Genomic DNA, 70,151 nt, shown 5'->3' with positions numbered 1-70,151 from the left:
GAAAATTCTAGCTGCATACTAAGTCTACCTGACAGGCAGACCCCCTTTTAAGGAAACTTATTATACAGATGGATCTACAAAATAAATCCTAAATGATAAGGTAAACTAAATAAAAGAAATACTAAAAACAGTTTAAAGATGCTTTAGGAGGGATGATGTAATTCTTCACTTTACAGGTGACTCTTGGGCTTTGGAAGGGGCTTCATCAGAGGGTCCCCCAAGTGCTTTTAAATTATGAATCATTTGCAAAAGTTTTCTTTGTAACAGAACCTTTTCAAAAGTTCAGCTGTTGCATACAAGGAGATACAACCCTATTTATGTGCTGTGTGCAGGACCAAGATTTCCCTCCTCACTTTCCACTTCTTTGGTTTTGCCATCAAAAAGTAATTGCCATTAAACTGCCTTTATCTCTCTTTCCCTCCTATTCCCCAAACACACCTGCTATGAAACCCATAGAAAACCCTGAACCTTCCAGACTCAGCTGTAATGCCCATATATGTAATATGTGCAGTAACTCTTGAGAAATTGGGTGTGGTGTGGCAGGAAGGACACTTGATCAACAATTAGAGTAACTGGGGTAGGGTACTGGTAGCTCTTTCTGTGTGATTCTGGCTAGGTCATTTAACTTCTCTGGGTCTCAGTTTCCTCATCTGGAAATGGAGAGGGTCAGAAGAGATGATTTCTAAGGGCCCTTCTGCATTCTCTCAGGATTTTAGTTATTGTAACCACTAGAACCTCTAGAGCCTATAACAACATCTTCCATTTCTTGATTGATTTAAGGTTTCCAGAGTTCCCCCACAATAATCTCATAGCATATGTAGCACAATTATTTTTATTCCCATTTTATTGATAAGAAATCAGAAACTCAGAGGGTGAAGTGACTTGCTCATGGGCAAACATTACAGAAATGCCAGGGTTAAGACTCCAGCCAGGTCTGGGACTTAATAGAATCAGAGTTGGAAGGGCCCTATCAAAAAGTATTTCCATGAATCCCCCAACCATCTCTCACAAGTGACTTCCAGTGTGGGGGAAACCCCTACCTCCTAAGGCAAGTCATATATCCTACTTTGGGATGGTTTTAACTGTTAAGATTTGCCCCCCTAGCATTATCCCCACCCCATCCATCAAGCCTAAATATGCCACTCTGTAATCAGCTCTTTTTACTGAATGGGCATTACCTCACTTTAAGTGAGTACTTGAAAAGGCCATAGCTTAACAGACCATGGTCTCCCATTGCATCCTGGACTGTCTCCAGTCATCCTGATGAATATCTGGTCACTGGATCCAGATGGGTCAGGAGGAGAAAGTGAGGTATAGTGACCTTGCACAGCCCTCCCTCACTCAAAGCGAAGTCAAGTGCAAGTTGTGTCATCATTTCTCTGATATCATGGTCTTCTTTGAAAACAAAGGATGAACACAACTGTAGCTCACAATAAAAAACAAGGGGAGAAATATCTCTGATACAAGTCTAAGAACTCAGCCTAAGAACTCATGAGACAAGTGAGAGTTGTGATTCACACATTCTCCTCATGGGCTAATCCTCTGGTCTTAGGATCCAAGTTGTGGAAAATTTGTGGCAGAGAAGTTTCTTGGTTCTTGCTTTTGGACTTGTTGGGTAAATATCTTTCTGCTCTTGGTGTTCATTGTCAGGTGGGAGGGATGAGGTCTTCCGGATGACGGTTTGGTGCTGTGTGCATTTTGGAGTCTAGATAAGGAAACTTGACAGCCCTTCCCTATCACCTTCCTGTCAGTCTGTGTGTGCTTGGCAGGAATGGTGGTGATTGGTATGTGCATGTATATGGAGGAGGAAATTGGGCCCTTTTTTGCTCTCTTGAAGACCAGTGGTCCAGGAAGTTGCTGTGACCACACTTCTTGCTCAAAGCTGCAGGAAGAAGTGGTTTGGGCCATGAGCCAGAGCTCAGAGCTGCAGGCAGGGGATAGAATCTTTCAGGTACATTGTTTGCCTCAGGTGCCAGCACCACTGATCTGCCTGCAGCTTGAATAGCCTAATATAGTGAAACAGGCACTGGATTTAGAGCCACAAAAATCTGGGTTCAGAATCCTGGGCGTAGGCTCTAACTTTGCCACTGACAGGTTGTCTAACTTTAGACAAATAGTTTTAACCTCTTTGAGTCTCACTTTTCTTATTTGTAGCAGTAATATTGCTACTGAGTTATGTCCAACTCTCTGTGACCCCATTTTGGGGTTTTCTTGGCAAAGATACTAGAGTGGTTTGCCATTTCCTTCTCTAGCTCATTTGACAGATGAACCGAGGCAAACACAGTTAATTAACATAGCTAGGAAGTATCTGGGGCTAGATTTGAATTCAGAGAGAAAGTGTTTCCTACTTCAGGTACTCTATCCACTGTGCCACATAGCTTCCCATAACAATAATAGCAAGCATTTATAAATCACTTTAATGTTTGCGAAGTACTTTCCATATGTTATCTCATTTAGTAACTCTGTGAAGTAAGGGTTATAAGGTCACCTCATTTTATAGATGAGAAAACTAAGGCTGAGAGAGATTCAATGACCTGCCCAGAGTCACACAGCTAGTAAGTACCTGAAAGAGGATTTGAATTTATCTTCCTAACTCAAGGTCTAGTGCCCTGTCACACTTAGCTGTCTGCTTTGCCAACTGTATTTAGGACAATGATATTTGCCCTCTCTCACAGGGTAAGAACAGCTAGAGAACATTAGAGAAATCTAAGTTCTTATTATTTTATTTCTAGCATGGCATCATGGGTAAGATGCTGTACCTGGTGTCCAGGAGACTTGTGTTCAAGTACTTTCTCTGATATTGGCTAGCTATATAGGCACAGGTAAATGACAATTCCTATTTAGTTTAGTTTCCTCTTCTGTGAACCACTTATGTAAAGGACTTTGCAAAATTTAAAGTGCTATGTGAATTTCAGTTATTTATAATACTATTACAAAAGGGAGTAATGCATGCACGAATAAAAAGGCATTTATTAAGTGCTTAAGGTATGCCCATCATTCTTTTAGGTACTGAAGATACAAATACAAAAGAAAGTCCTTGACCTCGAGGAGTTCATGTTCTAATAGGTGAGTGGTGGCCAGTGCAGGATATTTTGGTTTAGGAAGTCCCAAAGCTGGTGAATGGAGCTATAGGACAATACATTTACATGCCCTTCTTGGAAGCAATGGTAATGTTGATTTGAGAATTGTTCTCAAAGTAGAGGTGGAAGTAGAAGGCCAAAGTGCATGCAAAAGGTGGTATGTCAGGAAGGTGGTGGTGAAGCATGATTGAATGGCTGATGGTATGGATTGGGGTGATAGTTCAAATTCAGCCTCAAACTCTTACTAGCTATGTGACCCTGGGTGAGTCATTTAATCTTCATCTGCCTCAGTTTCCTCATCTATAAAATAGGGATAATGATAACAACTACCTCACAAGGTTGTTTCAGGATGAAATGAAATAGTATTTGTAAAGCACTTTGTAAACTCTCAAGTCCTTATATAAATGATAGCTATTAGTCTTTAATAATGATAATAATTGTCTTAAAGAATTGCCTGGGGTACTAGAGTCAGTTCTCCCACATGTGTAATATTTTGCCATTTAACTGCATGCAGTGGATAGAGTGCTGCATCTAGAGTCAGAAAGACTCATCTTCCTGAGTTCAAATCTGTTCTTAGACACTTACAAGCTGTGTGACTTTGGGCAAGTCACCTAACACTGTTTGCCTCAATTTCCTTGTCTGTAAAGTGAGTAGAGAAGAAAATGGCAAACCACTCCAGTATCATGGCCAAGAAAACAAAAAATGGGGTCACAGAGTTGGACATGACTAAAAAATGACTGAACAACCACAAACACTAAGTTCCTTAGAGGTAAGAATCTAGTTTCAATTTTAGATGTAGGGCTAGGGTGCTGCAGAAGCAGGGTGCTATATATGCCCCTGAGGGTTTACATTTGAATAATGTAAAGGATTAGGGTATCTCTTTTCTCTTCCATTGGCTCAAACTCCACAGTTGTGTTTCCTCCACTGTTGGAAGAGGGTCACTAGTACCCCAGGTTCATTTAACCACTTAATATTGAGAAGTTTTTACAAGGGGCTATTTTCTTTAAAGATATAACAAGAACAAAGTACAAACAAAATTTCTCAGTACCTTGTGGTCATGTTCTCCCCTATACCACCTCTGTATCTGGGTTAGTGTAGACTCAAAACTTAGCCTTGATCCCACTAAGTTCATTTCCAAGGGCAGCATCTCTGCCTGAAGAGTCCTGTCTCAGCTACTGCTGCCCTGGGATCTTGAAGGTCACCCCTTGCTTCTCAGGGTATTGATGTTATACCTGACTTCATATTTCATTGACAAAACTAAGGCCATAACACCCTCTTATCCCCTTCTCAGATTACATCACTCAGATGCCTTCCTTCATTATCTCCTTCACATCTCACATGAAGAGATGGCTTTTCTTGTTAGGCACACACTTTATATGCCCAGGTGATGCCATTGCATTTCATCTTCTTGTGCAGATTGACCCCTTCCACTATTCTTTTTTTTTAACTAAATTTTATTTTAAAAGATCAGCCTTCTCTTCCTTTAATTTCCCTTCCCCCACCCCCATGGAGAAAGCAGGCAAAACAGACCTCCTGTTAAAAACATGCATAGATAAGTACTGGCCATGTCTAAAAAAATGTCTGCACTTGGCATCCATTACTTCTCTGTTGGGAGGTGGGCAATGAGTCTTCAGGAATTGTGATTGGTCATTGTGTTGATCAAACCTCCCAAATTATCTTTCATATATATGTATCTCTGTCTGTCTGTGTTTTAATCAGTCAAACTCTACCTTCTCACTCTCCTCACTTTACCCTTTTCCCCCACAGAGAACATAAGGAAAACAAAATCTACTACAAACATGTATAGTCCCTCAAAACAAATTTCCATACTGATCATGTCCTAAAAATATCCTAGATCGAAGTGTCACCTCTGTCAGGAGGTGGGTAACATGATTCATCATTAGTTTTCTGGAATCTTGCTTGGTCATTACACTGATCAGGTTTTAGCTCAATAATATTCTATCATTTTTATATATCATAACTTGTTCATTCCCCAGTTTATGGACATCCCCTTAGATTCTCATTCTTTGCCACCTCAAAAAGACCTATAGATATTTTTTTGTAAATCCTTAGAATTTGTTTTGTTTAGGACTATTCTCTCCCATAAACTACCCTCCTCCCTTCTCCCCTTTCCTTCCTTTTCCTTGTGTAATGAAAAGTATTTCTGGACCCAACTATTTCCTTTCTCCTTTCTCCCCCTTTCTTCCTTTTCCCCATAGAATGAATTTATTTCTGTACCCAACTCTCTCCCTGTCCCTCCTCTCCCTCTCTCCCTCTCTCCCTCTCTCCCTCTCTCCCTCTCTCCCTCTCTCCCTCTCTCTCTCTCTCTCTCTCTCTCTCTCTCTCTCTCTCTCTCTCTCTCCTTTCTTCCTCCTTTTGACCAGGGCAAAACCATCAACCACTCCCTTCTACCTCCTCCTCCTTCTTTGTATGCATTGTTTTCATGAGATAATTTTCTTCGTAACTTTCTTTTCCTTCTTCCTCCTCCCACCCCCACAAAAATATGTTCCTCTTCCTCTTTTTTTCTCTTCTTTTCTTATGATAACAACTACTCCTAGGTCTTTTCTAATTGGACTATCTCTATGAAACCAGATGATATTAGGGATCAAAGATAATACTATCATATTACCCTATTTGAATGTAAGCAATTTATTCTTGCTGAGTCCCTTATTGTTAATTAATGTTTATCTTCTTCTGTTTATCTTCACTACTGTTTTTGAACTTCAAAGTTTCTTTGCAGCACTGATCTTTTCATTGAGAATACTTGGAAATCCTGTTTCTTTACCTTCTTTACCTTGTATTATAGTCAGTGGATAACTAGACAGATAGGGAGCTGAACCTGAAGTCAGGAATACTTATCTTGTTTAGTTCAAGTCTGGCCTCAGACATTTACTAACTGCATGACCCTGGACAAATTAATTGTTAAACTTAGTTCCTCATCTATAAAATGAGTTGGAGAAAGCTATGGCAAATCACTCCAGTATTTTTGCTGAGACAACCCCAAAATGAGGTCATGGAATCAGACACAACTGAACAACAGCAAAAAATTAGACTCAGTTTTGCTGGGTAAATTTTATTGTCTGAAAGCGCATAATTTTTGCTTTCCAGAATATCATATTCCAAATTCTCTGCTCTCTTATATTAGTGGCTCCTAAATTGTGTGTGATTCTGACTTGTTTTCTGGCTGCTTGTAGAACTTTTTCGATGATTTGGAAGCTCTGGATTTTGGATAGAATATTCCTGGGGGGTTTTATTTTGTAGTTTCTTTCAGGAAGATACTAGTGGATTCTTTCTCTTTTGACTTTGCCCTTGGTATCTAAGAGATTTAGGAATGTTTCTTTTAAGATTTCTTGAAATATGATGTCTAAGGTTATTTTTTTGGTCAGGTATTCAGATAGAGCAATGATTCTTAAATTTTTTTCTCCTGTTTTCCACATCAATTATTTTTGTTATGAGATCCTTTACATTTTCTTCTATTTTTTTTTAGCCCTTTGATTTTGTTTTAGTATTTCTTGTTGCTTCATGGAAACGTTGGCTTTTATTTGGTCCATTTGAAACTTCAGGGAGTTTGTTGCTTGGGCAAGATTTTGTGTCTCTTGTGCCAAGCTGTTAATTCCCTTTCCAATTCTTTTTTTCATAAATTCTCATTTCTTTTCCAAAATTTCCCCTTGAATACTCACATTCCATGTATAAAAATGTTTTAAACTCTTCCTTCCTCCCCACCCCCAGACTCTTGTTTTATCTCTTTCAGGAATTCTAGTTGAGTTTGTGGCCAAGCTGTGTTTTTTTATGAGGCTTTGGTTTTAAATGTTTTTGAAAAAAAAAAAATGTTTTGGAGTCATGTTCTTCTTCTGCATTTGTATCTCGTGTCCTTGCCACCATAATAGTGTATTATGGTTATGAGATTCCTTTTCCTCCATTCTTCCAGCTTACTTCTAGACTTTGGATTTGATGAGCTCAGTAGCCCTTCTGGAAGTAAGGGCTAGGCTGGTGTTGTTACTACAATATTATGCTATTCCAAGATCTTAGGGACAAGTTACAGACCTTTCAATCTTTCAGTGCTCCCAAAGTGATCTGATCCAGGGCAAAGTCTGATTGCTCTAGCTCTTTCCTCCCTTTCCTTTCTCCCATCTCTGTAAGCTCTGAAAATCCCTGATCTGACTTTGGGTCTGACTTTGGACGAGAATAGATGACTGCTAGACTCAGCTCCTATCAGTGATTTAGAAAGCTCTGTTGGTTCAGAGAAGCAAAATTGTGGATTCCCCTTTGATGTGGGATTCCTGCCCTGGTTATTTCTCAATAGGCTGGGCTAGATGTTGAAAGTCAGACCCTGCCTTGAGTCTAAAAGATAAGCCATGCTGCTGCTGCTGCTGCTGCTACTGGCTTCTCAACTTCCTCCTTTCTCCCTATATCACCTAGAGCCTCCGGATCTGGGAATACCATCCCCCTGCACAGGTCCTTTTCTTGGTTTGCTCCTGATCTGTGACCAGGAAAGCTACTAGTTGGCACCTGTGCCCATCACAGTGCTTCCTTATGAGTCATGGGATGGGTCTAGGACCTCTTGCCCTGAGGCACAGCCTTTTCCTGGTTTCTGAGTGCTCCACATGCCATGTACTCCTGGCCAGATGCCATCTCCGGTATCTGCAGACTGCTCTGTCTCTTTGTGTTTTACTGGATTGTGCAAATGACTCCCTGTGACTTCGTCTAAATTTCCTCATCAGATTTTGGGTTAGTGCATTTTCTAGATCTGTTTGAGGAGTTTGTGGAGGAGAGCCCATCAGACTGCTTCCTTTCACTCCACCATCTTGACTCTGCTAGTTCATTAATCTTCAGTAACTCCCTGTTTGCTGGCTGCTTCTCTGTTGTCTACAAGTATACCCATATCTCCCCCATTCTCAAAAAAATCTTCTCTTGATTCATCCATCCCTGCTTACTATTGTCCTATATAATTCCCCCCTTTCATGCTTAAACTCCTTGAAAAGGCTTCCTATATTTGGTGCCTCCACTTCCCTTCCTCTCACTCTTAACTTTTTTCAGTCTGGCTTCCAACCGCATCATTCAATAGAGACAAATTTCTCCAGTTACCAATCATCTCTAATGACCTTTTCTCATTCCTCACCCTTTTTGACTTCTCTTCAGTCTGTGACACTACTGATAACTCTTTCTTTGATACTCTCCTCTGTAGGTTTTTATGACATTCACCTCTCCTGGTTCTTGTGCTGTCTGACAGCTCCTTCTCAGTCTCCTTTGTTGAATCTTCCTTCTTGTTGCCCCTACCAACCATGGGAGTCCCCCAAGATTCTATCCTGGGCCCTCTTCTTCTTCTATACAGATTTGCTTAGGAATCTCATCTGATTGCATGGATTCGATGATCATTGCTATGTAGATAATTCTCAGCTCCTACTTATTCAGCCCTAAACTCTCTGCTGACCTCTAATCTCATTTCTCCAACTGCTATTAGACATATTAGACATGGTTAAAGTATGTGAATAGATGATTTTCAAAAGAAGAAACAAATTATCAGCAAAACTATTAGTACAAAGAAGTTCAAATGAAAGCATCCCTGAATTATTATCTTATAGCTGTCAAAATGGCAAAGATAGAGGACCTGGAAAAATTCATTCTCACTAATTCATTATGTGCTCACTAATTCATTGCTGGTGAAGCTGTGATTTACCCTCACTATTTTGGAAAGGGGAGAAGGGATTTGATTCACCTCCTTTCCAAAAGCTCTGATTGTGGTAGTCACAGAACGACACGAGGTGTTGATGTGTTAACATAGTTTTAATACTCAGTGGTTACTTGACAAAGTATGAACACCTCTCTCTAAGTGAATCAGAAGGGTCAGCTCAAATAACTAGACTGAAAATTGGCCATGTTCCTAAGGGCTTTAAATAGCTGAGCCCTGGAAACAGTTTTGGCAGGACTCAGAAGTAAGAAAAGAGTCCAGTCCCTGAAAGGAAATTGCTTTATTGGAGAGGATTTCTTTCTTCTCCCCACTCCATCAGCCATGACACTTAGCCATGGAACTACTTGCCTAGAAGGAGACACTTTGTTTAGCAGATTGAGAATTTGTCCCTTCAGGAAAGTCCAGAGAAGAGCTAGTAGCCATGCAGAGACAGAAACTGGAAGCAGAGAGATAGTTCTCAAGGATGAAAGCAACATAATGGAGTAGAACACATGGCAGCAGAGAAGAGAGCTAGCTATCGACTCAAAGGAGAACTAACCTGCCAATGAAGAGTAGGGAGTTGCGTGAGAACTCTATGGGAAGAGAAAGGACATTGAATCCCTGAGGTACAAGAAGGGTGAGTTGCTTGTTCACATGTTTTCTATACATGTGTACTTCTTTGCTCTTACTATTAAGTTTGTACCTACTCTTCTTTGTGTAGTTATAATGTAATTTTTGATTCCAAGTTACTTCCACTAAGCTTATTATACTAGGCTATATCTATATAAAATTATTCATAGTACCATTATTAAAAGTAGCAGAAGGCAAGAAACAAACCATGTCCAGTGATTGGCAAATGACTAAATGATGTGTGCTACATGAATATAATGGAATATTATTGAATGATAAGAAATAATGAAAAATAAAGACTTCTAGGAAAGAGAAGGCTTATGTAAAATAATGCAGAATGAACAATGAAGATGCAGATGACAAATATATCCATAGACTCCAATAATCCATTGAATCTATGATCTCATCAATGTGGATATTCCTGCCAATGATGGTCAAATCAATTTTCTGTGTACTTGTTGTTATTTCTCTCCAGTGGACTATATGTTTCTTGAGGGAAGGCATTGTTTCTTTTTTGTCTTGGTATTCCTTTGTATCTGGCACATGATAAGTACATAATAAATGTTTGTTGAATAAATGAATGAATGAATAAATTAAAGGAATAAATCTTCTAGAAAGAGTCCATCTGACATGTTATAATATTCCTTTGTGGGATACCAGTGAAATATATTGTCTCTTGTTTTAATAACACACTGACTAAAACATTTCTTTTTTCCTGTCCCTTCATTTTGTGTTTGTTCTATACAAATGGGCTAGGCCCATTCGAGTTCAAACCTGTGAGCATACAAGTGGAAGGAAGAATCTTGGCTTTGGAAAAGGAGAAAGGAAATTCATTTGATACTTGCTGGGTGGAGATGCACTGAGGGGAATCAACTAACCAATTAAAAATTATTATGCTCCTAGTAAATACCAGGCACAGTGTTAGTTGCTGGAGTTACAAAATGAAACAGTCCCTGCCTTTAAGGAGCATGGACTAGAGTGCAGGTGAATGGGGAAGTGACAAAAATTACTGTTATTAGCACGGAACCAGCTTCCCTCTAGTTCTCCAGTTGGTTTCTGTAAGGTCAAGCAAAATAGGATCTTTTGCTATTTTTGTTTTAGTATAATCAAGATGTGTAATGCCTCTATTTGAATATGATTAAGGAAGAACTTTCCCACCCATTGTCAGGCCTGGGAAGATTTGTAGGAAAGTCCATGCCTTTTGTTAATGAGGCATTGGTTCTCAAGGGATGTGATGTCCTCTGGCTTTAAAAAGTATATAGATACTCTGAAGTGCATTATTATTTTGGAGCTTACTGACTGAAAGTGTTTGTTTGGCCAGACAAGGGCTCTGGGAAACCTCTTTAAGGAGCCCCCCACCTTTGAAAACCCAGATGTCAGTGCTTCCCTCTCTGGTAACCATGGTCAGACAATTGGGGTCCAACTGTCTATTGAATTCAGGTAGAGGAAGTCATGTCTGCTGATTTTTAATTTCTCTGTATTTTCTTTGAGGTTCGGGGTACTGACTCCTCTGAACTAGGTGAATGGTGTATGTGCTTGGTTAAAGAATTGATACATGTGTTTGATTAAAGTGATTGTCAACTCCTCAAAAGCTGCCTTTCCTTTTATGAATGCAGATCTAAGAACCTGTGAGAGCAAGCCCCCCTGTGAATGTTGGGGGGTGCTTACTGATATGGTTTCCTGTGACTTTAACAGTAAAGCTGTGTACTCTTTGGATGAGTAGAGAATGTATGAAGAGCAGAGCTGAGAGCAAAGAGAGAGATGGGGTTCCATGTGAGTAGGAATTGAGGCCTCATCCAGATTTCCAGCAAAGCTGAGCAAGAGCCACCTGAAGAGATTGTAAGCAATTAGCTTACCTGAATTTCTGAATCACCTCTTTTGGTTGCTCCCTTGCCGCAGGAGGTTTTGTGTAGAGTGGAAAATCCCTGGTGTTGAATGTCCCTGCAAACTTTCCCTGGAAGTGACTAAAATGAAGAACGGAGTTCTTGGAACTGGTCTTGCCTTGTGACAAAGGAGGGTGTTATTTGGTTTTCAAGGAAATACCAAGACATGTTACCTTGATATATTTGATTTTATTCCTTTCAATGTTATGATTTAACAGCTACACCCAGTTTACTTTCATGATTGATTTTAATTAAAATACTGAAGAAACAGATAAAAGACCAGAGTTCCTAGTAGGTGGGGGGCATCTTGAATTATGAATCTTATTGCATAGAGTCAAAACTCAACTCACTAAGCCTGGGGTTTTCAAATTTCATAAAGCTATTGCTCCCTTTTTATAAAAAAAAAAGATTGGGCTCATCTCACACTTTTCATAAAACTATCTATGTAAAGTGCTTGCTCCATGTTTATTTTATTAAAATAAAACTAAGCATTATAATTTTTTTTACAACACACGAAAATATGATAAAAACATAACAGTTGATAAAATACTTCAAAATTTCAGTATTTGTAATTTATACAAATATGACCACTAGGTGGCACTGACAAGTAACTCAGGGTAAGTGGTCAATCATCCCCTAAACCAGATTACCAGTTTGAACAGTTCCAGGAATATGCCCTCCTCTCTCTTTGCCTGAATGGAGCTTCTCTAGACCCTCATCCCTCTTCTCTTCCAGATGTGACTATCTTTTCAAATACAGAGTACTTTAAAAAAAAATGAATATCTGCCTACATTCCTGTCTTTTGTCAGATAATCATATTTTAAAAACTAAATATCTCAGTTGTGAATTCTTGAGCCAAGTTTGTTAAATACCTGTTACTGCTGCCCCCAATTTTCCCTAGCAGCTCCAATCCCTGGATCTGGCCTTGTATCTTAAATAGGGGATGCTTTCCCTGGAAAAGAGATTCCATCCTCCTCTCTCCCTTATCTTCTATTTGTAATTGTTGCAAGACTGTGGACTCCCTTTTCCAGTGCAAGCCTAATTCCCTGACCCCTAAGGCTTCTAAAGGTTCCCCTGAGGGAGCAAAAACTTTTCTCTGATGCTATTAGTTTGAGCCCCTATTTCAGGATATTCCTCTATAGTTAGCCATAAATAATTAGCACTACCTTTTCATTTAACCAATTACTGTCAATAAGAATTTTAAAAATAATATTTATTGTAAAGATATAGCAAGCCTGGAATTACAAACATTTCCCTTCAACATCTGTTCTACCTTAGTCCCTAGGGAGTGTAGACTCAAAAAAATTAAAGTGGTTTTTACATGTCATTTGTCTCATCAAGTTCACTTCCAAATATGGCAGAGCCCCGGATACAACCTTGTCTCAGTTGTCACTGGTCTGGATTGTTCGGGTCATTTTTCAAGGTCTCATGGCTTCATTTCTGGGTGGTCTGGCAGAAAAACAGCATGGATTCTGGTCCCTGGACATCTGGTCCATGCTGCCTGGTTTTTTGAGGCTCACCAAGTTGTAGCTGTTTTCCATGCTTCTTTATCTGAGAGCAAGAAAGAGCAGATACAAAGAGGCAAAGAACAGGGGCCTGAATTCACAGGTCACAAGTCAGTATCACATGAAGAGGGCCAGAAGCTTTACTCCTCCTAGGGCTGGCTTTTGTGCCTTAACAGTAGCCAAGAGAACCCTTGGTTGTGATATCATTCCCTGATGTCATGGTCCTCTTCAAGAATGAAGGACAAGCACACACCAATCTGAGTCCACAACCAATCAGAAAGGTTCTTCCTCACCACGAGGTCAGTCAGTGAGGTGGGAGCAGTTATGGAATGCTTGTGCATGCTCCAATACATTATCATGTCTACCTGGAAGCAGGCTGCCTAGACTCTTCCATGTGAGGATTGCATCAACTAAGCACTCTAATGCCTGCCCATCAGCCATCTGTTATAGTAATATTAACTAATATTAATATTAAATAAAATATGAATATAACCTATATCAAATTGCTTGTTTGCTTTCTTAATGAGGATTTAGGGTGAGAATTTGGAACTCAAAAATTAAAAAAAAAGAATGTTAAAAATTACTTTTTGCATGTAATTGGGGAAAAATATTAAATAAAAACGATTAAAAATTAATAAAACTTGATGCATAGCTTCTAATTTATGTTTGTCAACAGATCTTTTTCTATGGTAAGTAAATAAATTATTAATTGAAAATAAGGGACAAAGAAGAAAGAAGTTTGTATGGCTACTTGGAAAAATGAAAAGGGATCAGTTGTTTTTGCTAAGAAGTGAAAGGCGTCAGAGTGCTAGCCGGCTCTCACCTCTCTGAGGTTGAAAATCCCAAGTTGCTCTACTTCTTTCACTGGTATCTCCTTGGAACACAGGAATAATTATGATCCTCCAGCAGCCCTCAAGGATAATCTGGCAGTAGTGGGCCTCCATTCCATACGGCATTTGTCTTGTGTGCACTTTTTTCTGCATGAAATGACTTACTCTTTGATTCTGCTTGCTTTGTGGAACAGTGGATGGATTGCTGGGATTGGAGTCAGGAAGACTCATCTTCTTCTGATTTGACCTCAGACACTTACTAGCTATGTGACCTTGGCAAGTCGCTTAGCACTGTTGGCTTCAGTTTGCTCATCTGCAAAATGAGTCAGAGAAGGAAATGGCAAACCATTCTGTATCTTTGTCGAGAAAACCCCAAATGGGGTCACAAAGAGTCGGACACTGAAAATAACTGAATAACAACAACCCACAGAAATCAAATGTAAAGGAGGGCAGTGCTTGGAAGTCTGGATACTTATTGTCTATTCAGCCAGACAGGTCCATCTTCCCAAGTATCCACCCTTTTAGGTATATACAGCCAAAGTCAGCTTATAAAAACCAAAAATCACAATAATAATGTTACCACTGTAATGGGCAGACTTAATTTTGGGTACAAGGCAGCCAGGTGGCACAGTGGGAAGAGTGCTGGGTCTGGACTCTGGAAGACTCATTTTCACGAGTTCAAAACTGGCCTCAGACACTTAATAGCTGTGTGGCCCTGGGCAAGTCACTTAAACCTGTTTGCCTCAATTCCTCATCTGTAAAATGAGCTGGAGAAGGAAATGGCAGACCACTTCAACATGTTTGCTAAGAAAATCCCAAATGGCGTCATGTTGGGGGTGTAAGCTCAGTTCCATGTGGTCAGTCTCGGGGGGGTAAAGGTGAGAGCTTCTAAACCTTAGAGTTCTCATGAGGCCCCCCAGGAAACAGCAGGGAATTGAGGAGTGAGATCTCGTGTATTTCCGCCTCTTCCCGTGAGAAACGTGATGGGAGAGAGCATCCCCGCCCTCGAGACTGGCCCAGATCTGGGCACACCTATTGTTATCTAACAGGCACGGTATTCAGGTGCAAACTACGCGGCCGGAGAGCTTAAGTAGGGTCAGGGAAGCCTGAAGGCGCTCTTAGCGTTGAGGGGCCCTTACAGGACAGAAGGCCCCTTTTCCTCTCTTCGCTTTTCCCTCTCCCCTCTCTCCCCACTTCCACTTCTGCTTTCATTCTCTCACTGTAAGATCTTTGCCTCCTTGGGAGATTTCTCTCTCCCTCCTAAGGAAGAGTTCCCCCTGCACATGTAACCGAGACCCTGAATAAAGCCTAACCCTTGTTCGACTCCGGAAAGTCTCTTCTGTCATACGTTTATCCGGTTTGGCCAGCCGAAGACCTGCGAGGTAAGGTAAGACTCAGGTAGCCCTCAGGCCTCTAGGCCTGGCAGAGTCATGAACAGTTGGACGTGACTGAGTGTCAATAACACAATTTTAGGTGCATAGTTTCTCAGAACATGGTGTAATTGATATTACTATTCATAATTAAAAGAGATAATCAGGGAAACTACATTTTGCTAAAAGATAATCATAAGCAATAAAGTATTTTTGCAGAAAGTTTCTCTGATAAAGGCCTCACTTCTCAAATATATAGTGAACTGAGTCAAATAAAAAAAAAAAGAACCATTTCCCAATTGATAAGTGGTCAAAAATATAAACAGGAAGTTTTCAGAAGAAGAAGCTATCTATAGTCATATTAAAAAACTGTTCTAAATCACTATTGATTAGAGAAATGTAAATTAAAAACCACTGAGGTATTACCTCATACCTATCAGAAATGGCAAATGCTTGCAGGAAATGGAGGAAAATAGGTACATTAATGCATTGTTGGTGGAGTGGGGAACTAGTCAAACTGTTCCGGAGAACAATTTGGAACTACACAGAAAGGGTTATCAAACTGTGCATGCCCTATGACCAGCAATATCACTGCTAGGTCTGCACCCCAAAAAGATCGAAGAAAAAGGAAAAGGACCTATAATGTACAAAAATATTTATAGCTGTTCTTTTTGTGATGGCAAAGAATTGGAAATTGAGCAGATACCCATCAATTGGGGGATGACTGAACAAGTTGTAATATATGAATGTAATGCAATATTATTGATGATGAGCAGGCTGCTTTCAGAAAAACCTGGGAAGAACTATATGAAACGATGCAGAGTGAAGTGAGAAGAACCGGGAGATCATTGTGCACAGTAACAGCAATGTTGTAATGATGATCAACTGTGAAAGTCTTGGCCATTCTGATCAGTGCAATGATACAAGGCAATTCCAGAGTTGTCACGGGCCGGGCGACGACCACCGACCACCTTCGCGATCCCTGAGAGCGAGGTCTTTTCTCCACTCCGCACACCGCGGCTTCGGACCCGGACTCCGGGCTCCCTCCCGGGGAACAAGGGAAGGGAGCAGTAATCGAGCAGAGACCAGAGTAGGGTAGAGCAAGCGTTTATTTGGCGTGTCTCAGTCCAGTCCCCCCGAGTTCCCTAGGGCGTTGTCTTATATACCTTCCTCTTTCCAGGGTCCGTCCCGGATCCTCCCCAAGGGTGAAGCCATCTCCTTTTATGGTGCCTCCCCAGCACCCGTTCTCGGCGGCCGCGTAGCCTTCGCGACGTGGCAGTCCAGGGTTCGGGCGGGTCCCAACACCAGGGTGTCTCCTTCCCACTTAGGGGGTCCATTCTTGGCCCCTCACACAGAGTGCTCAGGATGAAAAAATGCTATCCACCTCCAGAGAGAAAACTGATGAATTCTGAGTGCAAATTGAAGCGTGATTTTCTCACTTTCTTAATTTTTTCACTTTTTTTGTTGCTATTTGGCTAATATGGAAATATATTTTGCATGACTTCACATGTATAATGGATATCATTTTGCTTGACCTCTCAGTGGGCAGAAGAGAAGTGGGAGAGAATTTTAAACTCAATTTAAAAAGAATGTTAAAGTAAATAATAAAAAATTTTTAAAAGGGGAAAATAATGAGCGGGCCAAAGGATAAATCATATAAATTATTGACTATTATGTGAAGGAAAATGATGATGATGAAATAACATACCAAAATTTCTGGGATGCATCTATAGCTATTCTCAGGAGAAAAATCATATATATTTACAAACAAACTTTAACAAAATGGGGAAAGAGAGGTTTAATGAACTGAATCTGCAACTAAAAATGAAAGCCAGTAAGTAAACAAACCTAAAATAAACACAAAAAGAGCAGATATTAAAAATTAGAGGAAAATTTAACTGGAACACCCCCAGATATTAAAATGATGAATAAAACTAAAAGCTGGTTCTTTGAAAATACTAATAAAATCATTATCTTCCATTTTTTTCATTCTTTTGGTTTTATTTTGTGATTTCTTGGTTTCTCATAAAGTCATTAGCCTCCATCTGTTCCATTCTAATTTTGAAAGAACTATTTTTTTCAGTGAGCTTTTGAACCTCCATTTCCATTTGGCTAATTCTGCTTTTTAAAGCATTCTTCTCCTCATTGGCTTTTTGAACCTCTTTTGTCAATTGAGTTGAGCCTATTTTTAAAGGCATTATTTTCTTCAGCATTTTTTTGAGTCTCCTTTAGCAAGGTGTTGATCTGCTTTTCATACTTTTCTTGCATCTCTCTTATTTCTCTTCCCAGTTTTTCCTCCACTTTTCTTACTTGATTTTCAGAATCCTTTTTGAGCTCTTCCATGGTCTGAGACCATTGAATATTTATTTTGGATGTTTGGGATACAGAAACCTTAACTTTTATGTCTTTCCCTGATGGTAAGCATTGCTTTTCCTCATCCAAAATGATGGGTGGATATATTTGTTCATAAGAAAGTAACCTTCTATGGTCTTATTTTTTTCCCCCTTTTTTGGTCATTTTCCCAACCAGTTACTTGACTTTTGGGTCCTTTGTCAAGAATAGGGTATATACACTGGGAATCTGTAAGATCTCAGTTCCTCCAAGGTGGCACAATCCAGCGTGTACACTGGTCTGGGAGAAGGAAGGGATTTTTGTGCCCAAAATCTTAGCAGTTTCCTCTCCACAGCCACCTGGCCTCCAGTTCCACCGCCATTCACTGTGAGATAAAGATCAGCTCCCTCAGGGCATCTACACATGGCTGAGGTAAAAGTCAGCTCCTCAGTGCCCCTAGGGGTTTTTATGATCCAACAATGGATGCGGGCTGCTGTGGGAACTGCTGCCTCCTGCTCCATGTGGCCTCTGCAGCTGCTGCCTAAGGCCGGAGCTATGGGAAGGCCCTTTACCCTTCTCAGCCAGTTGAAAAAACTCCATCACTGACCTTTGGTGCCTGTGGGTTGAGGGCTCTGCGAACCTGCTGCTACTGGGACTGGGGATTCCGTGACTGGAGATTCCACGCCAGAGGGCTGTTTGTGAGCTGTGTGGCCAAGGCTGGACTGGGCTCCACTCCACATCCGGTGCAACAGATGTTTCCCATGGGCCTTTCAGGTCACCCTGGGCTGGAAATCTCCTCTACTCTGTTGTTTTCCATTTCTGCTGCTCCAAAATTGTTGAGAATCCCTCTCTACAGGTATTTCATGGGCTGTGTAGGGAGAGCCTGCATTTGTGTCTTTCTACTCCACCATCTTGGTTCTGCCCCCCCAAAATACTAATAAAATCAGCCAACCTTAGCCAATCTGATTAAAAAAAAGAGGATAGAAATTCAAATCAATAAAATAAAAAATGAGTAGGGTGAAAAAAAGAATAATTAGAACTCATTATTCATAGTTTGATGTTAACAAAATTGAGAAAACAAACAGAGGAATACCTTCACAAGACAACATTGACAAGATCAAATAGAGATCTTAAATTACTAAATCTCAGAAAAGGATATTGAACTATCTATAGACGAACTACCAAAGAAAAAAACAGCTGGTCATGATGGATTCACCAGAGAATTCTATCAAATTTTAAAAGAATAGTTACTGTCAATACTATACAAGTATGCTCAAAACTTGGGAAAGTATCTTACTAGATATGAGACAAATATAGTTCTTTTTTGAGAACTTTTATGAATTTTGTGAGACAAATGTAGTTCTAATACCTAAACCAGGGAAGGAGCAACCAAAGAAGGAAAACTATAGACTGATATAATTAATGAATATACAGTCAAAAATTTTAAATAAGATCCTGTCAAACTTAATACATCTAAAAAGTCCTCCAGCATGACTAAGTTGAATTTATGTTAGAGATGCAAGAATGATTCAACATTAAGAAAACAAGCAATGTAATTAATCATATATTTTTTAAAAAAACCCAAACATCCCAAACCAAATAATTGTCAGTCAATGAAGGAAACACCTTTGGCAAAATATGACATTCATTTATGCTAAAAAACCAAACAAACCAATCTTACGAAGTATAGGCACAGGTTTTTTTTTCAATATCACAAAAGTATTTTTGATTTTAATAAACCAAAAGCAAGTATCATATGCATTGGGGATATAGTAGAATTTCTTTCAATACATACAAGAGAAAAGTAAGGAAACTCAGACCCAGAAAAGTCAAATAACATGTCAAAGGTTACATAACTAGTAAATGGCACACAATTTTGAACTCAGGTCCTCTGACTCTGTCTAGCACATTTTCCGTTGTAGTATGTTGCTTCTCATTTGTATACTACAATTTGTTTAGTCACTCCTCAATGGAGAGGCACACCCTTTGTTTCTAGTTCTTTACTACAACAAAAAGTGCTACTATGTTGTTGTATAGAGGAGTCCTTTCCCCTTTTCTTTAATTCTTTGGGGGTGTATGCTTAATAGTGATATCTCCGGCCAAGGAGTATACACAATTTAGTTACTTTTTTGGGTATGCTTCTATCACAGGTCTGAGATTGACCATAGAGATACTAATCTTTATGAACATGTCTAGTGAGCGTGCTCTGTTGATTCAATCCCATCTGGACTTGAACATGTATAGACTTTGTTTCCTATCAGCTTACCACATGGAAAAGGGATATATGGAGTGATCAAGTAGCACTTTTGGTATAAGATTTTGCTGAGCCCTTTTTAGAACTGCTCACTCACTTTTGGTGTTAGTGAATTCCTAGATATTTTCAAAGAATTACAGAATTTGAGGGGAAGCGATCTCACTGGTCTTTAAACTCAGACCTGAAAGGGCTCCCTACTGGTTGACTGTCGTCCTTTGTTCTTGAAGAGGACCAAAATGACATCACTATGTTGGAGTCAAGGTACAAGTATGTCTGACTGTGGTTGATCAGAACCTTCAGCAGTTGCATTGAGGGAACAATCATCTGTGAACAAAAAAATCACGCACTTCCACTTTAGTCTTAGCTTTTCAAGTTAAATAATTTACCATCAGCTGACCTTGATGCTGTTTTCATCCTCATTGAAGGCGTCTGTCTGAAAACAGACATAAGCAATTATCTAGTTTCTACTTGAAGACCTCTGGGGAGGTCTTTTTCATTTCTTAATGTAGTCCATTCTACTTTTTGGCACCTTTAACTGTTACAGTTTTCCTTGATGTCAAGTCTAAATTGGTCTCTTTGTAGTTTCTACCCATTACTCCTAGCTTCTGGGGCCCCAAAGGAAAAATCTAATACATCCCCTATAATTCTGTGTCAAACTCAAATAGAAATAGATCCCTGTAGGCTGCATATTGGTTTAGAAATCCTCAAATTAGTATTTATAGTCAGAGATGGGGAACCTTTTCATGTTAGAAAGCTGCATTAATATGTAGGTGTAATCAAATAAGGCCACATTCAAGAACTTCAATTCGATATACTTAAAATATACATGATTTTTGTAAAAATCTAGCCACTACCTACTTAATAACTTCAAAAAATGAAAACTATTTGTTAATTTTAAAGTTAACTAACTTTTTAAAGACTTTGTTGTGTCTGCTTTTTCTTGGAAAGCGTTTGAATATTTGGTTGCAACATGGAGACCCATAGATTCAGTTGATCATTTAGATGGATATCAGTCATTTGAGACTTTAAGAGCATCTTGATTTGGATTAGTTAGGAGAATATAGATTCTCAGCAATAAATGCTTGAAAAGCAAGAAAACATTTTTTTCAGGCATGTTGCTGAAGATGTGTGGTATTCTATTTCATTTTCCCATATTGCAGTTGAATCTTTCTTAGCATCAAACAATGCCTTTTAATTATCATCCACAGAGAGCTCAATCAATTCCATCTGTAATTCTTTAGGTGCCTTGGTAATATCAACGAGATGAGGCTGAGCTGCTCATTTGAGCATGATGTCATGACTCCCAAAGTCAATGAACCTTTCATTGTATTCTCCAACTACCAGGTCTATAACAACTGTGTATTCTTCAAATGATTTGCATATATCATCCTGCTCATCAATGACCTTTGCTAATGGGAAAACGTTCATCCAAAATTTCCTTTTGAAGAAGTGTTTTGAAAAAGGTAGCTTTTTTGGAAATGCTTGGATTTGGTTTTTTGCCACATATTTTACATAGACTTAGTTTTACCTTGGAAAGAAATATTCAAGTTTTTTTGGTTTGACGTAATATCACATAGAAATGCTGCACTCCTATAGAAATCTGCTTTCAATAATTCACATTGCTGATTTTGTTCTTCATAAAATTTAACTACCTGTTCTCACAGAGATAGAATTTTGGCTAATACCTATCCCTGCAATAGCCAATGCACTTTAGAATGATACGGCGAATCCACATTAAGTGCCTCATCATTCAACTTTAGCATGTTATGAAACTGATGATGCCGTGTTACATCTGTACCAAAATAGTTAACAATACTTTAACTTGTTGCAAAGAGTCACTTAAAATAGGGAGTTTAGCACATAGATTTTGCTGATGCAAGACACGATGAAAAGAAATGATTATCTGGATCTATTAATACTTTTTTCATCTGTGCAATACACCCTTCATGCTTTCCTGTCATGGAAGGTGCATTCACTATAAACTTACCAAATTCAGTCCAGCTTCATGACATTTACCTTGGAAATGGTTGAAGATATCTATTTCCTGTGCTCTGTTTGCAAAAGTGCCCAAAGTGAGTAACTCTTTACAGCAAAGAAAATATTCTGTTATGACCCGAATGAAGTATAAAACTAAGTCAGTAGAATGAGTTGCTTCATCCAAACTGATAGAATAACATATATTTTCCTTTTGAAGCATTGCATGAAGTTGTTCTGTCAAGCTGAAGGCTAATTCATGCTGCCAGTCAGTTATAGTTCTCCTTGAAAAAGGCAGTTGTTTGTACTTTGAAACATTATCAAGGTCTAAGCATCCTACATCTTGGACAATGCATTCTTTTACAATTTCTACATCACTGAATGGCTTCCCTTTCCTCCCTCCCTGCCTCCCCAAGTATATAAGCTACTGTATAAGTAGCTTCAGTGGCATTATTTCCAGGTCTTATTACTGCTTGAAAGAATTGTCTTTGCTTTTGCTTTTCATTTGTAAATTTCTGCAATGTAACCTTTCGCACTTCTCCCTCTAATTTAAAATATTTGTGACCATTATGAGTGTTACAATGCTGATGAGGACCGAATTTCTTTAATGCTGATATTACAGCATCACAAAGCAAGAAAATCATCTTATCTTTAGCAGAAACAAGATAAAATTGCAATTCCCATCCTCATTTTAAAAAAATCTGTTTTCTTCCTCCAGTGTTCTCTTGGTCTTCTTTGGCATGCTGTTAAGCAGATGGAATTTAAAAAGTTGCACAACTCGAGCTGTGCAACTATTTACAAATTGCACTTCAAACAGAAACACAGTGCATTGTTGTCAAAAGCTGATAATGGACTGGTGTACTGGACCCCCATAAACTCTCAGCAACCGGTCTCATGTGGTAGTGGTACCAATCAGGTGGGGGAAGTTGGAACTAAACAATGAGTGTAGCAGCCATCAATTTAGCCCTTATGGCTTACTAGTGTTCTAATGGTGGCAGTCAATCTGGGAGGATTAATTCACTGAAATTTATTTTATTCTTTGGTATGTTAAATACCAAATTTCATTTAAAAATGAAATAAAATATAAAAGATGAACAAAAATGTATTAATAAAAATAAAAGGATTTGTTGTGTAAAATTTGGATTCAGTCAAAAGGCCACACTTAAGGATCTAGAAGACCATATGTGGTCTTAAGGCTGCAGATTCTTACCCCTGATCTATGTTGTATTGTATTTTACTTGCTTTATGAAGTATTTCTCAATCACATTTTAACATGACTCAGGCTGAATTCGGGAATTTGTTTTGCCTTGCTTGAAACCTATGGGCCAGAAGTTTGACGCATCTGTTCTATATGAGCCTTAAAATACTTGAAGACATCTATTGTGCGTTCTGTAGTTGCTTTGAATATAATGTATTTTTCTATTTCTTCCTACTGAGTTTTGTTGGTAATATACAGAAAGGCTGAAAATTTTGAGAAGTTTCTTTTATATTTTGCTACTTTACTAAAGTAATTAACTGATTGAATTAATTTTTAGGTTTGTCTAAGAAAAACATCTTAGCAAAAAAGTGATTTTTTTCTTTAACTACTTTTATTTTGATTTATTTATTGTGACTTATTGCAATAAATAGCATTTCTAGAACTATATCAAATAGTAATGGTGACAACAAAATCCTTACTTGACCCCTCATTTGATTGGAAAGACTTCCATTATAGATAATGATGGCTCTTAGTTTTAGATATATACTATTTACCATAATAAGGAATGGTCTATTATTTTTCTTTTTAATAAGTGAGTATTGTATTTTGATGTAAGATTTTACTGTTTCTATTGATATAATCATGTTACTTTTATTGTTTTTATTATTAATATAGTCTATTAGCTATATAGCCCCCAATATTGAACCCTGTATCCTTGGTATAAAGCAAACTTGATTTATAGTGAATATTTTAAAAAAACATGTTTTTACCTCTTTGCTAACTTTATTCAATGCTTTTGTATCAATATTCATTCAAGATAATTTTGTCTGCTTCACCTCTCCCTAGTTTGGATATTAATATCATATTTGTTTTATAGAAGGAATTTGATAAGGTGCCTTGGTTCCCCATCCCTCCCTCAATGTATATGCTATTGGAATTGAGTTTTTTTGAATATGTGATAAAATTTCTTATAAATCTATCCAGACATGCCTTTTTCCAACTCTTTGGGAGATCCTTTATGATGTGTTTAATTTCTTTTCCTGAGACTGGGTTATTTAAATTTTCTTTTTCTTTTCCCATTAATATGTGTATTTTCATAAATATTAATTTTTTATCAGTTTTTTGGGAATATAACTGGATAAAATCATTTCTTATACTTTTATTTTCCCTTCAATTGTTGTGAATTCTTTTCATCTTGATAATTTGGTTTTCTTTTCTCTTTTAAATAAGCTAACTAATGGTTATTTTTTTTAATCTATCACATACTCATAAAATTTCCTCTTTGTTCACTCTCCTCTTTGTCACCAAGAAAAGGGTAAGGGAAAGAACAGGACCAACCCAAATAACCTACAATTGAAATATTCTGATTCATCTGTTTTGTTCTTCCTCTCTTTGCCCAGCCCAGACCCCAATTACTAGTTCTTAAATTTCCTTTCTCACTTTTTAACCTACCTTTTATGATTTGCTCTCTGAAGCTGAAATTTGTTTTGCTTGTGATTAACTACCCTCTTTTTAACCACCCCCACCTTCTCTCTTCTGTCCAAATTGATTTCCTGGATTTTAATGTATTTCTACAACACACTACTATGTCCATCTGAGTTTTTGTATTCAACTCTTCTTTTTCTGTTTCAGGTAAGGGTAAATTTTTAGATACGTCCACTCCTCCAACTCCCTCCTTTATGTTTATATACTCTTATTCTGGTGCATCCTCAGAAATAGTAGGTTCTTTCCCCCACCTTCCTTATTTCTTTCCTATATTGCTCTTCCCCTCCTATTTCTTTCCTCTTTAAAAACTAACAAAACAGAACAAATTCACGTCCAGGCCATACATTTATCTTCTTTTCTTCTTCTGTGACTCTTGAAGAAAGAGAGATTCTGAAGACACATTTTACCCTTCTCCTGGTATTAGAGTATATTCAACTGTATTTACTTCTCTAGGTTGCTCTTGTCTCCCATGTGTGCATTTTAAAGATTCTCCTCAACTCTAGTTCCTTGCTTTATTCTACTAAAAATCAATTTCTCTCTTGGCAGGATTACACTTAGCTTTTAATGATAAACTATTGCTAGTTGTAAACCTTCTTTTGTCCTTTATAACATTATGTCCTAAGAGTTTCCTCTCACATAATAATCGCTGCTTAATTTTGTGTAATTTCACTCTAGTTCTTTGGTACATGAATTTATTCATTCAAATAACTTGCAATATTTTTTTCTGGATGACATTCTTGGATATTTTCAATTTAGGGTTTATTTTAGGAGATGACCAGTGAATTCTTTCTATGTTCACTTTGCCTTCTGGTCTTAATAAATCTGGGCAGTTTTTTTTTTTTCTTTCATGATCTCTTCAAATAGAGTATACAGATTTTTTTGTTTGTCTTGGTTTTATAGTAGCCAATGAGTTTTTTTTATCTGTTTTTCAGTTCAGTTATAATAGTAGCCAGTTATAGTGAAGCTCCATGTAGTAAACTCACGTTATTTTTCATTCTTTTGACTTTGAATATTTTTTGTTCTCATTGAATCATCAAGTTCTGGTTACTTCATTCCATTTTTCAATGAATCAGCTACTTGGGCTATGTTTTCCACATTCATCCAGTTACTTTTGTTTCATCCATTTTTTCCCCTGAATAGCGCTGAATAGCGTAATTTCATCTTTTTAATACCTTGCTTCATTTCTTTCATCAGATTACTATTTTTATTGCATTAAGGTCTATAAAGCTGCTAGGTAGCACTGTGGGTAGAGTTCTGGGTTTCAAATCAGGAAGACTCTATGAGTTCAAATCTGGCTTCAGGCACTTAATAGCTGTATGACCCTGGGCAAGTGATTTAAACCTATTTGCCTCAGTTTCTCATCTGCAAAATGAGCTGGAGAAGGAAATGGCAAACTCCTCCAGTATCTTTGCCAAGAAAACCCCAAATAGGATTGCAAAGAGTTGGATATGACCAAAACAATGCAACAATAACCAATGTTCTGTAAATGATGTTTACTAGTTCTGTTTCTTTTTGAAAATTATTATTCGCCCTATCTCCATGCCCTAAAACATGGTCAACTGATCTTTAGTTTTCTTTCTCCATTTTGGCTTTCATAATGGTATTAAGACCATTTTTATATCATAGATGCAATTCAGTAGGATTTATGTTGCTATTTTTGCAAACAGTTTACAAAACGTTGGATTTTCTTTAAATGTTTGATAGCTTTCACTTACTAATACATCTGGTCCTGGTTTTGTCTTCTTTAGAAGTTCATTTATGATATGCTTAATCCTTTTTTTTTTTTTTTTAAATCTGAGATTGGATTATTTGAATTCTCTATTTCTTACTCTGTTAACCTGGTCGTTTTATATTTTTGCAAATATTAAACCATTACATTTGTCATTTTCCTTGACATATAATTAGGTAAAATATTTTCCCATAATTTCCTTTATTTCTCTTTCATAATAAATTTTGCTACAGCCCCTTATTTTAACTGTGTGAATCTTGATTATTTCACGGATTTCCCCCTTGTATATAGGATACTGTTGGTTCTGCTTTCTAATTTGTTCTTCAGTTTTATGGGTGAGTTCATCACACTCACATTCATAGTCATGATAATTGTGCATTTACCTCCATCTTGTTCTCTTATACTCTGCCTTCTCTTTTGCTTCCTGGACTCCTCTTCACAAGGAGGAAGTTAGTGAAGGAGTGTGCACAGCACTAGTTGCTTGATGCAACCTACTTCTGCTCTCCCTCCTCTCTTCTCTTCCCTTTGCTCAGACACCAATCACAGGTTCTTATTCTTCATTTTTTTCAATTCCTCTTCACAATCAAGGTGGAGTTTATTTTGCTTATAACTCATCCTTCCCAGAGGAGGGAAACTGAGAGATCTATCTCACTCCATTTCTTCATGTCCTTCCCTTCTCCCTCACCAATCCCTTTATTCATGTGCTTTTTAGGTCTCTTGACAAAATACTCCTATATTTTATTGAATGCTTTATTATGATTATTTGTTTTTAATATTACTATAATTGTTTTATTCATGCACTGAACTTCAACTCAGGAAGACCTGGTTTCAAATCACAGAGTTGATTTCCTATCCACTCAGACATTTAGTGCTCACTCACCATGCCCCATGTCCTTAATGTTTTCCCTTCCATTCTGACTTAGTATCCCTGGCTTCCAAAGACTGCTGAAGTTCTGTCTTCTCCAGGAGCCTTTTTCCTAATCCCCTTTACTGTTACCTTCCATATACTCTATTCATTTTGTGTTGATTTATATATGTTGTCTCTCCCATTAGAATGTAAGCTCCTTAGAGCTCAGCACAATGACCAATATACAACAGGTGCCCAATAAATTCTTTTTAACTAATTGATTGTAGTTACAGAGATTAAAACTAGGACCAATAACTATCAGTTATCAAGGGCAGATTTATGCTTAATATGAAGAAGGCATTTCTGACAATTAGACCTTTCCAAGAATTAAATGAATTCTCTCACAAAATTAGAGTATTCCTTCCTCTGGAAGCATTCAAAGATACCACCCAGTAATGATATGCAGTGATTAACCTATAAGGTTACATCCAGTTCTATGGTTTATAATTATATGATTCTATCACCTGAAGGAAGATCCTTTCCTAAAAGCAGATTTTGTCTGGGGATTGGAGAGAAGAGGGTTTTAAGACAATGCTTGAGAATAGTGGGGAAAGTGAGCAGGACTTCATCAAGTGCAGCAAGAAGACATAAAAGCTTGGTCTAACACCTTGTCTATTTGATAATTATGTCTTGGGATAAGCCTAATGCCAAGTAAATGGTTTAAACTTCTAGCAACTGTGAATATCCTTTAGAGTATTACTGGGTGTGTGGGTAAAGGTAGAACACTGCTCCTCCTTATTATTCCCCTGCCCCAACTCAATGCATTATCTTCTATCTCTCAAAATTGAATTTTGAGCAGGGTTTATGTCTTTAGTCTCTTAGAATTATGGAATAATAGATTTAGACCTTAAAAGGGATTCAAGAGGCCATCTGATCTACCGCCTCACTTTACCTTTATAGAAGAGGAAACTGAATCCCAGAGTGGTTATGTGAATTGCCCAAGGTCATAAAGATAGCAAATATAAAAGGCTGGATTTTTCCTTAAAATCAGTCAACAAACATTTATCAAATTCTACATCTTAGACACTGTAACAAGCACTGAATATACAAAGAAAATTAGAAGTCCCTACCTTCACTCTTGTTTCCCTGATGAGATGAATATATTTTTATACCACACTCTTTGTATGTACTTATTTTACCATCCTTTGGTTCAAAAGAAAGTGAGGTTCAAAAGATACCCACCCGCTTTCCTCTTTCCTTCTTATTTATATCGTCTTGGGCACCCAGTTTATGTGAGATAATAAATCCCCTCTTTCTTCCCCAGAGTATTTCTCCCTCCCTTCTGTTTTTTCTTTTAAGATCATCAAAACACATCCACATCAGTCTCAGAATCTATGATTTAACTCCTTCTATGACTCTTAAAGACATTAAAGTTGTGTAGGGTTATTTGTTTCTTTTCCCTGTATTAGAACATAAACACTCCATCCTTGCATAGTCCCTTCCAAACGTTCAAATGTACTTATCTTTTTACATTTAAAAAATTCCCATGCTTGCATTTCAATGTTTCTACTCAGTTCTGTTCTTTTTTTCCCCCATCAGGAATACTTGAAAGCCCTCTATTCCATTAAAGATCCATTGCTGTAGGATTATCCTAATTTTTTCTGGGTAAGTTATTCTTGGCTATAAGCTTGCCTATTTTATCTTTCGAAATACTGTATTTCAAGCGTTCTTCTCCTTCATAGTGGCAGGAGCCAAATTTATGATCTTAAATGTGGCTCCTTGGTACTTGAGCTTTTCCTTTATGCGTAAGCTTTTTTATTTGACCTGGCAGCTCTGGATTTTGGCTGATGCATCTTTGAGTTTTCATTTTGAGTTCTTTCAGTAGTATATTCTAATATATTCTTGTTTATTCTAGTTTTTACTTTATCCTCTGGTTATGACAGGTCTGGGAAGTTTTCATACATTGTTTCTTGAAATATGATATCCATACTTTTTTCCTCCAGAAAATATGATCATTCTCAAGATTTTTTAAAACCTAATTTCCAGGTCTGTTGTTTTTCATATGAGTAGTATTTTCTATGTCTTCTTTAAAAATTTTTTTAACTTTGCTTTAATATTTCTTGTTATCTCATGAAGTCATTAACTTCTGTTTGGTACATTCTAATTTTGGGATTGGTAAGGTTTTGTACCTCTTAACATAAGCTGTTAATTCTCCCTCCAAATTGTTCTGATGGCTCTCTCATTTCTTTTCCAATTCTCTCTTCAAGAGATCTCATTTTAATTTATTACATGATTTTAAACTCTAGCTTCATTTCCTCCAGAAATTTCAGCTGATTTTACAAACAGGCTATGTTTTAATTTCAACCTTTGTTTGTAGACGCTGTCAAGTGGTTCTCGTCCTTTGGGTTTATGTCTTGGTTGTCTCTGCTTCTGGCTCCTTGTGGTGGGTATCTTTTTTTTGCTTACTCAATTCACTAGGTCCCACTGTTCATATTGGAACTTTGTCTTAGGGTTAGGCTCTGTGCACTTCTGGAAGTAATGTTCAAGCTTTTTTGGTCTTGATTGGCATTTTGGGGGTTTTTGCTGTCTTTTATTGGATATCAAGTGCTTTTTTTTTTCAAGGATCTGAGGCAGTTTAGGCCAGAGAACTGCAAACTTTCAATTTACCTTAAGCAGTCTTATCTAGGACAAAGTCTGATTATTGGCCTATTGATCTGGGATTTTCAAGCTTCTGACCCAACTGCAGCCTTGTCCAGGTTGGAGCTCTAATACACTGCTTCTGGATCTTTGTTTGGGTTTCTAGTTTGGAAGACCGGGCAGGTTGAGAATAAAACTGCAAGTTCCTTGGTCTGAGCTCCTTGCCCTTGTTACTCATTGTAGGCCCCAGCCTTGGTCTGTGGGCTGAATCACAATTCTGATTTAGGGTTACAGCCATATAGATGTTGATCACTTTTATTCCTTCTCCTTGCCAAGTATATAACTTCAGACTCAGTTCATGCTAGATGGTGAATGCCACCCCCAATTACTTTGCCTTGGTCCACAGTTGCAAGCCCCCCTGAGATTTAGCTTAGGGATCAGAGAAACACACCTGCAAGCTGGTTATTGTCTTTGCTCTTATCAGCGTATATAGCTTCAGGCCCCACCTGTGCTAAATTGGGAAGCCCGTTTCTTGTCCTGGTACAGTTCCACAGGCCCCCACCAAGTCACTCTGCTGTAATTCTTTGTATGGTCTTTCATGGATGGATTCCTAAGTACCTATAAGCCTCTGCTATTTCTGGATACATGCTGATCTGGGCTGAAAAAATTCTTCACTCTGGTTTCTCTTTGGATTCCTCAGTCATTACTTGGTCTGGTGTTCTTTGTTCTTTGTTGGAAGTTTGTAGGAGATAGCTAGGTTTTACTGCGTCCTTGTACTCTTCCATCTTCATCAGTCTCATTTATTCTCCTTTATTTTTTCCCCCCAAATTGTCATTTTTTTATCTTCATTTTTTCTATCTTTCTTACAGTCTTTGCTAAGTCATTCAAAACAAACAAACAGACAACCCTTGAAGGTGTTTGGAGTTGTGGGATTATTCTCTTCTGCGTTTACCTCTTGGACTTCTCTTAATTCATAGTGCTAATTACATTTGATGCTTTTTTTTTTTTCTGTTTACTCATGTTTTCAGCCTCAATTCTTGGTTTAGGATTTTGTGTTTGGGTCAGTCCTCTCTGGCACACTTGTTTGGCCCTGTCTCCTTTGTAATCTGGATGGTGTAGCTGCTGCCAGTCTAGATGAGGTGGCTGGTATTAAGGTCCCCACTTTCTTAAACCCTGATTTTCTCAATCCTATTGGCCCAACACTGTGGCACCAGGCTTGAGTTAAATCTCTTTCTCTGCACAATCCTTAATCAGGAGTTGGTTCTGTCCCTGGTCAAGGATTCTCTAACAATTCTGAATAGTATGTTGGTGATTTTCTTAGGCTTCTTGCATAGCCCTCTGCAACAGTGGTACTCAAGTGTCAAATTGGTCTCATCATGGTTTCCAGTGTGACTGCAGTCTGGGCCTTGGGTACATAATGGGGGCATTTTTTATCTTCTACTTGTGTTCTGATAAGACAGGGCTTGAAACTGGTTTTGAGAATGTGATCATTGAGCTAGTGCTGGTTTACAGCATCCCTAAATGGCTGGCATGTCTGTTTGAGGAAGTTTGCTGGCTCTGCCCTCTTCTCTACCTCTGCTAGGTTCTAGCCAGATTGCTGGGATTTGCTTCTATTTCCCCAGTGCCATCCTCTTCTATCTTGCCCCTTCCTTGTTTACCTTACCTTGTTTATCAGTGACTTACCTAGTTTGATCCTTCACCCTCTTCTGAACATTTTTTTGCATAATTGTAAGCTGGATGGAAGAACTAATTTTTGTTTCCTTTTGGGTTCCTTTAGTATTGGTCTTTCTGGGGCCATATTCAAATACTTGCTGGAGCTTATGTGGCAGTTCTACAAATCTTCACAGCACCATTGTAAGGCTTCAAAGTGATACCTGGGCAAACTGAATTTGGTATTCATTCCTGCATTTTATGGATTTGCTGGGTTTTTTTTCATTTCTTGTAAATTTTCCTTCATGGTCTTCTGAACTATAGTAATCAGGTTTTACTTTGTCATCATAGGATCCAAAATCTTGTTCCAGAAATCTAATTTTCTGTGCTCATTTTTATGCTATTTGTCATTTTGTTTCTAACATTTTGTACTTGGTCAAATGGCTTTTCATTACAATTACTTTATATTTCCCATTGCTATTTACAGATTGTTGAGTTTCATTCTCTTCTTGCCTAAATTTTTTTAGGTGCTAGTATTATATTTCCATTTTACAGCTGAAAAAACTGAGGTTAAGACAGAGGTTAAGTGACTTGTCTAGGGTCACAACGCTAGTATCTGAGGCTGGATTTGAATCCAGGTCTTCTGGACTCCAGGTCCAGTGCTCTATGTATTGTGAAACCTAGGTGCATCTAAGCGGGAAAGATCACTGTGGACTGGAGTGGTGAGGTTTCCTGGAGAAGTTTGAACTTAAGCTGAACCTTGAAGTGTGGAAAGGAAGAGGAGATCATTTAATATTAAAGGAATAGCATGAGTAAATGAGTGGAGGTAAGAAAGGATGATACATGTAGAGCACACGATCTGTTTGACTGGAGTATGCTCTAGGGGAGCAGGAGGAGATAAGCAGAATTGGAACCAGACTGTACAGGCAAAGAAATCTGGACCTTATTCTACAGGCCAAGAAGAACTGCTGACAGATTTTAAGCAATCAATTTCACCTGTGTCAAAGCATGTAGGTTCATTTTTAACCAGGGGTCTCCAAAGCCCAAATCCCCTAATGACTTTTAATTTGCTGAACAAGGCAATCTGTTCCTTCAGGGCCAGCGACCAAGGGTGCAGCCCTGCAGAGGAGGGGGAGGATGTAAATCATTGACGAGCCTCCCTACTTCCCGCTTACCTTTTGACCCTGTCCAGTCCCTGGACAGCTCAGTCTATGTTACACCGAGAGCTTATAAAAGAGGACGCCTTCAACCTTACTCTATCTTATCGAGAGAGGAGTGGAGATAAGATCCAGGAGGAGAGGCAGAAGAGGTGGAGAGAATTGTGTTTGAGGCCCAGCTTTGGCACTGGGCTAGATAGCCAACTGGAGTCTATTTCATCTGTAAAGTAATGCTTATAGGATGAAATAAATTCTCTACTTAATTTTGTTCTTAGTTAACAGTCCCTTCCAGGTTTAGTTTTCTGTGTTGAAAAGGCCATTTCCATTCGTGATGTACTGGACATGAGATGGGTGATTGATGCTGTGGCTGGTCTTGTTTACATTAAGAATATGTGCTAGGAGGGACTGTCCTTACTGAGGCAGATGTCCTATGACAGTTGCCCCCTCCAGAGTCAAGACTTGTTTTTTTCCCCTGCACTCTATTCATACTATGAGTGACCCACAAACTTCCAGTGGGGAACCTTGAAAGAAACAGAAACTGGACTTTTCCTTGACTACTTGATTTGCCAGCCAGCCATGCACTGCAGATTCAGGGATCACATGCCACTGCCTGGCACTCTACTTGTAGCTGCCTTGGCTATAGCTGCCACCATTGCCCAGTTGTGTCTCTGGCCTTCAAGGCCCAGGTACATATAAACCACCTGAGTACAGGATGATGGCTTCTTTGGTAAATGGAGAGGATCAAGAGGCAGATATCTGAGACACATTTAAACCAAACCAATAGCCCAAACTTTGACCTCTCAGCTGCTTTTATGGCTGTTGCTTTAAGTTCATGGAAATCTGAGGTCCAACAATCAAAGGACTGGAAACGCAATCAATGAATTAATTAACAAACATTTGCTGAAACATTGATACCTCTCCAGAGAAACAGCTCAGTGTAATGGAATGACCACTTGACTGGGAGTCAGAACCCCTGGGTACAAGAACCTACCTCTTAGTAGCTATGTGATTAGGGGCAAGTTAATTGACCTTTCTAGACTTCGGTTTGCTCACCTAAAAATAGATATCCATCCTATGAAATGAACAAAAATTATGTTAAAAATCTGTTATGACTGTTCTTAAAAGGAGACGACGGGAAATAAAGTCCATTAACTTTAAAATGAGCTTTAATTTCTTTTCCTTAAGTGCATTTATCAATGTAAACAGAGCATGTTAGAGATTCCAGTGAATAGCAGGATACTGTTGATATGTTTGTTTTAATTCAGAAACTATGGAACTACGCCAATGACTTGATTGAGACAGCAGCTTCTAAACAACTTAGTTGTTGACGTTACCTCCAATCTAGTAAACTACTTTCAATTGTACAGGCTCTAAGCTGAAAGCCACTAGCTGTCAAAGAGAACCTAATAATGATAATTAAAAAACAAAACAAAAACCCCAACTCCTAACTGTTTTACTGTTAGTATTTCACATTGGAATGTATTGTGTGTCACTGCTACACATGGGGGTGGGAATGGGGCCTGAGGAGAGGACTCTTCTCTTCCTGCCACGGCCATTTGGAATAGCACAGACTCCCCAATTGTCTGTACCTGCTCTTGGAAATCGAAGACTGAATCACTTCATGGCACTAAGAATTTAAAAAATAAATCTCTGCTAAAAAGGACATCCCATTTGGAGATAAGGGTGACCTGCTGCCTAGCATGGGACTATTTGTGTTTGTATACATGAGAAAGAGCATGTTTTGACCATCTGATGTCCCTGACTGGAGGTGGGGGAGGGACATTGGCCGTTCTGATTTTTAGAAGTTAGAGAGGCAACCCCTTCCCCCAAATATAGGCAAAGAAGGAAGTGGGTAGAGGTCCCTAGGGTGATCCTTGTTTTCAAAGTTAAGGGAAGATCACCATCAGGAGCTACTTATACCACAGCTGGAAAGGCATTACTTCAGACAGTGAAAGGTCAGAGATCACAGATGCCACTGAGGGGCCTGCAGATAACAAGAAACTTCAATGGATTATGGACAAGAGACTGAAACCCAGGCACCAAAGAGGAGAAAACCAGTATTTCCCCCTTGAAACACTCTCCAAAGAATCCAATAAATTCATGTTTCACTTTGGTTTATTTTTACAAAACATTTAAAAAATGGATTTGATTTGGTAGATTGTCCAGAACTATGAATGTAGCCTTGTGACCGAATAGTAAAGCGTAATTTGGAAAGGCCCAGGTTGAGGCTAATATATTCCCCACTTTCAATAGTCAGCTCTCTGCTGCTTAAATGAGTGACTTTTGCAGTGGGTCCTGAGACAGAAATGCTTGTAAGTTAAATGCCTGAGTCCATGACTCTGTACAGTGGGCGCATAGGGATCATGTATACAAACACCTTTAATCAGTATTGGCATTTAAGTGCCCTCATGAAGACTCTTCTGACCAGACTGGTTTTCTCATTGGAGTTAAGACGTGTTCCAGATACAAAAAAATAAAAAGAGACAAAACACACCAAAACACCAAACCACCCTCAGAGACTGAATCCTGTTAGAAAGGTGCTATTGTTGGTCAGTTTTCAACTGTTTCTCTTCACTGGTCATACAATGCTGGTGCCGATATGGCAAACATTACAGGAAAAATAGTAAATTCTTAACTTATTCCATCTCCAAAGCTGGAAAAATCAGACCGTTACTAAAATAAACAATTTCTCAATTTCGTTCCGGCAGCCGGGATCCCGCAGCGGCCACAGAGCCACGGGGCGGGCGTGTTGGAAGGTGGGAAGTCCACAGATAGAGGAAAACTCACTCGGAACGGGCACAGTCCAGTTCAGCTGAGCACAAGCTCAGGTTAAGGCAGTGCTCCTCACAGAAGAACACATCGGAAAAAGCTGCTTTTCCTTTGTTGGTCGGGGGTGATTTTGACGCCCTGGTTGTTGCCTTGTGGACTATTACCCTCCTGAAAAACAAAAAGGATTTTTCCCACAGTAAAAAAGGATGAGCTGGAGGAAAACACCCTTGAGTTGGTACAACTCCTCCTACATGTTCCCATAAACAATTCACTCCCACCTTCTATCCTGGACTAGTTCAACCTCCCCCTCTCTCTGAAATCTCCAGCGGGATACACTAAAATGCAGTCCAAGTCGGGTGGGTGGTGCAGCACCGAGAATAACGAACTAGGGAGAGTCAGGAGGAAAAGGAGAACAAATCATGGAAAGAGAGTTGGGCTGAAACGGACCTGAATGACCATCCAGGCTAGCTTTTCTTATTTTATACAGGAGGAGATTGAGGGTCAGCAAAGCTAAATGCCTTGAATCTCCTACTGGTCCCTTGGGTGACTTTGGATAAGCCTTTTCCTTTCTCTTTGCTTCACTTTGTGCATCTGTGAAATAAGGGGTTTGGGTCAGATGATCTCTGAAGCACTGTATGGCCTGGACATCTTGTTCCCTAGCTCTGTCATTCTATGTTCTATATGCTGGGGAAAAAGGCCACAGTTTTGCTGGGTTTTTGCATTACTGAAAACTTACTTAGCAAGACAATGACACAAGACTGAAAAGTCAAATGGAACCTTTTCCCCTGACTTCTTACAGCAGCTGTATATGGAATTCAACACTTATTACATTCAGGTTTCCCCATTAAATACAGCAAATGCTAGTCATAGCTCAACTTTCCACATGGACTTGGCAAACCCTAGTTAACTTTACAGGTAGGGAGGAAACATCTGCCATAACCAACACTTTAATGAAGAGGGAACTTGTCCCTAGGGGGTAAATGGGAGGTCTGTCATTATTTTACTGCAAATTACTTTCCATGATTTGGAACAATTCATTACTCACCAATTTTTTGTCCATTTTTGCTTTGATGTCCCTTGCAAGAGTGAAAAATGCCTAGAGTACGAAAGAAAAGTTATTATCCATACTGCACAAGCAGGAAGTTACAAATGACCTAAAATCCATTTGAAGACTTTCTGGTCCATTAGTTAAATACTAACTATGCTTTTCCTTGGGGTGTAGCTTACATTTTTATGGCAATGCAAAACAATTTGTGATAGTTTAGGGTACGTATATTTACATTTTACAATCTATTTCTTTCCAATCTCCAAACTCCTTACAGAAACAGGTCCAAACTCTGGTCTGGCATTTAAACTCCACAACAACCTGGATCCAAAGTAACTCTCTGGTCTTAACTCCTAACATTCTCTACAGTGCATGTTGTGCTCTGCCAAAATGGTCTCTTCATTAAGTGTGCAACATGAACTATATTTTTCATCTTCATATCCCCAACACCAAACAGGTAATCAGTTGAATTTATTTTCTACATCTTTGCCTTTGTCCATGACATTCACTCTCCAACCCTGATTCTCCCTACTTATATTCAAATCCTATCGTCATTCAAGGAAGGCCTAATGAGATTTCACCTCCTTCTCCAGGAAAGCCTTTTCCTGACTACTACAGTCCAGAGACATCTCTCCTTCCTCTGATCTGCCTTCAGCACTTATTATGAACCTCTTATTGATCTTTTGTTATGACTATTAATTATCTAGGTGTATGACTGATTTATCCAAATAGACAGATGACTCCTTGATAGCAGCAACCGAATTATGCTTCTTTGTTTCCCTGGCAGTGGCTACAAACAGGACCTTAGAGGCAGCAGGCCCCGAGTGAATATTTGTTGACTTCACCACACCACTTTGCATCATTGTTTTGCCCAATTTTCCACCTAAAGAACTGACTCTGGAAAACAATGAATTTCTCAGGGCTATCAGAATGGAAGGACACTCACAACTACAAATAATATAAATCATCTGGCCTAGACAAAGCTGGGAAACAGTTCAATATCATTCGTAGCCATCACTATTTTATAATTGTATTATTATTTAAGGTTGACAAAAACATACAATATTGAATCTGATCTTGCAAACAACCCTAAATTTGGTAAGAGGTGTTATCACCCTTATTTTACAGATAAAGAAACTAAGGGAAGTTAACTGGCTTACTCAAGATCAGACAGCTACTAAGCTAAATTTGTTCTGAATATTCTTAAGTATGTTTTCTCTCCTAAGAGAATGTAAGCTCTTTGAGATCAGAGACCATTTTGTTTTTGTCTTTGTAACCCAGCCCCTAGATGACCACTCAGCACAAAGGAGGCACTTAATGTGTTTGCTGATCCAAGTATCAGAGGCAGAAATGAGATCAAGTGTCCTAAGGTCAAATTCAGGGATTTTCCCAATATACCCAAGTTGTCTCATAAGTCAAAGTGTATTCACCTAGAAAAAGACCTATGGAAACACAGGGCAGCTCTCTACCAAATAGTGTCACAATTAGTGGTTGGAGTAAGGAGCTTTTATATACTTCTTCTGGTCCATGGAGGTAGACACACCCATGGAGAAAAAACAGAACTTGCTGATTTATCTATGGTCAGATAAATTTAATCTCAACTCAACTGAATTAAGAGAATTTCCCCTTAAATCTATTAACTTGTACATTGTACAGTGAGCAATTGTCTGACAACGAAACTAAACTTTGGAAAATACTCTCTTCAGCTGATAGGACAGGAAACAGATTTTAGTCAAAACCCTAGGATAAGTTAAATTCCTTGGCAAGCTCAAGGTCAACCTACAATACTAGCAAAAAAGGGGTTGGGGGGCAGGATAGGGATACTGGGGGAAGTGTGACAGATCAGAAACAGGAATTGAGTATTATCCAATCTGAATCTAATTCTTGAACATATCCACTTAGTAGAAACCCCCTGGAAATACGTCCCTAGGAATGTCTGGCAGTTATTTAAAAAGCTATGATCATAAGTGATTAAAGAGGCTTTAGCTCCAATATGAGTGTTTGGGTAAAGTGGGACAAACTATGGTGGGCAGATTAATGTAATGTATGACTATATCACATACTCACATTCTCTACGTTGATATTGGCCTTTGCGCTGGTCTCCATGAATTTAATTCCATAATCAAGTGCTAGCTAGAAGAAAGCCATAGAACATAAGACAGTTCAGTAAGCATTAGCTTATATTTCTATTACTGCTTTAAGGTTGATAGCATTTTCCTGCAACTTTGTAAAATAGGTGGTACAGGTATTCAATACTTCAACTTGAGGTATTACAATAATCCTCATTTTACAGAAGAGAAAACTGAAGCTCTGGGAGATATATAACAGAGACAGGGTTCAAACCCAGGATATGTGACTCCAAATCTGGCTGTCTGTCAACGCTCAGAGAAATATCCTTCAATATTAGAAACTAGATACAGTCAGTGCAAAGTTCAACGAATGGAATAGAGGGGTTGCAGCTTGGGCACACATCACTCCTGACCAAAAAAAGGGCTTCAAAAGAGAAAGGAATATTTGGGAAATGAACAGTTAAAAAGATGTTATCTGATAACAGGATTTAAACTTATGGACCACAATTTAAGATACTGGCTAGGGATCAAAAGACACTACGCATGTTCTAGCCAGATGAAGTGTGGCCACTCATTTACCACCTTGTTAAACACAGACATTTCTACTATCAGCCAACCAGATAGAGTGCTATGTAACTGATCATAGTTCCAGTAATAGACCATGTCTGCTGCCCAAGAACCAGCCAAATTAAGAACAAAGAGGCTCATTGCCAGAAAGCTAGCCCCAAGGTGATAATAGTTATCAAAGAAAAAAGAGATGGCCTTCAATCCTTCCCATATGATTCCCTTCTGATTCTGTGAAGCAGAAGTGGTAGAACAGGAAAAAAGAAAGCAGAGAATGGTGCTAAGAATCCGCTGATTTTAGACCACGTATAAACAACTATTGGTAAGTTCTTTAAATGTGAGCTCCTTGCCCAATGAGCAATGAGCAGATGTACTACTAGAGGAGCTGGATTACATCAATATTAACATTATCACTAAAAACGAAACCAAAGACACAAGAAGTCATAGCTACGAGGAAGGATGGTTCAGAAGTTCTGCTAGGAGATGTGGCAAGTGAAGGTATTTATAGAACTGGTTTTATTGTGAATCCAAGGGCAACAAGAACTATTTCATGTGATACTTATTTAGCTTACTCTCCACTTCCTGTCTCTCCCTGTGCCTCCACACTGGCCAAGCTCATGCTCAGAAAGCACACCTCCCTCACCTAGGCCTCAGAGAAACACTAGCTTCAAGAACCAGCTCAAGTACCAACCACCTTCTAAAAGAGTGAAGACTTTTCCTGTTCCCAACTACTAGTGCTCTACCTCCTTCAAACTATTTCCTTTTTAATTACCTTACATTTTATTGTTTTTTTATCAGACATACACACAGGCACACAAACACACATTCTGTTTCTTCTAACAGAATGAAAGCCCCTGGACATTTTTGTCTTTGCATCTCCAGCATCTAGGACATGTTGCTGTTCAGTCATGTCCAATTCTTCATGACCCCATTTTGGGGTTTTCTTGGTAAAGACACTGCTCAATTTTACAGATGATGAAACCGAGGCAAAGAAGGTCAAGTGACTTGCCTAGAATCACACAGCTAATAAGTGTCTAAGGTCTGATTTGATCTCCTGAAGATGAATTACCCTGACTTCAGGTCTGGTGCTGTATCCACTATGGCACCACCTAGGTGCCCTCTATCTAGCACATAGTGGCTACTTACTAAATGTTACTTGACTGGTTAGTCCCTCTAAATTGAATGATGATGAATTTATAGGATGGTGAAAAACGTTAGATAATTTGGGTCAGGATCAAGTAACGAAAGAAGCAAAAGCTGCAAACCTAAACATTCTGAATACTTTCTTCAAGAAAATAAGTAAGGATAGGGCAAGCACAAAATTATAACCCCTCCCCCGAAAAAAGAAAATCAACTATATCTTAGAAGAAAAAAGATGAACAATGTGATCTCTGAATGTGTGTAGTCCCAGACTGTGACTTGTTTGACCAAAGATCAAAATCAACATCAAATCAGAAGAATCTGGAATTGAAGAAGTTACAGTATGCTACCAAAACAGATCCAACCTAACTGATGTAAACAAGCACTTAAGGGTCCAAATATACTGTCTCCACCAATAGAGAAAATTATTTTCTACTAGAAATGTTGACAGATTTTTTTCCATTTTTTCTTCAGTTCATATTGTCCTCCCATATTCATCCTTAAATACTTTGGGGAAAATCATGGTAAGTTTTTTGCAAACTTGTTTTAGCCTGTAATACTTCAGTTTGTTTCTACAATTATTTCCTAATCTTCTATCTTCCATTAGATTTTGTTGAAGAGTTTATATTTTCTAAACCAGTGTTGTCTCTGGCTGCTGCAGCTCTCTGCTTGACAAAGACGTCAAGTGTCTGAAGGACTTTCTAGCCTCTTTTGGCTTTACAGACTGGCTAAACTTCCTTAGCAAATGAGGTCAGTCCATGTCATGTCCTTTATTCATGTCCCATTTTTCAGTGTCAATAGCTTGTTTACAAGGTTGGATCTGTTTTGGTAGCATGCCGTAACTTCTTCAGTTCCAGATTCTTCTGATTTGATATTGATTTTGATCTTTAATCAAACAAGTCACAGTCTGGCAGTACACACGTTCAGAGAGCACACTGATAATTTTTTTTTTCTTTCTAAGATATAGTTGATTTTCTTTTTTTGGGGGGTGGGTGGGTGGTATAATTTTGTGCTTGCCCTAACCAGTCCTATCCTTAATTATTTTCTTGAAGTATTCAGAATGTTTAGGTTTGCAGCTTCTGTGTAATCTACAAACCTTTTGCTTCTTTCATTACTTGGTCCTGACCCAAATTATCTCAAGGCATCTGAAAGCGGAAACTATGGAAAACCTCCCTTCACCCCTCACAGGTATTATTACCATCAGAAAAGGTCACTAAGAAGCCATTGACAATTACCATTCATATATCTACTTTCCCATTTTTAAAAAATTTTATTTTAGACTCAAATGCCACAACACAAATACAGAATAGAAAAAAGAACCAAAAACATACCATAAACTTAAATATTGGACCTTAAATACAAAGTTGAAAAGAAAAAAAGAAAAGCATGTCATGATTGTGTAACAATGAATTTTCATTCCAAGAAAGCCTGTTATGATAAAAATAATACTTGTGTTGAAAATTGTCCATCTTTTCTTTGCTTCTTTGTGAGTTCTTTTGTTCTCTGCTGTGTACTTTTTTTACTGTTCTTTTTTCCCCCTCCCTCCCCCCAAGGCTACAATAAAGTTTAGGTGTTTCTCTGTAGCTGTAGATATATACGTACCCAAATACATACATACTCCTGATCTTTGTTTTTTATGTTTGAGCATATTTCTTGTTTCCTATCCTTCCTGCCTCCTCTACTTCTATCTACCCCCTACCTTGCCCTCCTATTATCTGTCTACCCCACTTCAAGGATCCCTCCCCTATCCTGCCATTCCCATAAATCTAAACACCGTTCTATACCCCTCTTTACCTATTCCCTCCCCCACCCCTCTGATCCCTCTTGTCCTCTTCCTGCCCTCTCTCTTCTAAATATATGTATTGTTCCCTCAAACCCATTCTCCATGAAAGTAAGTTACCAGAATTACCAACCCTCCTCCCCCATCTATCTAATTCCTCTATTTTATTCTTCTTCTTGTACCTCATTTATATAAAATAATTACTTTTTAGCCTTTCCTAAATGATTTTACTTTTGAAATTCATATCCTATTCAGATTTTCCCCAATCTTAATTATGAGCTACCTAAATATTAATAAGAATCTTAGACATTCATTTTATACATTATATATATTATAAATCCCTCATAATCAGTCTTGGTATGTACCATATATTTCCCTTGGTTCTTGTTATGTCAAATTTTCTATTAAGTTCAGGATTTTTTTTAAACAAAATTTTGAAAGTTTGAGAATTTATCAAATGTGCATTTTTTTTCATTCAGAATAATACTTAACCTTGCAGAGTATATTTTCAGCCAGAGTCCCAGTTCCTTTACTCTTCAATACTATGTTTCAAGACCTGCGGTCCTTTAATGTCTCTGCTGCTAGGTCTTTTGTGAGTCTAATTGTGGTACCACCATATTTAAATTGTTTTAATCTTGATCCTGTTAATATTTTATCTTTGAGCTGGGGATTTTGAAATTTGACTATGATATTCCTATGAGTTTTCCTCATAGGACCTTTTTAAAATGGTGATCAATGGATTTTTTCTATTTCTACTTTCCCCCCTTGTTCTAATACTTCAGATCAATCAAGATTCTTTTTTTGATCATAACTTTCAGTTAGTGCAATTATTTTTATATTTTCTCTTCTTGATCTACTCTCCAAATCTGTTGTTTTTCTTATAAGATGTTTTACTTCCTCTTCTATTTTTTTCATTATTCATATTTTGGTTAATTATTTCTTGATCTCTTCTAATCTCGCTGGCTTCACTTTGCCCAATTCTAATTTTCAAGGTGTCATTTTCTTCCTTAAGATTCTGGATTTTCTTTTCCAAATGGTTGACTTTCCTTTCATAATCTTGTTTTTCTTGGATTATTCTTATTTTTTTCTTTAGGTTTTCCTCCATCTCTGTCATTTGGTTTTTAAACTCTTTTTTTTTTAAGATCTTCTAAGAATTCTTTTTGGGCAAGTGACCATTTGACATGACTCTTTGAGAGTTTCTTTACTTCAATATCCTCCTCTGAAGAAGAACCCTGGTCATCACTATTCCCATAATAGCTTTTTTTGGTTGGATTCTTTCTCCTTTGCCTGTGCAATTTTTGTAGTAATGGCTCAATTTTTGTGATCACCTCTAGCCCTGGGTATGGGAAATGGTGCCTCTTGCCCCAGATCTTCAGTTTTTCCCCTCCAGCCTGGAACCAAAGCCGTATCTCTAACCTCCTCTAAGTGCCCACAGCCAGGGGCTTTCTGCCCCACTACTGCTCTCACTGGGCAGGTGCTGGTTCCTTCTAGCCACCCACTGCTCTTCTCAGCACAGCTGGGTCTGGGGAAAAGGCAGCCTCTCAAACCAACAAACCCCAGGGCTTGCCACTTGTTGTTTACCGGAACCTAGCCTGGAGGTGTTTATTCTTCACAGGCACCAAACTTCTTGGAATTTTTCTTCTGATGTTCTCAAATAGTCCCACGAAGATGCTTGTTGGATCCCTATTCTTATTTATCTCCACCCACACTGTGTTCGTTCTAAGGTGTCATTTTAAGTCTTGGTGAGGGAAAATCTTGAGAGCTTGGAATTTTCTGACTTATTCCACCATCTTCCCAGAATCCTCTCTGCTTTCACATTTTATAAAAGCTTTGTAAGAATAATTTATACATATATTGAAGTCATTCTTGACAAAAACATGAAATGAGAGGGGAGGAGCCAAGATGGCAGAGTAGAAAGATACACATACGCTAGCTCCGAAACCACAGCCCATAAAATACCTGTAAAGAAGAACTCCCAACAAATTCTGGAGCAGCAGAAGCCACAGAACAACGGAGTGGAGGAGATTTCTGTTCCAGAGAGACCTGAAAAACCGACGTGAAAGGTCCGTTGCACATCCGACCCGGAGCAGAGCCCAGCCCTGCCTTGGCTGTGCGGCACCAAGGAGCAGATCCGAGCAGGCTTCAGGGACGGGATCTCCAGTGGCCCGCACAGGTCCTTCGGCCCACAGGCCCCAAAGGTCAGTGAGACAGTCTCTTTGGCTGGCTGAGAGGGGAGCGGGGTGTCCCCATAACTCAGGCCCCCTCAGAAGGCAGCAGCGAAGGCGGCAGTAGACTGGGGCTCCCAAAGCAGGCAGGAGCTTGGATCCATTTTTGAAGGTCTCTGCATAAACCCCCTGAGGGAACTAAGCCCCGTGAGGCCATCCTGCCCCCACCTGAGCACATGAACTTAATCTCACACTGAATAGCAGCCCTGCCCCCGCCAAAAGCCCTAAGGCTGGAAGCAGCATTTGAATCTCAGTCCCCAAATGCTGGCTGGGCAGATCTGGAGGTGAGGTGGGGGTGGAAAGAAAACTCAGAAGTCAAGTCACTGGCTGGGAAAATGCCCAGAAAAGGGAAAAAAAATAAGACTATAGAAGGTTACTTTCTTGGTGAACAGATATTTCCTCCCTTCCTTTCTGATGAGGAAGAACAATGCTTATCATCAGGGAAAGACATAGAAATCAAGGCTTCTGTATCCCAGCTCATCCAATGGGCTTAGGCCATGGAAGAGCTCAAAAAGGATTTTGAAAATCAAGTTAGAGAGGTGGAGGAAAAACTGGGAAGAGAAGTGAGAGAGATGCAAGAAAAGCATGAAAAGCAGGTCAACACCTTGGTAAAGGAGACCCAAAAACATGCTGAAGAAAATAACACCTTGAAAAATAGGCTAACTCAATTGGCAAAAGAGGTTCAAAAAGCCAATGAGGAGAAGAATGCTTTCAAAAGCAGAATTAGCCAAATGGAAAAGGAGGTTCAAAAGCTCACTGAAGAAAATAGTTCTTTCAAAATTAGAATGGAGTAGATGGAGGCTAATGACTTTATGAGAAACCAAGAAATCACAAAACAAAACCAAAAGAATGAAAAAATGGAAGATAATGTAAAATATCTCATTGGAAAAACAACTGACCTGGAAAATAGATCCAGGAGAGACAATTTAAAAATTATGGAACAACCTGAAAGCCATGATCAAAAAAAGAACCTAGACATCATCTTACATGAAATTATCAAGGAAAACTGCCCTGATATTCTAGAACCAGAGGGCAAAAAAGTATTCAAGGAATCCACCAATCACTGCCTGAAAGAGATCCAAAAAGAGAAACTCCTAGGAACACTGTGGCCAAATTCCAGAGTTCCCTGGTCAAGGAGAAAATATTGCAAGCAGCTAGAAAGAAACAATTCAAGTATTGTGGAAACGCAATCAGGATAACACAAGATCTAGCAGCTTCTACATTAAGGGATCGAAGGGTGTGGAATAGGATATTCCAGAAGTCAAAGGAACTAGGACTAAAACCAAGAATCACCTACCCAGCAAAACTGAGTATAATACTTCAGGGGAAAAAATGGTCTTTCAATGAAATTGGGGACTTTCAAGCATTCTTGATGAAAAGACCAGAGCTGAAAAGAAAATTTGACTTTCAAACATAAGGATGAAGAGAAGCATGAAAAGGTAAACAGCAAAGAGAAGTCACAAGGGACTTACTAAAGCTGAACTGTTTACATTCCTGTGTGGAAAGACAATATTTGTAACTCTTGAAACTTTTCAGTAACTGGGTAGCTGGTGGGATTACATACACACACACACACACACACACACACACACACACACACACACACACAGAGAGCACAGAGTGAATGAAATAGGATGGGAATCATATCTTTAAAAAATGAAATTAAGCGGTGGGAGAGAAATATATTGGGAGGAGAAAGGAAGAGATGGAATGGGGCAAATTATCTCTCATAAAAGAGGCAGGCAAAAGACTTTTTAGTGGAGGGAAAAAGAGGGGAGGTGAGAGAAAAACATGAAGTTTACTCTCATCACATTCCACTAAAGGAAGGAATAAAATGCACACTCATTTTGGTATGAAAACCTATCTTACAATACAGGAAAGTGGGGGAGAAGGGGATAAGCAAGGTGGGGGGGATGATGGAAGGGAGGGCAGTGGGAGGAGGAAGCAATTTGAAGTCAACACTCTTGGGGAGGGACAGGATCAAAAGAGAGAATAGAAGCAATGGGGGGTAGGATAGGATGGAGGGAAATATAGTTAGTTTTACACAACATGACTATTATGGAAATCATTTGCAAAACTACACAGATATGGCCTATATTGAATTGCTTGCCTTCCAAAGGGAAGGGGTGGGGAGGGAAGAATGAAGAGAAGTTGGAAGTCAAAGTTTTAGGAACAACTGTTGAGTAGTGTTCTTGCTACTTGGAAATAAGAAATACAGGTAAAGGGGTATAGAAAGTTATCTGGCCCTAAAGGACAGAAAAGAAGATGGGGACAAGGGAAGGGAGGGATGATAGAAGAGAGGGCAGATTGGTGATAGGGCAATTAGAATGCTCAGTGTTTTGGGGTGGGGGGAGGGGACAAATGGGGAGAAAATTTGGAACCCAAAATTTTGTGAAAATGAATGTTAAAAGTTAAATAAATAAATTTAAAAAAAAAACAAAAATATGAAATGAAATCTGTGATACTTTATAGCAGACTATAGCTTTTTTATGGTCATCCAACTAAGAAAAGGCAGAATACAGGACACCACTGGGCTTAATATTTGATAAGCAAGAAAAAAAGTTTCATTTGGAAGAACGAAATATATCTTAAAAGTTATCTAACAAGAAGTCTTTCACATATGTTAAAATCAGATTACTTGAAAAGCACAACAGATAATTGTGATAACCCTCTTGGGCTTCATTGGATAATTTTAGTAGGAGTAGGGATGAACGTGATCATCACTCATCTAGGAGTGGGTGTCCTGTTCTTCGGCTCATTCCTACTAGAACCCTAGGAGCCCACTGGGATCTGGGCTACTGTGAGTGGATTAGGGAGGGGAAGGTCCTAGTGGGCTCCGTAGTACATTGCATAGGCTAAAGTGTATTACCAATGAAGAACTGTAAGCAAAAAGTGGTGCAAGATATTAAAGAGTTATATAATCTCCCCTTTTCTAAAGGCCTGGGCAGGTAGAAGAGAGATACCAAATAGAGATACCTTATGCTACACTGATACCTGCATAACGTTAGCAGACCTAAGAGTATGTTTTGTGAGCCACTTTGGCAGATATATGAATGGAAGGTCATGAACAAGAACTGTAGAGAACAAGGAAACAAGGATGGGTTGTGATCTGTGCCTCTGGAATGAGAACTCACAGTGATCCATTTAAGCACTAAAGATTTGCAAGGCCATTATACTAGCCATTCGATATCCTTCATATAACATTTTCTATGGTGTACTGAAAAGCTTTAGGTATCATCCTTCCTGATGTTAGGTAGTTGTTGTTCAGTCATGTCCCTGTGGACCACAGCATGCCAATACTGGCCAAAGGGTTTTCTTAGCAAAGGTATTGGAGTGGTTTGCCATTTCCTTCCCCAGTGGATTAAGGGTTAAGGGACTTGCCTGGGGTCACATAGCTAGTGAGTGTCTGAGGCCAGATTTGAACTCAGGTCTTCCTGATTCTAGGTCCAGCACTTTTTCCATTGAGCCACCTAGCTGTCTCCTCTAAGGTTAGGTTAATTACCTCCTAATGCAGCAGCCCAGGGCAATGACAAAATGCTAAGTCACTTGTTGCAAGAACACAAATATGTTCAAAATTTTATAACTGGGCAAAGTGGTTCTTGAAGACAAGAGTAACAACAGGGTTCCATTTTCTAAATGAAAAATCTGAGTATTTTCCTGGCCATCCATCTCTCCCTATGTCTCACCTCTTGTAAAATTGTTCACTGCTCACATTGAAACCTGCTATCAGTATTTTCGTGGGCCATGACCTCTGCTGTGACTTCACTTCCTTCTCGAATCCTGACCTCATGGTTGGGCAGTCCAATTCTACACTGCCCTCAGAAACCTTGAATCCCTGGCCCTGCTGCCTCTTATTCCTTGACAAAGTTCAGCCTAATATTATTCCACCATCTGCCTCCTCTGATCCATTCGTGTGCTGCTAAAGAGAGCTGGAGGAAGTCACACAACCACACAGACTGGATACATTATAAATTCCCATGATATCATCCAACTTTATCTAGGCCCTCAATGCAGCAAAGTAATCCTTTATTCTTCCCCAATTCCTTGGTATGTTCCCCCCAAAAAGCTTCTGCATTTCTTTTTCATTCTAAACTTAAAACACTGAATAAAATGAGCATTTCTACACATACTGTAGAAGATGAGAGGACTCCATATGAAACTGTGAATCTCTATTACATAGAGCCTCTATTACATGCTTTTCAAGTACATAATAAATCTAACAAGTAACTTTCAAAGTTATCCTGTCTGTGATTCCTTCTGGTCTTCCTTCAGTTCTCTTCTTTTGGGGAGTGGGGTGGGCGGGAGGAAGAAGAACTCTATTGCTTTTTAAAATCCCCTTTCCAATCATTTGCAAAACTAAACAGATATGGCCTGTATTGAATTGCCTGTCTTTCAAGGGGAAGGAGTGGAGAGGGAGGGAGCTAAGGAGGTTAGAACTCAAAGTGTTAGGACCAAATGTAATGTTCTTACCACTAGGTAACAAAAATACAGGTTAAGGGGTCAAGAAAGCTATCTGGTCCTACAGGACAAAAGAGAAGACGGAGACAAGGGCAGAGAGGGAGGATAGAGGAGAGAGCAGATAGGTCACAGGGGCAATTAGAAAGCTCGGGTTTGGGGGGGGGAGGGGATAAAAGGGGAGAAAATTTGTAACCCAAAATTGTGTGAAAATAAATGTTAAAAATTAATAAAAAAAAAAAATCCCCTTTCCAAGTTTAAAAGAAAATCATCCTATACTTTCCTAAACCTTTTTTTCTCAATTCCCCCACAGAAAGAGCCCCTTCTCTCTTTATTGAGACACTTACCATGAAAACTGAGGCTATTTACATACCTCCTCCTTCTCTGTCATCCCCACCCACCCCTGTAGTCTCTGATAATGAAGTGGACTTTCTCCTGGGAAGGATAGTGACTCTACAAGTGCAGTTGATCCTATGCCCTCCCATTTCCTTCAGTAGATTACCACTTCAATCTCCTCCCGCTCTCTAATATTCAACAGGTGTGCAGAACCTGCAGTAGAGCCTTCTGAACTTGTATTGGTCTGACTAGCCACAGTTGAACACACTGTACCCTGACCCCAACATGTCATTTTGGTCCTCCTAGAGAATGAAGGACAAAAACCAATACTCAATATCTTCTTTGTGTTCTTCCCCATTGCCTTCAAACATGCCCAAATCTCTCTCATCCTTAAAAACTTTCATTAGGCCTTACCCCATGTCAAACTATCATCCCCCCTCTCTTTCCCTTTCCTCAGGTAACACTCAGGAAAAAGCTGTCTTCCTTTACTGTCTCCACTTCCTCTCTTCTCCCTTGATTCTAAACCCTCAACAGTATGGATTCTTACTCATCACTCAACTGAAACTACTCATTCCAAAGTTACCAAAGATTTTTTAATTGCCAAATCTGATTGTCTTTTTTTAGGTCCTCATTTTTTTTTACCTAATTATACCAATGACCACCTTTCCTCCCTCCTGAATACTATTTCTCAAAGCTTCTGGGCTCTTGTAATGATGCTCTCTCTTTGTTCTTCTCCTAACCACTCCTCAGTTTCCCCTGATGGTTCATCATCCATACCATGTCAAAGTTCTGTGTTAAGCCCTCTATTCTCCTCTCTCTAGGTGACCTGAGCAGCTCCCACAGGCTTATCATCTCTATGCAGCTGTTTCACAGACCTCCAATCTCTCCCCATAACTTTAATTCTACATTACCAATTGCCTACTGCTATTTCAAAGTGGACGTCCTAGAGACATGGTCAAGTACATATATCCCAAACAGACCCCATTATCTCTCTTCCCAAACCCATATTCCTCTCCCCACTTTCTCTATTTCTGTTCAAGGCATCACTATTCTTCCAGTCTCCCAGGTTCATAACTGGCTTTATCCTGGATTCCTCACTCTTTCACCATATATCACCCAATTAGTTGCCACACCTTGCTATTTATACTTCCATAATAACTCTTACATCTGACCCCTTTTTTCCACTCAGACAGCTACCACCTTAGTTCATGATCTCATCATCTCTCACCTAGATTTATTGTAATGGCTTCCTTAAAACTGGCTTCTCTTCATCAAGTCTCTCCCTAATACAGTCCATTCTCCGAAATGCTGCTAAAGAGATTTTGAGCAGTAGTGACACGCCACTCCATTAGGGAGAAACATCTTAACAATTTCCCCCCACCCTTAACCCATTTCTCCCATGACAGTCAGGCTAATTTTTCCTTAAAAAGTACTGAAACCACCGAGACTTGATTGGCTCAGAGGACTAAGGTCACAGGCTACTGATACAGCTTCTTGGTCACCTAAATACAAACCAGCCACAAGTAGTTTCAGGGGCTGTCTGACAGACAATCATGGGCAACTAAGAGGCAGGGGAATTTTGCTCAACTTAATCAACTTACAGTGTTTTCAATATGTATTCTCGTTGAATATTTTTCACTGCTAAAGTTAGGTAAATTTCCTTTTGTTAAGGACCATTCAGGTGTCTCATTTCATCCCAATATTGAACACAGGCTATCATGGGGTTGGTCTGAGCCATACCCAGTCCAGAATACTTCCCTACTCAATAAACTCCAGTGGCATTCCAGAAGCAACTGTAAATTCCTCTGTTTAGCTTTTAAAGTCCATCATAGTTTTCTCCCATTCTACCTTTCCAGCCTCATGGTCTATTATTTCCATCCTATCCTCTTTGTATTAGCCAAACAGGTCTTCTCTGATTCTCACTCAATAATGTATATCCCATCTCAGTGTCTCTGAACTAACTACTTTCCATGGCTGGAAGGCATTCCCTCCTTCCTTCTACCTCGTAGAATCTTTTTGTTCCTTCATGATGCAGCTCAAACACTACTTTCTACCTGAAGCTTTTCCTGATACCTAACACTGTTTCATTTACAATATTTGTATCCCTAGCACACTGTGTGGCACATAGTAAAAGTTTAATAAATAAATGGCTTACTGATTATTGATTGTTTGAACAGGAGATCTAACTGGCTTTCTGAGGTTGCTCTGGCCTGCCCAGGTAAATCTTGATTAGTCATGTTTAATCAAGTTTAAAAATATTTATTGGTGCCTACTACATACATGGAGGACAGAGGATGGCCTCAAACATATCTCATAGGTCTGTGGAGTACTTGTGGTAGGAGATGGAAAAGAATCACATAGCATGTAATGGAGATGATAGGTAGCATTCTTTGCATCCAGGTTGGCATAGTTGGGCAAATTGTTCAAAATGGAGCTTAGCCCTAAAATCTTCAGGAACCAAATGATGATAATTGTGAAGGTCAACAAAAAGCAAACTGATGGGATATTTGGGAATCATTTAAAAATGTTATACAAAATGAGGAAAAAGGAAAGGATTTCTGTTTTGAAAGCAAGGCATAAGTTTGCATTCTTACTGTTCTTTACTGTTAATAGCAATGAGTACCATACTGTAGGCAGTGCACAGGTATTTTATCACTTTCACTCTCTCATTTGGGGCTCTTGTGAGTGAACCACAGGTAAAGTGCCAAATAAGTGCTATAATTATTCTATTCCTTTTTATCTCCTTTTTCCAAAGGAGGAAACTATAACTCAGAGAAGCAATGAAGTTTTTCCATCTTCATGCGGCTACTAAAAGGAGAGGTGCGCCTTGAGCTTAAGTCTGGTGCTCCTCCTACATGACTACTCTAAAGATGTATGCTCCTGCACACATGTATACACACACACATGCACAAACACATTCACTTGGAGAAAGCAATTATCTTGCAAGCTTGTGATTGAAGTCACAATTGAGGACAGTTTTTCATTTTTAGGAGGTGGAAAAGAAAAAAATATCTTTTAGAACACATTTATAAAAAGTCAACAGTTCTACAAAAGGGTCATTATATTAAACATGACAGAACAAAACTTCATTCCTACCTTTTCCCCTCTTTCTTTGGAAACTTGTCTTCTTTCATTCACATCACATTTGTTTCCAAGTATCATCTTTTCCACATCTGCAGAGGCATGCTAAAGGAGAAAAGAGCCAACAGAAGCAGGTGAATGTCAGTTTAGTCTTCAGACAACGTTTTTTCAAGAACTTTAACTCTTCATAAAGGGAGATACCATAAGCAAATTGGAGAGTATGGAATACTTTACCTGCCAGATCTATGGATAAGGGAAGAATTTATTACCAAACAAGAGACAGAGAGCATTATGGGATATAAAATGGAAAATTTTAATTATATTAAATTAAAAAGTTTTTTTGCACAAACAAAACAATGCAGCCAAAAGTAGAAGAAAAGCAGACAACTGGGAAGAAATATTTACCACGTTTCTCTCATAAAGGCTTCATCTTTCAAGTACAGAGAGAATTGAGTCAAATTTATAATAATATAAGTCATTCCCCAATTGATAATAGTTAAAGGATATGAATAGCTTTCAGATGAAGAAATCAAAGCTATCTAGTCACACAAAAAATGTTCTAAATTACTACGAATTTGAGAAAGGCAAATTAAAACAACTCTGAGGTACCACCTCACACCTATCAGATTAATTAATATGACAGAAAAAGAAAATGAGAAATGCTGGAGGGAATATGGAAAAATTGGAGTACTAATGCACTATTAGTAAAGTTGTGAATGAGTCTAATCATTCCAGATAGCAATTTGGAACTATGCCCAAAGGGCCATAAAACTGTACATACCCTTTGACCCAGACATATCACTACTAGGTCTATATCTCAAAGAGATTAAAAAAAAAAAGGAAAAGGACCTATACGTTAAAAAAAATATTTATAGCAGCTCTTTTTCTGGAGGCAAAGAATTGGAAATTGAGGAGATGTCCATCAATTGGGGAATGGCTAAACAAGTTATGGTACATAATTGTTATAGAATACTATTGTGCCATAAGAAATGATGAGCAGGTGAATTTCAGAAAAACTTAGAAAGACTTACACAAACTTCAAAGTGAAGTAAGCAGAACCAGGAGAACATTTCATATAGTAACAACAATATTATACAATGATCAGCTGTGAATGACTTGCTATTCCCAATACCATACAACACAAAGATCCAAGATAATTCTGCAGGATCTATGATGAAAAATACTGTCTACTTCCAGAAAGAGAACTGAGGGAATCTGAGTGCAGATCAAAGTAGATTGTTATTTTACTTCATTTTTTCTTGTTTTCTTTCACAACGTGACTAATAAGGAGCTATGTTTTGCACGACTGTACAAGTATGACTTTTATCAAATTGTTTGACTTCTCAATGATGGGGGAGGGGAAGGAGGGTAGGAATGTATTTGGAACTCTAAGCTGTCAAAAATGAAGGTTAAAAACTGTTTTTACATGTAATTGGGAAAAAAAAAATATCAAAATTTGCTCCCTCCCCAAAAAGGAATTCTAACTCTTAATAGTGCTCCACAAGCATAACTGGCTGGGAAGGAACAAAGCTCTCTTCATGTGCTCTTGATTGTATAAAATATATTTGTATACTCTAATCATGAACATGTGTCAGATGTGTATCACTGTCTAATAAATGGTATGTATGAGGTAACAGAATTCGATTAAAACTAATTTTACTCTTGATTTGAATAAAAGGGATGAAAAAAGAGAAAGCTATTAGCTAATATGAAGGCACCAGATCCACAGGAATGAAAGGTTATTAAATTCAACATTCTATCAACTGGAAATTTCAGCCCACAATGCTTCATCAGTACAGTGATGATGAGAATAACGATTCTGAGGCACTGTAATGTAAGATGCCAAATGTATCTCAGCAAAGGGAACTTTGGTTTAGTTTGTGTTGCTCACTTTCTCACTGTTTTAGGGACTGGTAATCCATGGAAGACATAAATGACTATAAAATGGATCAGGAAACTTTCAGGAAGGGGGTGAAAGGAGATAGAGCACTTCTGTTTGCTGCAACTCCAACAGTAGCCTCCAACTATGGCACCAAGAAAGAGGAAGAGAGGGGAGCAGGAAGCAGACACTTCAACACTTAAATGAGTCTGTAGAGCAACTTACAACTTAAAAAATGTTTTCACATATATTATTTAATTATACCTTGGCAACCAGGCGAGATTAAGGTAGAGATATTATCTAAATGAGGATACCGAGGTGCATTAAGAAGTTACTTGTCCAAAGTCAAACTATCATCTTAGTAGAACTAAGATTTGAATCCAGGAGGTCTGATGCTGGATTCAAACTTAATGATAAAAGCAGAGAAGTAATGTTAGCAACTTGCAAAGGAATCATAGAATCACAGATCCAGTCATGGCAAGGCTCTCAGAAATCTCCTTAGCACAGCCTCATTTTACAGATGATGAAACCGAGGCTCAGGGAGGTCACATTTAATTCTGCTGAACAAATATTTATTAAGCATATGTCAGGCAGAGTGCTAGGCACTAGGGATACAAGATGAAAAACAATAGCTTCTATTCTCAAACACAACATATACACAACATAAAACATAAAACAACACATACAAAAAACAATACAAAGAATGTTATATGAGCAATGGAGAGATCCAAATAAAAAGAAAATCTGGGGGAGATTCTTTTCATTGAGGTAGCAGAACTCAAAGAAAGATTCAAGGTTCAAGAAGTAGCATCCAAGTTGGACCTTGAAGAGATCGGGAAAAGCAAGATGTCCATGGTGGCTGGAATGTAGAGTATAGAAAGGGGAGGAGAGTGAAAGAAGGATGGAGAGTTTAAGTGTAACTTAAGAAGTAAAAGCTACAATAAAAAGGCTAAGAGCTGGCACAGTATGAAGAATATGAGGAAGAGAACTGAGGCAGCAAAGTCTCAGCAGTGATACTGAAAGCTACATTAGGTGGCTGTAAAACTGGGTGAGAGCCAGAACATAAGAACAGATGACAATTTCATAAGAGAAACTCAAGAACCTATAAAACAGATCAAGGAGCTTTCTAGTGATTCAGTAAGAGCACCAAAGGAGATAGGACACAAATAAATAGGGGAAGATAAGAGCAGAGAAAGCAAGACCAAAAGAATGTATACACTGGCTATAATTCTATAAATAAAAGCAGTAAGTATATGAAATCTGGAAAAAAAAATAAACAGAAAAGTTCAAAGAGGGTCAAAGTAACAAAGATGAGTTTTGTTATTACTTTGTTAAAATTAATTTACTTAAATTTTTTTCTAAAAAGCAAATTAGAAATACTGGAAGTTTATGGTTTTAATTTTTTGTTTGGTTCTTATTTGCATATTTATGTTTGTTGATGGTGGTTAAATTAAATTTTTAAAAAGGAAAGAAAAAAAAGATGAAAAAAGCCAGCACTACAGAAACCACATTGGAAATGATTAAAGAACATCTTCCAAAACTGAACATGAGGGTCACAGAGTCTCTTCCATGAATCATCCTGAGACAGCCCTTCAGACACTTACCTGGCAAATTTGCAAACTTTAAGAGACAAAGATGGCATTTTCCAAGTTGCCAAGAAGAAAGGAGAGAACATTTAGAGATCTGAGGATAAGAAATGACTTGGGACATGCCCCAAAGACCTTCTAGAAGAACAGGATAGGGGCCAGGGTAAGGGAGAGGGAGGAACCCAGAATGAACAAAGGAGAAATAAGAGTTATCCCACCAATATAGCACCAAGCCAGAGGACACAAACAGATGACCTTATTTCAAGCTCATTTTTAGAATCAGAGAATTGCAAGCTGACTTTAGAAACTATTTCAGGACTTTGCAGAAATGAAGGAAATATTTTGTTAAAGTCTCACATCTACAAAGATCAATAAAAGAAATTATGGAGACCTGAAAAAAGATGAGACATACTCAATAGATAAAGAAAGGAAGTTAATGCAAAAAACCCCAAAGAATCACACAACAGTGTGAAAATGTCAAAGACAGAAATGTAACAAAGACATAGGAGTTGGTGAGGGTTAGCCCCCAAAGCTAAATGCCATATAATCCCTATAAAAATCTAAAGGTTTTTCAAGTTAGCAATAAAAAGCAATGGTCAGAAATAAAATATGTGCAAAATCACTGACACTAAAAACATTAGAAGGTGAGCAATGATTGTTTTGATCTGATTTACAGGAAATAAAGAGTTTAAAAATAAACACCACAGAAACTATGTAAAGACAAGAAAAAGTCTAGAACAATAAAGACAAACTTATACGGTGAGTAGAAACCTGACTTGACAGTAAATGGGCTGAATTCCCCTATTAAAATAACGGGCAGGAGGAATTACTGTTAGTTGGATTTTGTCTTTAACCTCCATTTGCTGCCTACGAGAGCAGTGGACTTCGATCCTATAGAGTTGGGTTTTAGTTCTGCCTCAGCACTCATTTTCTGGGTTACTATGGTCAAATTGCTATCCTTCTCAAGGCATCAATTTCCTTACCCGAAAATGAGAGATTTATATTGAATCTTTACAGATCCTTAGAATTACAATAAAGGTAGGGATGACTAACAGATAAAGTAGACTGCAGAGCAAAAAGCACTAAAACACATACGAGGACACTATGTAACATCAAACGTTGAAAACCTAGCAAGACTGAACCTCTCTGGCCCAGATAACAGCAACAACAACAAAAATAAGACTATGCACTTTGGACAAAGAAACAAACAGGAATATAACTGTAACTAGAGACTGTAATATTAGAAAATAACTTACCAAGTAGACAAAGAATGAATAAATGATTAAAGAGCTGAATAACACAATACATAAGGTGGAATTAACTGAATGGTGAAGAGGTGGCTAGGTGAGGGAGTGGAAGGAATACTGGTCTGGCAGTCAGGAGACCTGAGTTCAGACTGTGCCTCTAATTTGCTGCATGACCTTGGGCAGTTAATTCCTTTCCCTGGGCCTTATTTAGGGAGTTGGACTGGAATGATCTGTAAGGCCTCAGCCAGCTCTAAATTCTAAGATACTACACTAGGAGATAAAAACATGCTTTGTAAGTACAAAAAAAAGCCAGAAATTCTATACACTATATTTGCAGACTACTCTATGTTAAAAATAGAAACAACAAAACACACAATTGAAAGGTATCCAGCCACATGAAAATTTAAAATTTAAAAAGTCTTAATTCCTAGTCAGATAGGAGGGCCAGTAAAGGGTGACTTGAATTTGACCTCAGACACTTACTAGCCCTGTGACCCTGGGCAAGTCACTTAATCCTGATTACCTCAAAAAAAAAAAAAAAAAAAGGATAGCCAGAGAACAACAAAATGCTTAAGAAAACAATAAATATATATAACACATGAAGATTTACAGAATGTTGTCAAAGCAGAATTAACAGGAAAATTCCTTGCTATAAGAAAAAAAGAGCTAATGAATTTCCTATTTAAAGAACTTTTAAATAGCACTACTTGACAAGTCAAAATAAAACAAAATTAAAATTAAAAACAAAAAACAACTAGAAACAGCGATCTTTGGCCTTTGCCAGGGCTTTATTTTCTCACAAGGTAAAATGAAGGGGCTGGACTAGACAGACTCTAAAAGAGCAGCAAGGTATGGGGAAAAAGAAGAATACTTGGGTTTAGTTCTCAACTCTGACACTTCTTAGCAGTCTGCCCATGGCCAAGTCACTTCACCTTTATGAACATTAATTTCCTAATCCATAAAATGGACCACCTACCTCCTCTGTAAATGGTAAAACACTACAGAACCAGGCAGATCTACCAATCTGGAAATGCCATGAATAGTGGCACAGTGTTTTGCCTTTCTTTATTTCTCTAGGCAGAGTTTAGCATAGTGCTGGCAAATTGTAACTGCTTAAAAATATGCTTGTTGACTGGCAAAGAAGCTCATTACCAGCTTGCCTGCAGGGTGATAAATTTTTTGGCCACAGTATCTGTGCAAGACCATATACTAAATCCAATGTGGAGACTGTGAGTAGTAGAATGCCTATACCACCAAAACCATACATTTTTGAAATAATGAAATACAAAAATACCAATGGAATTTTGAGGGCTCATATTTATGATTTCATCAGCATTGCTCTACAACTTACAGTCTGACAGTTGCCTGGGGCATTAAAAGATTAAGTGACTTGCACAGAGTCACAGAGCCAGGATGTGTTTGAGGTGGTACTTGAACCCAGGATATCTTGACTGAAAAGTCAGCTCTCTAGCCACTCTCTCATGCTATTTCTCATTAATTACTCTCTAGAATTAGACAGTGATTACAAAATGTATATAGAAGAAAAAGTGGACGATAATATTAAGGGGACATCTGGGAGGAAAAACAAGGATGGGGGATTAGCTCCGCCAGACATTAAACTATCCTACAGAGTGGTAATTATTTTTTTTAAAAAATTTTATTAGATGAAAAGAAAAAACAATCTGGAATTAGAACCAAAAGCATATAGAATATTATAGTATCTGCAAAATCCAAGGGCACAGAATACGGGGAGTGATTCTTTACTTAAAAAAACAAATTACTGGGAAAACTGGACAATATTATGTAAAAAATGGAATTACACAATCTCACACCATACACCAAAAGAAATTTGGAATGGATCAGCAATCTAAACGTTAAAAAAATAAGAAAGCTAAGTGGTGTAATGGAATTACAATAGTAATTGTAAAGAGGAGGAAAATTCTTAGTCATCCAACAAACAGGAAAAATTATAGGAAACATATTCGATGGATTTGATCAGAATGATATTCAAACATTTATTAAGCAGCTACTATGTTTTTACAGAACAAAGAGCAAGGTGTTCAGAATATGAAGAAACAGAATAGGAAAAAAATAATGTTGCCATAAATATATCTGATAAAAATCTGATATTCGAATTTATGAGAATGATTTTTTCCTCAACACATCAAAAGGCAGAAAACGGTGGCTCTTCAAGGGAAACTGCCCCCCCACCCCAAAATTACCAATAATCATCTGAAAATTTGTTCAAACATTCTAATAACCCAAGAAAACTGAAACAACTCTGGAACATCACTCTGAACTTCTTAAGTTGTTAAGGACTGATAAAAAATAGTAAAATTCAGTGCTAGTGGATTGTATAGAGAAGAAGGGTAAAGGCTGGAGAGCTGGACCGGGGAGTCTGAAGGCTTTGGATCAAATCCCACTTAGATAATTATTAGTTGTGTAATGATCCTGAGCAGTCACTTAAATTCTGAAGTCTCAGTTTCCTCATCAGTAAAATGGAGATAACTACAACACCACTTACATTATAGAGCTGGACAGAGAATAAATGGAACAAAAAGAAAGCATTCTGCAAACCTGCAAGTACCATGTAGATGACAGCTGTCACCAACAGGCACATGACTGCGCTGCTGCTGGAGGCTAAGAATTGCCACAGTCTTTTCTGCAAAGCTACAGAGCATTCCACAGAACTATTTTGTTTATACTCTTAGATGCAGTAATATTACTACTAAGACCAAATCTTATGGAGTATTTATTTTTACTGCAAGATCTCTTGCAAAATTGTGGAATATGAATGCATAAGAAGCATTATGCTATCAGAAATTACATCAATGAAGAATCCAAAGTACTCTGGGGAGGCTCATATGAAATTATGCAGAGCGAAGACAGCAGCATCAGAACAAAGGGAAAAACCTATACACACAACATGCACAGTTTTAAATGACTAAACTAAACAAGTTGTAGCTTCACAGCCTTTTTATTATTTGTATGTCATGAATGTTTGTTTTTCTTACTGAGCTTATATTTTCCTAAGTTTATACTAAAATAAAAAAAGAAATGACAGTTCTCTAAAGTCCTTTCCAGCTTTAGCATTTTATGTTTCTAGGAAATAAACAAATGGACAGGAAAAAAAAAACCCAGCAAAACTAAAAAACCATAAATCAAAAGATGATTCGGAGAAAAAAATTTAAACACAATCCAATGAACCGTTAGACAAACCAATAAAGAAAAAAAAAGAAAGGTGTGAATTAATGAAACCAGTAGATTGTAGCAAATACAAAAAAAATTACCAAAATTAGACACTGGGATTATTATTCTCATTTCTAGATGGATACAATTAACAACAGAGTAGAAAGAGATGGCTAGGTACTTCCCTCTCACTGTGTCCTCCCCCCCCAACCCAAGAAAAAATCTGGCACTGATAAAGTAATAGAAGGTAATTTTGGAGACTGAAGGTACTTACAGGTGATCTAAGTCCAACCCTCCCTATTTCACAGATAAGGAAATTAAGTTCTAATAAAGAGAGTAACTTGGTCAAGTTCATGTAGCTCGTAAAGTGACAGATCCATAACTAGAACTCAGATCTCCGAGTTCCCAGGCTGAGGCTGAGCCACCTGGATTAGCTGAAGCTTCCTCCACCCCCACTCCCTATGGATACAAAAGAAATATTCCCCATTCAAAATTAATGCTTCAAAGATATCAAAAAGGTTACACAATATGTTAGGTGCTAAATCTTATTTTAATTCTCGAACATGACAAGAACAATGGAAAATGGCAGTTCAAGCATACTTAATGAGCACACACGCAAAAATTCAAAGTAACATGCAGGCAAACAAAAAACATATTTTCTCCAAAATATCACCCCCTCTAGTCACACTGTGACTTTCTCCCAAATGAGGTCAACGATGTCAACTCTTTTGTCCTCACTTAAATCTTCCCCAGCTGGCTATGCAGCCTCTCACACCTAATCTTTGCTTTTCAATGAATGTAAGGCTAGTGTAGGTTATCATAGTATTAAAAAAAATACTAAAAATCTTACCATTACCTCAACAGATAACTGAGAAAGTAGTCAAGAAAATTCAATGTCAATCATGATAAGAACTTTTTTTTAAAAAATAGGTATGTAGGATCTGGTCTCTTTAGAAGGCAATGAATTTTCTGTTCTCTGATCTGTAAAATGAAGGGGCTGAACTAGATGATGTCTAAAAGGGTCCTTTCATTTTTTGACATTTTGTGTTCTTGCACAAGTACCCTTCTGGCCCCGGCATGCTAGAAGAACCAATACTAAACAGAAAAATTCTAGGTTAATTCTTCTGAAAAAACCAACAAGTCAAGGATGTCCCAATTACCATTTGTATTTAATATAGTGGGGGCAGCTATAAGAAATAAATAATGGGTACAAACTGAGTTAAATTTAAAAATTACTCTTTGCCACTCTTTGCAGATGACATCATTGTACATCCAAAAAAACTGGGAAAAATAAATTAAAAAATGACTAGAAGTCAAAAGTAAGTTCAGCAAATGGCAGGGATAAAATAAACACACAAATCTCAATTCCAATACTGTACTTTGTGACACAAAGCTAGAAAAATGAAATGAAAATAAGAAATTCTACCCAGAAGCAACAAAAAACCATTAGGGATGAATACCATCCCAGACACAAATATTTTTTAAAAAGAGAAATTATTTATAATGATAAATCATTAGAATTTTATGATTATAAGGCACTTTAAATACATTATTTGATTTTCATATCAATCTTGTGAGATATATTAACTATTACCCCCATTTTACAGATGAGAGAAACTAAAGCCTAGAAAGGTTAAATGACTTGCCTACAGTAACAGCTGATGACAAAGCTGGGATTCTAAGTCAGGTTTCCTGAGTCAAAGTCCTAAGTTCTTTCTACTTGTCCAGCCTGCTTCTCTTAAAAAACAAAGCCAAAAAAACCTATGGAAGACTAACTGAAGAACTACAGGAAGCTGTGAATAAAAGGGAGCAGCAGGCATTTGTTCTGAGCTTTGCACAAGGGGGCTGATGACAAACTACGTTTCCGTTGTCTGAGGACTAGACTGGCTCTATCTGAAAAAGTTCATCACCAGAAGTCCAGGTGATGAATTTCTATTGGCCCACAACAATGCATGAAGCCGTCTGCTAAGGTGCAGAGGAACTGTCCTTGGCCTCAAGGAAGCACCAACCCTGGGATGTGTGAATGAAAGCAGCAGCACTCATCCGAACACCCCATTCCTTCACTGTGAACGCCAGGATACGTGTTTTAGATCAGGACAGACAGCTCTTCTAGCCAGTTTCTCACAGACTTACATCAAAACCCATTTCCTGTGGCCAAAGTCATTCACCTGTCTAGTTTATGGTCTGACTGAGACAGACACAGCGTTATGGCTCATCTACCTTGAATGAATAGACTTTTGAAATTCAGCTATAAGTTAGCAAACATATTAACCCCTGTCTGGCTGCAATGCATTTCAGCAAACTCCATAGCTTGAAGGAACAAGAGTATGGGGAAAGGGGAGAAAGGAGTAAGAATTTTTGGTTTTATGGCTCCTATCAACAGAGATGTGACAATACTTTCCTGTGGCTTTATGACCGACTGAAGTCCTCTCACTGAACCTTAGGCCTGGAACACCTCCCAGTTAGTCATCAATGCTAGGTGATATGCTGTTCCAAGGTCATTTGCGTCCAAGTGGTTTATTGTTCTGAGATATCAAGAGAAAACCCCCCAAATTCTAGCTCTAATTTTTTTGACTAATAATGGTTTATTGGGAAAAGAAAAAAGGTATCCTGTGGCCTCCTTCTTCCCAGCCTTGCATACATCAGGTAAGAATAACAGTTTACATTTTTATAATTCATTAGAATTTCAAAAGCACAAATATTAGACTCATTGTATACATGAGAGGGCTGAGCCTCTGACTTGCTAGCTGGTAGCAGAGCTAGGATTTGAACCCAGATCTTCTTACTTCGGTACTACTACTTGACACAGCTAATTTCCTCATGACCACCAAATAAAAGTACTAAGGCGAGGATCCTAGCTTACATGAAACCAGATAAAACTGAATCACTCATTGACTCACAAACATTTAAAAATCCCCAAATAATTTAAATATACCGGGAATTAACTAACTACCTCTTCGATGTTCCGAATCCAGTTCCGGATATTATCAAAAGATTTCTCATTGGTGATGTCATAGACCAGCATGATGCCCTATAAAAAGATAAATCAATAAATGCCTCTGTTAAAAAAGCTAAGAAATCTTAAAAGTTGGGCCCACATCCCAATGACATTCTAGGACCCCAATCTACTACTCACAACCCTCACAGTCCTTCTGTAGGTGGAGATCGGGATCAGTGAGAAAAGAATGATTTATGTGGGAGATTTGCACATTAAACTCAGCTCAAGCTAAAGAAGAAAGGACCAGAAAAACTGGCTGTAATGAAGCTTGAAAACAAGCCAAATGACTCGAATAAATAGGATATGGGCAAGTTCAGCTTGGATTATCTGACACTGTACTTTTATTAAAGAACAAAAGGAGATCTCATCAGCTGGGAAAAAAATCACTGTTTTGAATTGTTTTATTATGAATAAATTAATAATAGACAGGAACAGTAGAGTGTAGTGAAGAGAACAATGGAGCCAGGAGCACCAGGTTCTGGTCCCTGCTGTGATTTGTTAACCAGGACTCCGAGAGCTCCAAGCTCCCTCCCAGCCTCAAAGCTTGGAGCCTACAATGTCAACTGGCATGAGGTTTCTTTACCTATAAAATGGAAATAATAATTACTAAGTTACTGAAAATAGTTCTGCCTAGCTTACTAATGGTTTGAATCTTAAATAACTGCTTTGCAGTTTACAAAGCATTTTAATCTTAAAAGCCCCATAAGGTAGACTGTATAAATTTTATCACCCTCATGTTACAGATGAAGAAACAGATTTTGAGATAGGAAGTGACTTGCCCAAGGTCACACAGTGTCAAAGGCAGGACCAGAATTCACTTCACAAGATCACAGACTTAGAACTGGATGAGACTTGAGGGGCCGTAGAGTCAATCCCCTTATTTCATAAATGAAGAAACTGAGTGAGGCTCAGCAAGCTCAAGTGGCTTGCCTGTGGAAAGTGACTAAGCTGGGCTCTGAACTGAGGTCCCTCGGATTCTAAATCTAGCCCTTCTTGTCTTGTACCACTCTGGCCTTCTGACTCCATGTCCAGTGTTCTTTCCTTATTCTCCTAAAAGTTTCTTCACAGATTTAAAATGACTACATCCTTTTTCATTTTCTTCAAGGTTTTCTTTGTCAATCACCACCACACTCTTGAGAACACTTGGAGGAAACACCCATACTCTCCATGGCTACGTTATTCAAACAGCCAGTTACTGTATAGCTAATTCTTTAGAAAGATACTTTTTCCTTGTAAGTACAAAATATCCTGTAGTTTGAAGGCCTCTTCGCTCAAAGATAAGGTAAAAGACAATTACAATTTGTAAAAAATCCATACCATTGCACCTCTGTAGTATGCAGTTGTAATTGTTCGAAATCGTTCCTGACCAGCCGTGTCCCTAAAACAAAAAGATCTGAGGTTTTTAAAACGTTCAATTATATTCACTCATATTCACGAAGAAGGATTCAACAAACATTTATTAATGATCTACAGTGCATAGAGAACTGTGCTAGCACTGAGAAAAAGAGAAATTTTAGCTAATAGCCTCTGCCTTCTAATAGAAGAATATAACACATAGCTAACTATAAAACAAAATAATACATAAGAGAGTACTAATACAGGCTATCCAAGAGGAAAGTCAATATTATAATCTAGGGAAGGCTGGAAAATATCTTCATTGAGAATGCATTTGAGCTAAGCTAAAGGACAGGTTGGATTTTAACAGGAAGGGCGGGGAAATAGTGTATTTAAGGTGTAATGAACTGTGTATAAGAAAAGGAACAAAGTAGGAAAGTGAAGGGGATGTAAAGGGGTAACAAATTGTCCTGTTTGGCTGTGGTAAAGAGTCTGTAGAGGAAAACAGTGCAAGACAGTGCTAGAAAAGGTAAGGCCTCGAATGTCAGGATAAAGAATTTGATCTTCATTTGGTAAAAGGGGAGCTACCAAAGGATTCTGAGTAGAAGAGCGACATGACCAAGTCTATGCATAAGGAAGAGTAATCAGGCAAGGGTGTGAAGGGCCCATTAGAGGATATAAGGAAAGACTGGTGAAGGGACTGGGCTTGGGATAAGAACTCTGTTGTCTCACAAGAACAACATATGGATATTATTGAGTAACGCAAACTTGGGATCAATTATGTTAAAATTCAACTGTGCTTATCTAGCACAATGCAAGTATGTAAAAAAAATTCATTAAATTGAGTTAAACCAACCTGGGTAGCCTAAAACTAAACTTGATCTGTTTGCAACATCTGTTCAGATGTGAAAATTGAAGTACTATTCCATCATAAATGTCCATTCTTGGCAGCAAAACAAAATGTATAAGTCATAGGTATGCCTAAGTATGCCAAGAATTCATCTACAGTATTCTTGGGTCCAAGGTTTAGAGTCCTGGCCAATTTGGCACATTTTATTGCATTATGGGAATTCACTGCAAAGGTCTTGAAAATGAAAACATGTATTTTAAGCAAGATATATCTGTTTTTAAACTTTGTTCTGGGATTTCAGGAAAACATGCAAGGTAATGTTTGCATTAGTGATATCCCTCTCCTTGGAACTTCAACAAGAAAATAAAGTAGAATATGAAAAAGCCAGTCTACTATGCACTGACATGATCCAAACATAATGTGAACTAGTGTTACTTCTCTACCCTGATGAGAAGTGGATACAGGCTTTCCCCTAAATTAAATACAAGTATACAGGGATGACAGACCAAACCCACATGGAAAGAAGGATGTATCTGGCTAGATCTTGACAATCTTAGAATGTCATATGATTGAAAAAGTTCAGCTTAAAGAAACCCCAAATGGAGTGCTCAGAAAGTCCCAACAACTCAAAGGCTATGCCTGACAGTCAAAAGGAAAATAGCTCCTTTGAGCTAGGTGTGAAACACAAAACTCTTTTGAAGAAAACCTGTTTGTTCAAGTGACCAGCCAGAGTTGTGTAAACAATTAGAGGGGAAGAGAAGAAGCCCTATAAGGGGTGCTGCCCTGTTTTACTGACACTGAATTTCGTTGATACTTTAAATCAATATACTGTAGAAATTAAAGGGCCTAGCAAAATGCATCAGTAAAGACAAGAACATTAAAAAAAAATAAAATACTAGTAGTATAAAGATTCTTACCATATCTGTAGTTTAATTCTTTTGCCATCTAGCTCTATGGTTCTAATTTTGAAGTCAATGCCTGAAAGAAAAATGTGACATTACTAGTACATTTCAGAAGTTCACTACTGCTTTTGTCATGTGTTTTCATTACAGCCTCCAAGCCTCCTTTTCACCTCAGTGAAACCAACTGCACATCCCTAACTCAGCTCTCCAAACTGTACATTTACAAAAGTCCCTGTGGGGCTATATGAAATAGAGCCTGAATGAAGAGAATTGATTCTAAGAGGACAAAGAGCCAAGCTTTAAATGATAAAGAGTCTTAAGGGTAACCAAAAGAAAGTATATGTAATAAAATAATGGCAAAAAACCACAGCAGACAATTAGTCCAAAGCAATAGAAAAGACTATCACACTATATTGCTAGAAGCAAACTGCCCTCATCCAGCTTTTCATTATATTCCAGGGTATGACTGCTAGATGCTGATTCTAATTAAACTCCTCTTCACTGTTTGTGACAAGAATTTAAAGGGACATGTGATCAGAGGTGATGAATTTGTACTGCCCTTAAGGCAACACTTTGTTTCATACTTTTCTTTGGTTTTGTTAATACCATAAGCTTAATTAAGAAGTGTAATTTATGGGGCTTAAGAATCAGGCCTAATTACAAGGTAAAGAGACAAGATGGTGCAGTGGATAGAGCTGGCGTTGGAGTTAGTAAGACTTGGGTATGAATCCCGCCTCAGTGGGCCTGTCACCAAGCAGCTGTGTGCCCCCGGACAAGTCATATAACTTTTCAGTGGCCCTGGCAACTCTCTAAGACTATAAAATGCAGAACGTCAATCTATATGGGTGGAAAGAGTTTGCTTTTAGGGAATTTTACAAAACTACAGAAATCATAGGTTCAGTCTCCACTCTCCCCTCTTCCCCCAGATTACAAAGTAACAAACCTTCCTGCCAATACAGAGATAAAAGACAATAGAGAAACTAAACTTCGTTGAGGTGGGAGTATCAGTATGTGGAGTCTAGGCTAGGCTTTTCCACTACTCTCTGGGTAACCTGAAACAAGTCATTCTTTGAACTGATTTTCCATCAGTGAAATGAAGGACTAGAATGAAATGATCTCAAAGCCCACTGCTGCTTGAAAACACTAGGATTCCTAAATGAAAACCTGAGAGTGGATCTCAGTAGAACTGGTAAGGAGCTGGAAAACTTCTACGGTGAAATATTCAGGGAGTAAATACAATAAAGGTCTAGGTTAAGAACTAGCTATGCTACTACCGCACATGTACTACTTTTTGATTTGCAGGGAAGTAAAGAGGCTTTAACTTCCACTTCTCAGAGGGTTTTAAAGAAACCAGAATGAATCAGTAAGAAAGAAACCTATGCTCAGAGTGGGACAAAGTCACTAAACCAGCTATTTGCACTCCCTTCCGTAAGACCTCAAGCCTCTAAGAATAGGAAGTTTCAGAAACTCCAAAAGGGCAGGGACCATTCTGTCATGTAATATGCTTTGCAGCTGGAAGGGACCTCAAAGGTCATCTAGTTCAATTCCTTTACCACTTTTGGTATCCCTATCCCTTGGCACAGCGCCAGCTAGTAGTAGGCACTTGATGTTTATTGAATTTAATTGTATACAGATGAAGAAACCCAGACAATTAAAGTGACTCCCCCAAGGTCACACAGGTAGTTAAACAGCAGAACCAACCAAGATGTAAAGTCCAGATCATCTGATTCAAAAAGTCAATCTTTCCAAGGCTCTACACTGCCTCTCCATTCAGCTAATTTTTGAATGGAACCAGCTCAGTCCAAGTTACTCTAAAAGCTGGAAGAGCACTGCCAGCAGCTCCATAAGTACCCACTATTCAATACCTTTCATATTCACATCTTTATTCAACAAGTCTCATTTACTGTCAATGCAGGTGCTTTCTAAACTCAAAGTTCCTCTATGGAGTAACAGCTGAACTTTCAGAGCATAAAGATACGGAAGTCTGGCTGGAGCTGATTAAGGTGCAGTGGGGTGCTTTTATCTGACAGTCATCTACTTTTGATGACACAAAGGAAGGTACTATCACTTCATCTTAGCTTCAGGACTATTTTAACCTTATAATAATGAGAGGGCTGAAAACAGGAACTAAGGTTACTTACTCTCAACAAATGTCATAAACCAAAAAGTGACTATACAAATGTGAGCTATTCTTAGAGACCAGAAAGAACATCTAGTCCAATGCCCTCATTTTACAGATGGGAAAACTGAGTCCAGAGAGGGGAAATCACTTGTTCAAGGTCACAGAGTTAACCATAAGGGCCAGAAGTAGAACCCAGGTCTTCCAGTATTCTTTCCATTATATGCTACTGCTTCTTCTAGTGATCTCTCTTTGGAAACAGGGAAGTCAGAAGGGAAAAGTTGGGAAGTGAGAGGGAAACACAACTGCAGTGGTACTTGGTGACCATCTTCTGGGTTTCCAGGCTCTATTTCCACTTTCATAGCCAAAACACTTAATAGAAACAGAGCTGTGGTGCGCATATTGGGAGTTCAATTTGAAACTAGCTACTGGCAGAAGGAGCTCTAGACTGAGAATTCCTGCCTTGTAAGGTGCTTAAGAAACCTTCGGGGACCTGGAAAGAATCAGCAGTCTTAGGTCACTAGGCAATGTGAGACTACCCATCTCTCTGCGACCTTGGGTAAATGAGTCCTCTTCTCTGGGCCTCAGCTTCCCAAGCCATAAGAATAGGGTCGGGCGGTTCGGAATTGGACTAATGGATCTCGGATGCCGGCTTTCTCATCGTGTCAGAGGCTGGGGAACCTAGGGGTAGACAGGTCGCAGCATCCCTGGGCGGGGGATGGGAATGGTAAGTGTGCCCCTAGCTTCGTGGGGACATGGGAGGGAGAACCCTAAGGAAAGCAACATAAAAGCCACATTGTGAGACCCTCCTGGCCCTGGGTTGGCTGGCCACACGGTCAGCCTTTGAACCTGGGAGTCAGAGGTAAATTGGAGGCAGGTAGTCCACTTCCCATAGCTACCTGGACCCCGGATCCCGTCCCAACCATCCTCCCACAGCCAGGATCCCCCCGATCATGAAAGATGGGGTGGGGGCTGTTCCTCCACCACCCCCCTGATTCCGTTGTGCTCTCCTTCCCCTGCCAGTAGCTTCTGTTGTCTCAGTGCCTGCTGGTTCCCTCTCAGACACTCCGGCCCGCCGTGGTTCCCTTCCCAGCCCGCCCCCCACCAAGCCCCAGGCCCCTCTCCGTCAGCCCAGACCCCCTGTTTTCCTGTTGTTCCCTCCCGGTCAGCTCCGCTCCCCGGCCCTTGCTGCCCTCTCATCCCCACCGTGGCTCCCCGTCAGTCCCCTCCGGGCCCTGCCGGCCGTCCCGGGCCCCATTCCCTCCCAGCCACCCGGGGCCCCGCCTCTCTGCCCCTTCTCCCAGCCCCGCTACCTATAGTGGAGATGAAGGTGGAGTTGAAGGCGTCCTCGGAGAATCGGAACAGGACACAGGTCTTCCCCACCCCCGAGTCCCCGATCAGCAGTAGCTTGAACAGGTAATCGTAGGTCTTCGCCATATTACACACTATACCTCCTCGACGGGAAGTGCCGGCGGCGCCTCGACACTGGACGCCGCCCTTGTCAATCTGCGGCGCGCCCGCCCACGATTGGCCGAGATCCCGTGGCGCGTCACGGCGGCCGCCGCCCACCCCTCGCCGGCCCCCAGGCCCCCTCGGCGGGCTCCGGGAAGAAGATGGGGAGACGAAGCAGGAAGCAACCCTGAGCGTGCCTCCCATTGGCTGAGCTCGCGTTCACTTCGACAGCTTGGTCTCGGGATTGGCCAGAGATAGAGACTCGAGGTTCAAATGGGGACTGGAGTGAGAGGGGGTGGAGGCGGGGACAGGGGAGGGAGGGGGCCGCTAATTCCCCGAGCGGAGCCCAGAGACCCCGCCCTTGCCCTCAGCTGGGCGGGGGAGACCTAGCCCGGCTCCCGCGCCCCGAGGCGAGGCTCCGCCCCTTCTATGGGGCGCGGGAGGAGAGTCACGTGAGAGGAAAGGGCGGGGTCCGGGCGAGGGGCGTGGCGCTGAGGGGGAGCTCTGGAGCCCGGAGCAGCCGTTAATCGCTCTCCGCAGCCGTTAACTGAAGCTGCCGGCAGGAGGCGGTCGGCTTCTCCTCGGCCGCCGCCGGGTCTGGAGGGAGGAAGCGGATCCCGCCGCTGGCTTGAGGCAGCCGGCAGCACCTCCAACCCGCGGACCCCGGAGACCGAGGCTCCTCCGCGAGGCCCCCCCCCCCAGGGCGTCATTCATCCGTTCATCAGTCCATCCGTCCGTCCGTCCGTCCGCCCGTCCGTCCGCCCGCCCGTCCGCCCGCCCGCCCGTCCGCCCGTCCGTCCGCCCGTCCGCCCGTCCGTCCGTCCGTCCGTCCGTCCGTCCGTCCATACGCCCGTTCATCCATCCATCCGTCCGTCCCTTCATTCGTCCATTGTTCTGTCTTT

General features: G+C 39.2%; 1 protein-coding gene across 2 annotated transcripts; it reads right to left on the bottom strand.

The window, feature by feature from the left end:
• Positions 1-33,376: 33,376 nt before the first annotated feature.
• Positions 33,377-69,582, bottom strand: RAB8A (RAB8A, member RAS oncogene family). 2 transcript variants are annotated; one of them, XM_072601237.1, is made up of 8 exons: positions 69,249-69,582; positions 65,694-65,754; positions 63,909-63,969; positions 62,547-62,624; positions 51,708-51,797; positions 38,110-38,175; positions 36,043-36,093; positions 33,377-35,165 (listed from the first exon to the last, which is right to left on the bottom strand). In XM_072601237.1, the coding sequence occupies exons 1-8, from the start codon at positions 69,451-69,453 to the stop codon at positions 35,073-35,075; spliced, it is 705 nt and encodes a 234-aa protein (XP_072457338.1). In that variant the 5' UTR covers positions 69,454-69,582; the 3' UTR covers positions 33,377-35,072. The 2 variants fall into 2 exon arrangements, with proteins under 2 accessions (XP_072457338.1, XP_072457337.1); XM_072601236.1 differs by having other exon boundaries at positions 69,111-69,568.
• Positions 69,583-70,151: the final 569 nt, after the last annotated feature.

The sequence above is a fragment of the Notamacropus eugenii genome, chromosome 4 (assembly GCF_028372415.1).
Source record: "Notamacropus eugenii isolate mMacEug1 chromosome 4, mMacEug1.pri_v2, whole genome shotgun sequence".
Lineage (NCBI taxonomy): Eukaryota > Metazoa > Chordata > Mammalia > Diprotodontia > Macropodidae > Notamacropus > Notamacropus eugenii.
This window is presented reverse-complemented; position numbering and strand designations above follow the sequence as displayed.

What these genes read in the sequence shown, in the direction of transcription:
- RAB8A (XM_072601236.1), bottom strand. Translation starts at nt 69,453, where the DNA reads ATGGGAGGCACGCTCAGGGTTGCTTCCTGCTTCGTCTCCCCATCTTCT. An exon ending in CATACTACAGAGGTGCAATG is followed by an intron (nt 62,625 to 63,908) that starts GTATGGATTTTT and finishes ATCTTTTTATAG; the next exon opens with GGCATCATGCTGGTCTATGA. An exon ending in CCAATATCAACGTAGAGAAT is followed by an intron (nt 36,094 to 38,109) that starts GTGAGTATGTGA and finishes TTCGTACTCTAG; the next exon opens with GCATTTTTCACTCTTGCAAG.